Genomic DNA, 72,089 nt, shown 5'->3' with positions numbered 1-72,089 from the left:
TCTGCTGCATTCTGGGCAATTTACGTCTGTAAGATATCACAACGCTCTAGAGCTATCTCTGTCCGGGATCTCGCCACAAGGAGTTGCTCTTGCAAATCTATCATCTCTGCTTGCATTTTTCTCATAATCTTCATATGCTGATCATTAGCATCCTGCACTTCCTTCATAGCCGCTGTCAGGCGGGAAATTTTCTCCCTAGCCTCGGTTCCATCTCTTATCAATCCGGAAACGTTCGCTCTCGCCGAGCGCATAAAACCCGCGTCACGCTCTAAACAGGAAACAACGGCTGCGAGAACAAGCTCTATTGGTTCGGTTATGGGCGGTAGGGTGTTGGGGTATACAGGACGGCTCGGGTGAGGTAGTGGGGGAACTTGCTCGCGGTAAACCATACGCCTGATCAGACACAGGTACCAATCCCAGCTAACGTCGTCATCGTACATGCCTCCAGATAGGCGATACCTCTTCGGTGTAGGGGCTTCTAGTTCCGGGGCTACTCGGGGTGGCGACGAGGTAGGTAATTACGGTTCCTTTCCATGGGCATGAGTCACCTGGTTGGATGATGATGATGGTGGCGTCGACATCCCTACAGGATAAGTCGTGTATGTGTGTGTATGAGTGAATGAGATAAAAGATAAAGATAACGAAAGACTAAATAAAATATATATGCAGTGCGTAGAAATTATAACTAATGGGTCGTTGCGGTTATAGTCTATTATGCATGCAAATTCTAGTTCGCTATAACCAATGGCTCTGATACCAATCTGTCACACCCTCAAAATCCACTAACGGAGTTTTACCGTCCGAGGGTGTGAACTAACAGGATCGGAATCATTAGTTATAATCAAACACCATAAATAAAATTTTCAAACCACGAAAACATTTAAGTTTAAATGAGGCGGAAGCGTAAATTCATAAACCAAGTGTTGCGTCACGCAGGACGACTTAAAAACCAATTAATAACGGTTTGAAAAAACAAGTTTGCAAAAACGATAGAGTTCAATGAAATGCATGTTCCTATACCGCGCGCCCACCTCGGCTACCTGAGAATAACATACTTAAAGTGTCAACACAGGGTTGGTGAATTCACATATATAAATAAAGAAAACCATTTGCGTTTAAGTGTTTGCGTTTGCGTTTTGCGTTACCAGATAGTGTTAAGTCAATTATATATCAATAGGTAGCTAGCATATAAAACAAGTATTACTAAGTGTTCGACACTGAAGCTGACTGTTTATCAATTGCCTTGCCACCATGTCAACCACGACCATGGTAATGTGTTAGCCAAAATTACACCCACTCGACCTACAGTAGAGTTTAGAGTTGGGTGGGGTTTGTCAAACCCAGTAGTACTACTCAACAGTGACTCGCTATTATACAAATACTAAACGGTTCGATGTTATGAAGGACTTTAGTTGGTTCGTTTGCCACTTAGCCTTACAAGTGATATATAACTAATAACAAAATCTAAAGCGTTTGGGAGTATGTTATCTCCCCCAAGTAAAAAGCGTTTAAAAGAGTAAAAGGGAACGTGAAAATCACTGTTTGAGAAGAATTCAAAAACAAGTCAACCGAGAGATGCGCGTCACAGAAAATCCTCACTAGCGCTCTAAAACAAGAATGAGATTTTCTAAGCATTGGAACTATTATTGAGTCTCTAGACTCGGCACATAATACTTATGCATGAGATACGTTTCGTGTTTCGTTTGTGAATTATGTGTGACTCGACAAACACATTGGTGACACGTTACATGTGTAAAAAACTACTTAAGTATCAAGTACTAACATTGTACATTACTAGCAATCATTCCCCACAAGGGCAATTTAGTCAAAAACATAGCCATTATCTAACAACAAGCACGTTTCATGTATTTTCACATAGTTCAGCAGCTAGTTTTATCAAGACAGATTTCTACTTGAAAGATTACTCTATTCAACAGATAATAATATATCAATTAATTCACCACAAATCTTCACAAAAGCACACATGAGTTAGGTTTCCAGAACTATTTTTATTGTATTTTTATTCTACATAGATTTCTCACAATGATCAAAACATTACAGTAAACTCACAGCAGTCAAAATCATGCGCAACAGAATGATATTTGTTATTCCCGTTAAATGGTAAATTCAATTAATGCAAGATCAATTGGGTTAGATTCCTAGCTCAATATTTTAACTTCCAGAAGTGGAACTAACCCATTTGGTCTTGTATTTTATGAGATATGGTAATTACAAAACAGCCTAACAGCATACCTTACAATTCAGACTTACACTTCAGTTTTGTAAAATAATAAAAGTTAACTTTTACACGTCCAAATATTGCAAACTTAAACTTTTTAGAAACTAGACTCATCCTAGTACACTTTAGTGTTAAGAATTTCGACCAATTACCACATTAACATTAAGTTACAGTCGTCTAAACATAAACTTAACAATCTGTCCAGTACCAGTTTACATCAAAACTCAACATAACAACAATCTATGAACCATAATCCATGCATATAACACTCTAGACACAATATTTACCAACCATGCATATCAATCTCACATTACACACATAGTTATGGTTTTTCTTGAAAGTTTAAAATCAAAGAACAAGCGATTAACAAACAACAATAACACAACTAATTATCAATTCACTAACAAATCATCATCAAGCATATAATCAAACCCTAACTCATCTTAATCATAATTTCAAGAATTAGGGTTTTGATTAACCCATTCAATATGAAAATTAAACACTTAGAATGCATAGAGTAGTTGTTAATTACCTTCCTAGCACCTTAATTCTTCAACAAAACTTGAAAGAGGTTGTATGTATGTGTGTGATGTGACGGCAGCCAAGAAGAGGTGGAGGGGGGGGGGGGCGATCGGTTTTGGGAGGGGGAAGGGAGGTTAGGGTTTTTGTTATTATTTAATAATAATATGTTACAAAATAGCCCCTCTACTTTTAGTTATTACCTTTCTAGTGTAAACAATTAGTTCTTGCTTCTTGTGTTTAGCATTACACATAACATATCAAGTAACATATAGATTATAACACATACTTATCAAGTATTTGTTGTTTTGATATTTGTCGTTTGTTCACCAATGGTTTGAGTCAACTCGTTTGCGTTTCGGTGCAATCCCGAAACACTACATGTGTAGTGATTGTCAAGCGTCATTTAAAACCCTAGTTTAAATGTAATGAGATGTACATTATAGTTCTAGTGATCTTAAGTTTGAATTGACGGAGTTTGGATTAACGGAGTTAACCTGAAATTGTCGAGTGTCACAATATACCAGAGCAAGTTGATTTAATTGTGCAGAGACATGATAATACTATTCAGTTCAAAGCTTTATAGAAGCTAAAAAGAAAATTTTCATTGAAAGGTCTCAAAGAGTTACCTTTACTTAAAATCATGTCATTTGCTCAAGCTAAAAGGACATATACTTGTATATGTTTGGTCATATCATCTGTATAGATTGAAAGGATAGCCATTAACATGTAGGATGAAAGAATTTGGGGAAATTGTAATTTATTTTTAATGGGAAATGATAGTACATTGGTTATTTCTGTTAATCTTATGGATTTAATAGGCTAAAAGGACAGTTAGTACAGTCATTATCATATATGGTTGCTTTCCATGATGTGTAAAATCTGAGTTGATATAAACATAAAGAAAAGCTACACTTTATGTGGAGATACATGTTATCTATGCATGTTCCAATATACATCTTTTCGAATGATAGGCAGAAAAGTGATTATCCAGTCATACACGATCCCGTTGGTATTTGGTCTCCAAAATGAAATGTTTTATTTGAAAATAACAAAGAACATATGTGAACTACACTTTTTTAAATATTTACTCAACCTAAAGTTGATAAGTGTTCAAAAACTTTTATAAAGAAAATGCAAACATGAGGGTTAATTCTAGAACTACAGTGGTGGAGGCAATCATATAAGTCCTTTAATCATTCTGAATGAAAGGCCTGTAAGTCCGACTTGCGTGGCATGTAAGTCCAACTTTCAACCTCACAAATGTTTGTTAAACTTTGAAAAAGAAAAATTCTAAATCTTTAAACTATTCTGTCATAAAAATTTTGACCATATATCCGGGGGTCATAGTCAAATCGCGGTGATCTGGAGAAAGCCAAATAAGCTTTGAGAATAGATATGGAGCATCAGAACATAATAAGTGTCATCCATTTTAGTCTTATGCAAAATAATTGAACATTAATGCATATCACCAAAGCAATGAAAATCATGCTAAGTGACCTGCCGGTAACCTGTCTGATATGTCATAATGATGCTGAGAATGAAGTAATGAAAGGCAACTTAACCAATATGATCCCAACCTTGAGATCTTTTCAGCAAAATAAAGAAACTATTTTGAAAAGAAAAATGACTGAAATTTGATCTCTTTATGCATAATTTGCTCTTAAAACAATGATTTGTATTGATAAATATAACTGATATTGTGTTTAAGTCAAAAAATGTCCTGCATTTTACCTTTAAAAAGGTTGAATATGTATTTTCGGGTAAGGTTTGATTTTTTATAACCTTTCCGAGCATACTTAGATGTTTTTCTCTAAGTTTATATATTTCGATCATGCTTTGAAGTATTTAACATTTTTTGGGTAGAGTTCACTATTTTACATGAAACTTAACTCTTCGAGTAAGCTTGATACTTGTTTATATTTGCATACGATGTTTACTAGCAAGCTTTTATATAGTTAGGACTTTCGAGCATACTTTAGTGATTTGTTTGAAAGTGCACCCATTTCTAGCAAACTAGTTGATATGATTGACTGCACTGTTCACTAGTAAGCTTTGTTGATTTCTAAACTTTCTAGCACACTTAACTGTTTTATAGGATGTTTAAGTCAGTCTAGCAAGCTTTGTGATTAAGTGTGATCTTCTAACAAGCTTTAGTGATTTTGAACCTTATAGCACACTTAGGTGTTTTTTTACTGTTTAAACTCACTTCTAGCAAGCTATGTGTTACTTGTGATTATGAATCTTTGAAATTGCAAGTGTTTTCGGGAAAATCTAGTTTCCCGAGCAAACTTTATATTTCGAGCACACTTTGAAATTTTCAAATGTTCCCTTAATATACTTGGTAATTTCAAAACTTGACCTTCCGAATACACTTTGTGTTCAGAATCCCTATCTAGCACACTTTGTATTTTTGAGGTTGTTCGAGCATACTTTACATCAAAGAATACTTGACTGAATATTTGTGAACTATTTGACATTTACGAGTAAGGTTTGTGATAGGTTGAGCTATTCGAGTAAGGTTTGTAATTAAAAGTATATCTGAGAGATTTATTAGGATGTCTTAATTGATTCCTAGCAAGGTTGCATGCTTGATATTTTATACTTGATTATCTGTCTTGTGATTCAGTTCTCGAGCAATCTTGTATTTCGAGTAAGCTTTCTTCATTTTACTTAGATCTATTTTTAATATTTTTAATTGATGAGTCGAGCAAGCTTTGAGAAAGTGGAAAGTTCCGAGCAAACCTTGTTAATATTCAAATAAACTTTTCTGAGCAAGGTATGATAAATGAACTTTACCGAGCAAGGTTTTAAATATGAATATTTTAAATGGTTAATAGTATTGTTTGACAGCTATTAACTCACTACACGACAAAATGCATTTAAAACCCATTTTCAAAAGGGTATATAAGAGGGAGTTAGCGAAAAATTTTCCTACTTTCTCTCTCACATTCGAATCTCTTGCTCAAAGATCTCAGAATCTCAACCGACTTATCGCAATAATCTAAATTTCCTAACCCTAATTTACCAGCCCACTTATTCCGACTCGGTAAGCTTCATTAACTGTTTTCCGATGACGATTAAGTTATAATGGGCTTTGATTATTCACTTTTACTAAACTCTCTGTTTATTGTGTAGGTTATAAATTTTTCGAAGATCAGGTTCTTAATGAAATTTCTTCTTATTTTCTTCAAATTATAACTTGAAATTACTTAAAGCTGTGAACTTTAGAACTAATTTTTTCTTTGAATATTTTTGTTTTGTGTGTTCAGATATGGCTAACCAAGAAAATCCGAGATATCCATTTGAATAAAAGCACAACATGTGTGTCTTGTTGCAAATTACTCCTGATAATGCAGAAGTGGCTTTGATGATAAGGTGGTTGATTAGATCAAATATTCATTTTGCCTTGACAGAGTGTCCAGTCATTTATAGAAATCATTCGCTAGATTTCTGGCGCTCAGCTAGATTGTATGATGATGTGAACGGTAGGCGGATAGAGGCTACCGTGGCATGGCACGAAATTCATATAACGGAATGACTGATCAGAAGATGCTTACAACTACATGATGACGACCACAATCCAATCAACTTCAACACTGCTCATCTGCTGAGAATATTTGTGCAAACAATAGGGTATCAAGGGACAGTGCACGAAGGTCAATTTCAAAGGGCATGTTCCCTAACTTATACAGATTTCTAATTCATCATTTGATCCAGGGCTTTGCCCCAAGAAAAGGATCTTGGACTCTAGTGAGTCGTGACTTAGCCAATGCCACTGTTGCTATTATCTATGATCTACCATTCAATTTCTACAAGATGTTTTCTGATGGGATGGTAAGCATTCTAAAGAAGGCTGAAAAAGACAGATTCTTAGCTTATCCAAGATTTCTACAGATAATTTTCAACCATGACCTACAAGACTTGCCCACAATGGGTACAACTCATGTCTTGCAGAATCCCAACACATAAAAACGAATTGCTAATTTGGGAAGTACCAGCAGATTTAATCCAAACACTCCGTTTGAGATTTTGCCATGGTTAGTGAACCATGACTTAGATATTATGTCAGTGCCTGAGTTAAGCTCAGAGGAAGAGGAGGATGATGGGTTGGAGGATGATGAAGGTGATGATGATAATGATGGAGGAGATGCAGGGGATGATGATGAAGGAAGAGATGGAGGAGGTTTAATTGATGATTTACTCGTTCATGGGAAGAACCAACCCATCCAAACACCACCATCCACACCTATAGCCACACCACCTCACTCACCACTCCCAACCCCACACCATACCCCACCTCCAACTCCACCTACACTGACTCAAACCCCACCTGATAGCCTAAGCCTAAGCTTTTCCTACACAATCACTCAATCACTAACCCAAACCTTAGACCAACCAATTCAACCTACGGAAGAAAATATCATTAAAGACCTAAGCCCTCCCACTAACCCAATCTCTCCACCCCAGACCCAAACCACAAACCATATACTAGAACCTTTTCCTACCACACCATCTACTACCCCACCCCATAATTCCAATCTTTACAGAAGAAACTTTGATTTAATAATAGAAGTTGTAAAGTTAAGGGGAGAAAATGTTGAGTTAAAACAGGAGAATGGTGATTTGAAGGCTCAGTTAGCCCAAGCACTTTCAAGAATTCAAACCCTGAAGTAGGAGGTTGAGAAGACCTCAGCTGCCCGAAAACAGGGGGAGAATGTTCCAAATGTTGTGGCAACTGGTGTTGATGATGAAGAAATGATGGATACAGGAGAGAAAGCAGTTGATGGCAATGGTTTGGAAAGTATATTAAATGCTTATTCTAATAGTGATGATGAGGAAGATAGTGGAGGAAGGATGATTTTTTATGAGAATTATGAAGGTGATAGATCTGAAGATGTTGAACAAAACTATGATGTGAACGATGAAGTTAGAATACTGTTGAAAGATATGATAATGATGATTCATTAAGAAAGGAGAGAGACATGGAGGATGATGTGGAGAATTTGAATATTAATCAAGTGGCTACAACAGATATTGCTACTGATGTTATAACAGATGTACCAACTTATGTTGTGACAGATGCTATGACTGCCACTGATGTGCAGACTGATGTTGTGATGGATGAAGGAGCTGCTACTGACGAACTTGTACTTACAGAACCAAAAACAATTGAAGAAAGTTCCAAGAGAGTAGAGCATGATGAGGAGATGGATAATTTGGAGAAAGATATTGATGAGTTTCCCTCAGAACAGAAAGTGATAAGTAAAGAAGATTAGCCAAAGGGAAAGACATTGCTAATTTGGAGGATGAGCCTATTCGAGCACATGTTGATGAAGAATAGGAAGATGAAAGTGTTGCTGCTGCCAGAAGGCTGGAACATGTTTTAAACGAAACAAGGGCGAGGGAATTTATTGCCCGAACCCTGACTAGAGAAGAGTTGTCAGATCAGGAAACACTTATTGAGCAAGCCAACATTGCAAAAACTTTTGATGATGAAGAAGGAGTTGAAGATCAGGAGGTAATTGAAACTTTGATAAATTTGAAAAGAACTGAAAAAGTTGATAACTCCTTAGCTATAGTTGTGAGTATGTTCACTCAACCAAAGAATCAACCTGAAAAAGAACTTCAAAAGGAACCTGAGAGAGAAACTAGTGAAACAATTGATCAAATGAAGGAAAAACTCTCCAAGCTGTATGAGGAATTTGCAGAGAAAGTCAACAGATTCGTAAAGATTTATATGAGAAAAAGAAAGGCCAGAGAACAGGATGAGAAAGAACAGTCTTCTAAGAAGGGAAAATGGGATGACAAGAATAAATATTTTGTTGAAACCCCTGAAGAACAAGAAGGCCCTCTAAGGCCTGTTCCAATTCAGATTGTTAGGCCTGAGGACTTACCAAATCCTGATGATGAAAAGATTGATGTTGTTAATGAGTCAACAGAAAAGGATGATACAACTGAAGATGACAATAATGATGATAACCGGGATAATATAGCTGAGAATGTTGACTGAGGCTAAAAGGGAAAATGACAGAAGAACAAAGGGAAAATATTCAACAAAGCTTGACTGAGGCTAAAGGGAAAAATCCTTTGGTTATAAAGCTAATCAGTCATGGATTCAAATTTGAAGATCTTGCCTCACTAACTGATGAAGAGTTACAAAGAAAACTGGACAGAGAAAGAGATACTAGTAAGAGAATGATGGAAAAGAAGAACAGGGATAGTCTAAAGTTTAGAGAATACCTAAGAAAACACAGTTTCTCTGAAAAAGACCTATCTCATTTCAAATTTGAAGATCTTGAAAAAGCCTATGTAACATCCCGAAAATTTCTAAAATAGTATTAATTATATTATTTATTGTCAGTGAGGAAGTTTACTCGGGTCAGCGGGGAAATAATTAATTAAAGTAGGAGTTAGTATGGGTCGGGCTAGTGTTGGGTAATGGATATGGGTTATGGACTTGGGAAAGAAGGAAGAGACCACGGGCTTAAGCCCATGATCCATAATTATATAAACCTTAAATTCCATTTCTCATTCATTTCACACATATTCCATACACTACCAAAACACACACTTAGCTCTCTCTCATCCTACTTTCTCTCTCTAGCCGAAATAGAATAAGAATCGATTCCCGACCCGAGGTAATGATAGTATGATATTGTAGAGATCCAAACCCGTTTGATCTAATAGTGAAACGACGAGCCAACACCTTAAACCATTAAACGTATGAGATCCGTATGGAATCGGGTATAAACCAAACCTAAGATGAGCTTAGGGGTCACCCTAGATCAAATCTGGATCAAACGGGACGAAAAACGATGAAAACGGTGGTGAAATAAGCGAGATCTCGCTTTTCCGGCGAGATCCCGTTATTCTGGAAATGGTGGCGCCGGAGAATGTGGTATGAGGTTCAGATCGTGTCATGGAATGTTCTGACCTAACCCTAGTTCGTTAGCGGGAACGTGACGAACCAACCTTAGTTCGTTAACGGAAACATAATGAATTAGCAAGTAATTTGTTATGACCTTTCATTAAGCACAGATAACGAACTAGAGGCAATTAGTTAAGTTGATTCGTTAACAGGAGCTTAACGAACTAATCTCAATTCGCTAAGGAATGAATGACGAACTAAACTCAGTTCGTTAAGTAGTTCGTTAAGGGAGAACTGACGAATGAACCCCCCGGTTCGTTAAGGTTTCAGTTCGTTAAAGTCCAAATTGTACAAGGACCAGTTCGTTATAATAGTCAGTTCTTTATAATGAATGAGTTCATTCGTTAAAGGTTGGATAACGAACTAGAAGATTGGCAGAATTAAAGAAGTGGTCCCTGGACTTAGAGAAGAATGAGAAAATACATAACAGGCCTTGGACTTGGATAATTTATGAAAGATACCTTTAAAGGTTAATGAGTAACGATTAACTAACCGGGTAATGATCCAATAAAGTAAAATCGGCTTAGACGCGTAAGACTAATTAAGTAGAAATGAGGATGACTAGAGCGGTATTAATATTGCATTCATTAAACAGTTAGTCGCGCACAGCTCGAGAGGGGAATAACCAGTAGCAGAAGAAGTAACCGAATTCAGGTGAGTTTCTAGCCCCATTTCCTTGTTATGTTTTCGAGGCTGTGTGCATACTCGATGTGAAGTGTGAATACACTTACCTTAAGTGGTAAGTGTATGCTATAGATGTTATACGAGGTAGCTATTATATAAAGCTTGTCGGTGCGTGAACGATCTTCGGATATTGCACTTATCGCCAAGGATAGTGATTGCGTAGTGGTTATTAGTGTGTATGATTGCTATTATGTGACTTGCTTATTACGTAAATAATGAACTGATAGGAAGTTTGTTATAGACAAGTAGAAGTAGAGTGTGATAGAAGTGGATATGGGTCTAGTAAGAGTGTTAAAGTGGAAAAGTGGCATAACGTGATTTGTTATTAAAGTGGCAAAGTGGCATAACGTGATTCGTTATTAATGTGGCAAAGTGGCATAACGTTATTCGTTATTAAAGTGGCTAAGTGGCATAACGTTAATTGTTATTAAAGTGGCAAAGTGGCATAACGTTATTCATTATTAAGTGGATAAGCTGTAGGGGTAATTAAGTGGTTAAGTAGTAACAGGTTAGACATTGGACTATGTGTCTTCGGATACATATATATAATGCCTGTAGTGGTTGTATGACAAGTTGCCTGATTAACTAGAACTCACTCAGCGTAGCTAACTTTTAGTATGCACGCAGGTGATTTGACCAAAGAGTTAGCATGAGGATGGCACATGGCATGGATTGAACGGCTGGCATCTGAAGATGGAAGAAATGATGTTTTAAATATAATGTTTTGTGTTATGGTATCAAAGAAAAGATTTAATGTTTTGTAAACGAATGCTTTAAGTTAATTTTTCCTCGAGTTTTAATTAACTTGGATTGTAAGAGCTGCGTTTATGAGTAAATCCGACGTTAAAGTAGGGCTACCGGGTTCAGGGCCATACAGCCTACAACACATCAAGAGAAGATTTAGAGAGAGTAGAGAAATAAAAATTTGCAAGAGAAACAGTTTTGGCTGAGAAGATTAAAGTATTGAGAAAGAAATTTGCTGGGAAGTGTGTATATTTGATTGATAGAGGTATGGAACCAGAATTGGTGAACAGCTTGTCTAAAGCTGCTGTTGAATCTCACTATAACAGACTACAAAAGAAAGATAAATCAAAAAGAGATCAACCTAAACCCTCTGTTAAACAGTCAAGGGAAGATCAACTAGAACCTGCTGCTAAGAAAAGAAAAATTATGACTCTGAGAGAGAAACAAAAAGGTGAAAAAGAACTGAAAAGGGCTGAAACTGAAGAAATTCCTATCCCAGTGGAAGTAAATCCAGAACCAAGCTAGATGAACCCAAAGATCCATGGGAGAATGAGGAGATTATTCAGATTTTGAAAGTTGTGATGGTGAAGCAGAAAGAGATGAGTGAGAATGCCTTTGATATGTTGGGTAAAGCTCAACTAAAAGAATTATTCTATATGCAAAAGGCTGAATGAGAGAAAGTGTTGTTAGTTAGTGATAATCCAAGAAGTTTTATTGGAGGAATATTTGTACCTGCTGGACATTTGAGGGATAATCGGATTTTGGATATGATTGGTAGATTACACAGAGATGCAGGTGAAAACCTAGCTGAACTGGTTAAATTTCCTGCTGAGTTGATAGAAGGGATGTAAAGAAAAACATTTAATGTCAAAGGGCCTACTAAGCCTATGAAATCAATCCCAACAATGCCCTATTCTTCAAGGATATACCCGTCAACATCCAGGGGTGAGTCAAGTAGAGCTAGAACACAAAGGGTGGAAAGGCCCCAATATGATATTGATCTGCCTAGAACACTCTACTATGACTCTGTATCAAACACTCACAAACTGGTCATGCAAAGCAGACAGTTGAGAGAAATCATCTTTAAAGATGATTTTGCTGAATACAAGAGGGAACAGCTTGAGATCATGGCCAATCTTGACCTATATGACTATCATAAAAGAAACAAGATGGTCGGGAGACAACAGAATGATCTGTCCAAATACCTAAGAGATGAAGCTAAAAAAGGGTTTCCCCTATTGGACCAGAGAAGGAAGTGGAAGCTGACAAAGCATGAAATGGCAAGAAGAACCAGTCGAATAAGAAGTATAAGAAATGTTGAGTTTGATTTCCTTTCAAAGGTTGGAAACAAAAACCCACTATCCAACTTAAACACCTGCATAAGTATGAGAATGAGAATGACTCGTCCAAACTATGAAGTTCAGAAGAATGGCCAAATTAATGAGATAGAATACAAAGAAAAAGAAGGCCATTACATTCTCCGTAACTCAGATGGACTCATACTGGGAATTATCAAGAATGATGAAGATCTGACATTCATAAGAAATGAAGGTTTGAGGGACATTTTGGAGATGACAATTCATGAAAACCACCCTCATTATCAAATATTGTCAATCTTCAAACAAAGAGCAGGTACGGTGATTGTTGAAAGAAGACAAGCAGCCCACAATGCTAGAAGATGAAAACTTTTAGAATAGGGTTTTCTTTGTAATGTCTACGGACAGAATTTGAATATGTAATATTTTGACATTTTGTTATGTAATTTGATGTGTATTTTGACTAAGTGTATGTAACCTTAGAGGTGTTTTGGGACAGCTGAGGTGTTCCAATCTAGGGGGATTGTTGAGTCAAAGATTTGACTTGATATAACTTAAGGAAGATTGGAATCTTCTAAACACTCCCCAGAAATGGTTAAGTATGGAATCCGAGCACACTTGGACTCCCGAGCAAGGTTTACTTACCCTAGCAAGATATTTTGTCCTTCGGGCAGGGTTATCTTCTAGAAGTCTTCTTTAGTGTCAATCCGAGCAGGGTTCACTATGTCTAGCAAGGTTGTTCTTCATAGCCAAGCAAGGTTTACTTCCGAGTAGGCTCTTGGATAACCAAGCTTTTGAAGCCAAGTATTTGGAAGAGCTAGCAAGGTATTCTTTAATAAACAGTGGTCCGAGCATGCTTGATGAAAGTTAATGACGAATTATCTTAAGGACTATGTCGGGCAAGATTCAACTCTGACCAAGCTACAGTGTTACCAACACACTTTGCTTTGCTAATAAGTTATTCACTAGCAAAGAGTTGAAAGGATCTCTAAAGAACAAGTTTGCTCGTTATATCATATCGGGCAAAGTCTGCTATGGTCAAGAAGATTGAAGTCTGCTAGGTGAGTATTTTCGGAAAATACTCTAAGTAAAGTCTACCCGGAGAACTATTCTCCAGCACACTTCAAGGTTACCAGGTCTACTCGTAAAAGACAAAAGGAACAATGCCTACTCGGAGAAGACAACTGATACAAAGTCTACCCGGAAGACCTGTTTTTTACACTTAGTATAATTCTGAATATGTAATTTGAATATGTACCTATCATTAGGGTTTCTAGAAGACAGGACAGCAGTCAGGTGGTGGCAGGCCTATAAATAGAATAATTTACAGCACGCCTACTATAGATTTGTGCCTTTAAACTTTTCAGACCTAATCGAATATTTCTGATAGAGTGTGATGATTGTCCTAGGATTGTACGGATAAACTTTCCAAACAAGAAAACCTAATTGATTTTGCATTTGTATGAACCTTTATTTTAATGGAAATCTTTTGAGTGATTGTTTGTGTTTGTTACATTTTAAGATCCTTAAGCAACACATCTATTTGTTTCTGATTCCGCCTTTCACAAACAGATAATCTTACTAAAAATAGCAACATCGCCAACCTTCTTGTCGACACACTTATTGTGTGGGTTGTGACATTTGTTGTGAGTTTGAGTGATTATTCGGGACCGACACAATCGTGTCAAAATTCCAAGATGTATTTCCTGATGAGTTACCAGGAGCTCCGCCAGATAAAGAGGTAGAATTTAGAATCGATCTTGTACCAGGAACTTCACCAATAGCTAAGTCTCCTTATAGACTAGCGCCAATAGAAATGAAAGAGTTGAAGAAGCAGTTAGAGGAACTTTTAAAAAAAGGATTCATACGACCGAGTTCTTCACCTTGGGGAGCTCCAATCTTCTTTGTAAAGAAGAAGGACGGATCGATGAGAATATGTATAGATTATAGAGAGCTAAATAAGGTCACCATTAAAAATAAGTATCCACTTCCAAGAATCGATGATTTGTTTGACTAGCTCCAAGGAGCAAGTTGTTTTTCAAAGATTGATCTTAGATCGGGTTACCATCAGTTGAAAGTACAAGAGGAAGATATCCCTAAAACCGCATTTAGAACCCGATACGGACATTATGAGTTCACCGTGATGCCTTTTAGACTCACTAATGCTCCGGCAGCTTTCATGGACATGATGAATCGGATTTGCAAGCCATATCTGGAAAAGTTTGTCATTGTTTCCATTGATGACATTCTTGTTTACTCGAAATCCAAAGACGATCATCAAGTACACCTCAAGATCATACTTGAAACCCTAAGAAATGAGAAGTTGTACGCCAAATTCTCTAAATGTGAATTTTGGTTGTCCAAGTTCAATTTCTTGGTCATATTATAAACGAAAAGGGTATTCAAGTAGACCCAGCAAATATTGAGGCCATTACCAAGTGGGAGAAACCCAAGACACCGACTCAAGTCTGAAACTTTCTAGGCTTAGCCGGATTTTACCGAAGATTCATTCAAGACTTCTCTCGAATAGCTGTCCCATTAACTTCATTCACAAGAAAGACAATTAAGTTTGAATAGGGACCGAAGCAAGAAGAAGAATTCGAAACACTTAAACAAAAGTTAACCAATGCACCTATCATGGCCTTGCTAGAAGGACTAGAGAACTTTACCATTTACTGTGATGCTTCGCACACTGGAATGGGATGTGTTTTGATGTAAGGAAAGAAAGTAATTGCTTATGCTTCAAGACAGTTAAAGGTTCATGAAAAGAATTACACCACACATGATTTTGAATTAGGTGCTATAATTTTCGTGTTAAAGTTATGGCGACATTACTTGTATGGTGTTAAGTTCATTGTATATACTGATCACAAAAGTTTGAAGCATATATTCGACTAAAAAGAATTAAACGTGAGGCAAAGGCGATGGATGGAAACGCTTAATGATTACAACTGTGAGATCATATACCATGAAGGAAAGGCGAATGTTGTGGCTGACGCCTTAAGTAGAAAAGAACATGAAAAGCCAAAAGAAGTCTAAGCTCTTAGATTGGAACTAAAAGTAGATTTAGCTAGTTAGATCAAAGAAGCTCAGAAGTTGGCACTGGAAGAAGGAAACATTAAATCCGAGAAAGAAAACGGTACCATCGATCAACTCATCAAAGGAAGTGATGATATACTTAGACTTGGTACAAGGATTTGGGTACCAATGATCAGAAATTTAAGAGATAAAATTCTAGAAGAAGCTCATAAATCGAAGTACATGACGCATCCGAGAAGTGACAAGATGTATCACAATCTAAAAGATGATTATTGGTGGATTGGTATGAAGAAAGATATTGTTTTATATGTAGCTAAATGCCTAACGTGTGCTAAAGTAAAACCCGAACATCAAAAGCTGTTAGGATTACTACAACAACCTGAAATATCGATATGGAAATGGGATATGATAACCATGGATTTCATCATGAAGTTGCCTAAAACTTCTCGTCAAAATGATGCAATCTGGATTATTGTAGATAGACTTACCAAGTCTACTCATTTCATTCCGATTCAAGAAACGTTTATTATGGATAAGTTAGCACAATTATACGTTGAAAACATAGTATCATTACATGGTGTGCCGCTATCCATCATTTCGGATAGAGATAGTCGTTTTACTTCATATTTTTGGTCAAGTTTTCAAAAAGCAATGGGGACTCGACTAAACCTAAGTACTGCATACCATCCTCAAACTGATGGCCAAAGTTAACGTATGATTCAAACATTAGAAGACATGCTTCGTGCTTGTGTAATTGATTTAGGAGGGAGTTGGGATACTCATTGTAACGCCCTGAAATTCGATTAGTAAACTAAGATCGTGAAATCATCGGAAACTATAGACTTTGGGTTCTGGACGATAAGTTCGGAACCCATATCATTGGAAAAATCTGTTTTTATCATTTAAAATGTTTATTTCATAAAACGACATTTACGCCTGAAAAATATTAATTTTTATGCTTTCGAAAAATAAAATGTTTTTATTTAAAAAGATTTCAAATAATTATTCGAAAAATGATTTTATAAAAGTTTTGCTGAAAAAGTTTTAGTTTGTTTAAAAACTTATGAACTCGACTAGTCTTGACCCGTAGGTAGCCTAAACCCGAACCCGAGTCACCCGAGTATTTAAGCGGGAAATCAAGTGTTCTTGCACCACCTCTTTCATTTTCACCAACACTTTCACAAAACCCACCCAAACACTCTCATTCTAGAGAGAGAAACTAGAGAGAGAAGTCTTCAAACTTCAAATCCGAGTCCACAAATCTGTTTGTTGTTGTTTTTGGTAAGATCTTCTTGAAAATCATACGTTTTTATCATCAAATCCGGCCCCGAATCGAGCAAAAACCCCAACTTTTGTGTCAAGTGTGTTCTTGGTCAAAAACCGTCATTTTTGGTGTCAAAATGCAAGTTTTTGTTGTTATAAATACTAGGAATCATTAGGTCTTTGAATTCCGAGCATTTCCATGTATAAAACATCAATTTTGGTCGAAAAATCACAAAAATCGCGATTTCCCGTAGGTTTCTCCGTCACCCGGCTTGAAGGAGTCGAATCAGATCCTATTCGGTCGAATCAGATCCTATTCGGTCGAATCAGATCCTATTCGGTCGAATCAGATCCTATTCGGTCGAATCAGATCCTATTCGGTCGAATCAGATCCTATTCGGTCGAATCAGATCCTATTCGGTCGAATCAGATCCTATTCAGTCGAATCAGATCCTATTCGGTTGAATCAGATCCTATTCAGTTGAATCAGATCCAGCCTCCTGTTTTTTTTTTTCAGCTTTAAAACCCAGTTTTTGCTCGAGGTCGCGTAGGCTTGTACTCTTAGACTTATAACACGTTGTTAACCTATTATGCCCTATTCTAGACTTAGAGGATCAACAAATTGGATAGCACTCGTCGCCTCTAGCAGCCTTACTAAACCAACAAGGTGAGTTCATGGCCCCTATTTAAGCTTTTCAAAACTATGGGGGTGGAAACATGGTAACTTTACACGGTTGGACAAAATCATTTATGCAAACACTCTTTAAACTATAAACCTTTGGATTTCTACACACGTGCGGAAATCCACAAGCTTTTTGGTAATCTATAAACTTTGGAAATCTATGAACATGGGGAAACCCATCAACTTATGGAGATCTAAGAACATTGGAAATCAATGAGTATGGGAAATTCTATGAACATTGACATCATGGGAATGGGAATCATATTCATGTCATCATAGTCATCGTGTCAGTATGGAAATCTAGAGATCAAAGCATCATGAGTTGAATTGGACGTGAGAGTCTATTCTACTCTCGGTAGAACTCACGACCATGAGTGGCAATTCTATTCTCGGTGGCACTCGTAACTCATGGGATTCTATACTAGTCTCGGTGGAATCCATAACTCTTGAGGACCTATACTAGTCTCGGTAGGGACCAAGAGAACCCAGGATTCTTTGGGGAGTCTATCCTACTCTCGGTAGAACCTAGCTGAGTCCTGGATGGCAAGAGCGAGGTAGTCTTGGTTTAAGTCTTGCGTGGGTTCAAATCAAGTCTTGTGTGATCATTGGGCTTCGTCATCATTCATCATCATTCATCATCATTCATTCACCATCATCTTGGATACTAGTAACACTTGGTATCTTGGCGTTGGATTATCTAGTAAACTTAGTATGCTCTAATTCATATGTCCTTGTTTATGCTTAACTGTTATGTGCTACATGTACCGTTGGGAGACCACAAATCTTTGAGTAATCTTATCACATACGACTCTAGTGGGAGAGTAATAACCTCGCTGAGAGTCCAGGAGAACATTTCATGTTTTACTTACTACAAAAACCTCTTTGGGAAAACCAAGAGATCTTTTCTTACAAGCCTTTTTTTTAAAAACCGGGTATTATACCCAAACATAGTAGTATAAATTGTAGGAGTGGTGGGTTAGCCGCAGGTACACCCTATATATAAACCCCTACAACCTATACTAGTATGTTTGTGTATAAACTCTTTTTCTTTAAACCTATGAATTCACTCATCTACTTTATGTAGTTGACAGTTTGTTACATGTTTTCAGGAAATAAAGCAGCAGGAAATCCCTAGCAAGTTTAGAGGCCTTAGAGAGATGAAGGCTAGGCTAGAAGTTGTTTGGAACTTGATATTTTGTTTTAAAACAATTTGTTTCATGTTACCTGGTTGATGTAATATTTGACATTTTGGTTATGTTTATGCATTTAGACTTTTATACTATTGTGCTCAACAATCACGACTTCGTCGCCGCGCCTCGATTTTTCCGCCATCGCGATCGGGGTGTGACAGATTGGTATCAGAGCCAATGGTTATAGGGAATTAGGAAACCGACCTAGACTATAACCTAGGATCCTTGACTCTAGATAGCTCATGCATCACAATCACATGCCTACACTTATATACGTGCTACGTGCTTATGTGCTGCATATTAGTTGTAAACCTTTGAGTCATTCAGTCATACCAAAATCTTCGGTCATCAAGCATTCATATCTCTTGAGTCATGTCATTCTGTATTCTTGGTATAATCTATGTCCTCTATTCTTAAATCTTTGGCGTATCATTGATTCTATCTAACGCTCGTTTTTCGTCATGCGTAGAATGCCTCCCAGACGTGCACCCGCTCCCATGGACTCCGCTGAGTTAGCCAACCTTATAGCCCAGCAGATCGCGGCTGTGTTACCAGGCATGGTAACAACCATCAGCCAGGGGCTGAGGCAAGAAGGAACCTCTGGGGCCAACCAAACTCCAGCTCAGAACGCAAATGAACCAGCGAATAAGCCATACAAGGACTTCATGACTACAAAACCCACCAGCTTCAGCGGTACAGAAGGCGCCGTTGGTCTCCTCCAGTGGATCGAAAAGATGGAGGCAGCCTTTGTTATAAGCTCGTGCCCTGAGGCACTGAAGGTCACGCACGCGGCAAGCATGTTGTTTAAACGCGCGCTGACCTGGTGGAACAACGAGATAAGAACCCGTGGGCGTGAAGCTGCCCTGGCCATGACCTGGACGGAATTTGTAGCATTGGTTACCCGCGAGTTCGTACCTCGCAGTGAGGTGCAGAAACTTGAAGCTGAGTTTTGGGTGCACAAAATGAAGGGCGCTGATCACCAAGGGTACACGGAGCGTTTTCACGAGCTCTCCCTTCTCGTACCACACCTGGTCACCCCTCCCTCCCGGGCTATTGAGCTTTACATCAATGGCCTACCTGACACTGTTCGTGGAATCGTTATCGGGGCTGACCCATCAACCCTGCAAGCGGCGATTGAACTAGCTGCCCGACTGACCCAGGATCAGGTTAAGACTGGGGTCCTAGCCAAGGACACGGGCAAGGCCGCTGAGGGCTCATCCAAAAAGAGCAACCGCATCAAAAAGCGTAAGGCTAGCAGTTACGCGATGGTTACTCCCGCAACCCCAATCAGCTCTGTCGCTCCTGCTCCCACCCCTTCTGGAAGGCCAAAGAGGGAGTACACTGGGGTTCACCCCAAGTGCGGCACTTGCCAATTTCATCATCCTGCCGGAACCCCGTGCTGGAAATGCACGAGCTGTGGACGTTTGGGGCACCTAGCGGAACGCTGCAGATTTCAAGGTAATCAACTGGCGATACAGAGCAGCAGTTCCCAACCCAGCAACACTCGAGGCTGTTTCGAGTATGGAGCCACGGACCACTTCAAGAGCAGGTGTCCTCGTCTTGCAAATCTTCCACCGGCCCGAGGCCGAGCCTTTACTATTGGCGCTGCTGAAGCTCGCCAAAATCCTGACGTCATTACTGGTACGTTCATTCTCAACAATCTCTGGGTTTCTATTCTATTTGATACGGGTGTAGATAGAAGTTTTATTTCTAGCGCATTGGTCCCATTGCTTAATCTAGGAACTTCCGTCTTAGACCCCGCTTTCTCTGTCGAATTGGCAAACGGAGAGTCTACCCAAGTGAACGAAATCGTTCGCAATTGCACGCTTACGTTTGATCAGACGCCTCTTAGCATTGACCTCATCCCTATGCAACTAGGAAGTTTCGATGTAGTTGTGGGGATGGATTGGTTGTCCAACAACCACGCGGAAGTAGTGTGTGCCGAGAAACTCATCCGCGTTCCTTGTTCTTCTGGCGAGTCTATAACTATTCAAGGAGAGAGATCAGGCAGATGTCTGAAATTAATCTCCTGCTTAAAAGCCCGGCGATGCCTTCGAAAGAAGTGTCCCGCCTTCCTAGCTCATGTCTCCATCAAGGAATCAAAGGGGAAGAAGCTCTCAGATGTCCCCGTCGTGCGTGAATTTCCAGAAGTTTTTCCTGAAGACTTGCCCGGACTTCCTCCTAGCCGACAAGTCGAATTCCACATCGATTTAGTTCCCGGTGCAACCCCCGTGGCAAAATCTCCGTATCGTTTGGCTCCGTCAGAAATGCAGGAATTATCGAGCCAGCTGCAGGAACTACTGGACAAGGGTTTTATTCGCCCTAGTTCATCTCCATGGGGAGCTCCAGTCCTCTTCGTCAAAAAGAAGGACGGATCTTTCCGGATGTGCATAGACTATCGTGAGCTTAACAAACTCACCGTCAAGAATCGGTATCCACTACCGAGGATTGACGATCTTTTCGACCAGCTGCAAGGAGCCACCTACTTTTCCAAGATCGACCTACGCTCAGGTTATCACCAAGTGCGCGTCATGGAGGACGACATCGCGAAAACCGCTTTCAGAACTCGATATGGACACTACGAGTTCCTAGTCATGCCATTTGGTTTGACGAATGCTCCCGCGGTGTTCATGGATCTCATGAATCGCGTTTGTCGCCCATACCTGGACCAGTTTGTTATCATCTTCATTGACGATATTCTCGTTTATTCCCGCTCTAAAGCCGACCATGAGCTTCATCTCAGGCTTATCTTGGATCTGCTGAGAAAAGAGCAACTCTACGCCAAATTCTCCAAATGCGAATTCTGGCTAAGGGAAGTTCAATTCTTAGGTCACATCATTAACAAGGAAGGCATTCATGTCGACCCTGCCAAGATTGAAGCCATCAAGAATTGGGAAGCGCCTACGACGCCGACCGAAATTCGTTCATTTCTTGGTTTGGCTGGGTACTACCGTCGGTTCATCTCGAACTTTTCAAAGATCGCGTTGCCCCTCACAATGTTAACTCAAAAAGGGGAACCGTTCATTTGGAGCCAAGAGCAGGAAGAGGCTTTCCAAACATTGAAACATAAACTCTGTCATGCTCCAATCCTGTCGCTTCCTGAGGGTAACGATGATTTTGTTGTTTATTGCGACGCCTCGAGCCAAGGTCTAGGCTGCGTCTTAATGCAACGCGGAAGGGTCATCGCTTACGCCTCGCGTCAACTCAAGAGTCATGAGAGGAATTATGTCACTCATGACTTGGAATTGGGTGCTGTGGTCTTTGCCTTAAAAATATGGAGACACTACCTATACGGTACGAAATGTGTCATCTTCACCGACCACAAGAGCCTACAACACATCCTCAATCAAAGGGAGCTAAACATGCGACAACGTCGATGGGTTGAACTCCTAAGTGACTATGACTGCGAAATCCGCTACCACCTTGGAAAGGCTAACGTAGTGGCTGACGCGTTAAGTCGCAAGGAAAGGACCCAGTTGCATGCGATCCGTATTCAGTCCAATCTTCCCTCCATGGTTCTTGAAGCTCAAAAGCAAGCGATTGCTGGTGGTGATCTCAAAAATATGCTATCTTGCGGTGCCGAACGGAAGTTTGAAACCAAGTCTGATGGTATACTTTACTACTTAAATCGCATGTGGATTCCAAACTCTGAACCACTTCGAGAACTCATCCTGAACGAAGCGCACAAATCCAGATACTCTATTCACCCAGGCAGTGATAAAATGTATCAGAATCTCAAGTCTCACTTCTGGTGGCCGGGTATGAAGAAAGACATAGCTTTATACGTCGGTAGATGTCTAACATGCTCGCGGATCAAGACTGAACATCAGAGACCATCTGGCCTGCTACAACAACCGATCATACCGCAGTGGAAGTGGGACGAAGTCGCTATGGACTTCATTACCAAACTCCCGCGGACACCCAGCGGTTATGACACGATTTGGGTTATCGTGGATTACTTGACCAAATCCGCTCACTTTCTCCCTGTCCGTGAGGACTACACCACGGAGAAGCTGGCGCGGATTTACATTCGTGAGATCGTAACCCGTCACGGTGTGCCTAAGGGCATCACGTCTGACCGTGACCCCACTTTTGCGTCAAGGTTCTGGAAGTCATTTCAGAAAGCCTTTGGGACCAGTGTGAAACTTAGCTCTGCCTATCATCCTGAATCGGATGGACAGAGCGAAAGGACCATACAAACCCTGGAGGATATGCTCAGAGCCTGTATCCTTGAATTCGGTAGTAGCTGGGAGACTCACCTTCCTCTTGCAGAGTTCTCATACAATAACAGCTATCATGCTACCATCAAATGCGCACCATTCGAGGCACTCTATGGCAGGAAATGTCGTTCTCCACTGTGTTGGTCCGAGACCGGAGATTCTCAAATCATCGGCCCGGAACTGATACAGGAAACCACTGACAGTATCGCCATCATCCAGCAAAGACTTAAGGACGCCCGCTGTCGACACAAGTATTATGCTGACAAACGCCGCAAACCTCTGGAGTTCCAAATAGGCGATCACGTAATGCTCAAAGTTTCTCCCTGGAAGGGCGTTGTTCGCTTCGGGAAGAAGGGAAAGTTTGCTCCAAGGTACGTGGGACCTTTCAAGATCATCGAAAAGGTCGGACCCGTAGCCTATCGCCTGGAATTGCCTCCAGAACTCAGCCGTGTTCACAACGTTTTTCATGTGTCGCAACTCAAAAAGTGCCTCGTTGACGAGACCGCTCAAATCCCGATCGACACGGTTCACATCGACGACAAACTACACTTTGTTGAGGAACCTGTCGAGGTCCTAGATCGAGAAGTCAAAAAGACTAAGCGAAGCCGGATACCTATAGTCAAGGTGCGATGGAACAACCATCGTGGACCCGAGTTCACATGGGAACGAGAAGATAAGATGAAGGAGGAATACCCTCATCTGTTCGCATAGTCATCATCTTTGTAATTCTAGAAATCTTGGAGTCTATGTAATCGTAATCATGTAATCAGGGACCAATATTATTCAATAAAGTATCATGTTGTTCCTATTTGCTTATAAATATTCTCTTATTTGCATAACACCAAGTTTGGCTACTCATGACTCGTGCTGGAAAACACAAGTCGTGCATACTTAATCATGTAGACATTGGAGTGAACTATGTATCATTGAGCCAAAATTTGTCATTATTCTAGCATTCATAAAGCATGGTTGTGTGTGTGTGTGTGGTGTCGTGTCAATTCTCTAACCGCACGCAATAGAGTTTATACATTGATACAAGGTGAGCTCGTAATTATAGTCCGGAATATAATTGCATCAAGGTCACAGGTGTATACGTGTATAAACAATTTGCTATTGTGTAACTATGAGTCGTGAACTCAAGGTTTGTGTAGGGAATTAATCAATGAATGTTGAAGGAGTGGTGGGTTAGCCGCTGGTACACCCTGTATATAAACCCCTTCAGCACAAGTTGGTTATGTCTGAAGCGAGACTTGGAATTAGGGACTCATAGTTAGCGTGGCAGCTGTGAGACGTTAAATTCAAGAGTTATTGAGGGAATTATTCACAGAAGATTGAAGGAGTGGTGGGTTAGCCGCTGGTACACCCTATATATAAACCCCTTCAATCCGAAATGAATATGTTTGATGTAAAGCTTGAAGGTGATGCCTTGTAGTGGAAAATAGTGTGTCGTCCTGTGTGTCATTGATCTAATAGGAGTCGAAAGAAACACTCAAGTGGGGTTGAAGGGGTGGTGGGTTAGCTGCTGGTACACCCTATATATAAACCCCTTCAGCTTGATTTGGGTGGTATCCAAGATGAATATTAGAGGTAGTGGCGCATAGTGGTCATCATGGGATCGTGTAATCTAAATCAAAACTTAATCAAGTATACAAAAATCTAAATTTCGGGACGAAATTCCTCTAAATTGGGGAGGATGTAACGCCCTGAAATTCGATTAGTAAACTAAGATCGTGAAATCATCGGAAACTATAGACTTTGGGTTCTGGACGATAAGTTCGGAACCCATATCATTGGAAAAATCTGTTTTTATCATTTAAAATGTTTATTTCATAAAACGACATTTACGCCTGAAAAATATTAATTTTTATGCTTTCGAAAAATAAAATGTTTTTATTTAAAAAGATTTCAAATAATTATTCGAAAAATGATTTTATAAAAGTTTTGCTGAAAAAGTTTTAGTTTGTTTAAAAACTTATGAACTCGACTAGTCTTGACCCGTAGGTAGCCTAAACCCGAACCCGAGTCACCCGAGTATTTAAGCGGGAAATCAAGTGTTCTTGCACCACCTCTTTCATTTTCACCAACACTTTCACAAAACCCACCCAAACACTCTCATTCTAGAGAGAGAAACTAGAGAGAGAAGTCTTCAAACTTCAAATCCGAGTCCACAAATCTGTTTGTTGTTGTTTTTGGTAAGATCTTCTTGAAAATCATACGTTTTTATCATCAAATCCGGCCCCGAATCGAGCAAAAACCCCAACTTTTGTGTCAAGTGTGTTCTTGGTCAAAAACCGTCATTTTTGGTGTCAAAATGCAAGTTTTTGTTGTTATAAATACTAGGAATCATTAGGTCTTTGAATTCCGAGCATTTCCATGTATAAAACATCAATTTTGGTCGAAAAATCACAAAAATCGCGATTTCCCGTAGGTTTCTCCGTCACCCGGCTTGAAGGAGTCGAATCAGATCCTATTCGGTCGAATCAGATCCTATTCGGTCGAATCAGATCCTATTCGGTCGAATCAGATCCTATTCGGTCGAATCAGATCCTATTCGGTCGAATCACATCCTATTCGGTCGAATCAGATCCTATTCGGTCGAATCAGATCCTATTCGGTCGAATCAGATCCTATTCGGTCGAATCAGATCCTATTCGATCGAATCAGATCCTATTCGGTCGAATCAGATCCTATTCAGTTGAATCAGATCCAGCCTCCTGTTTTTTTTTTTCAGCTTTAAAACCCAGTTTTTGCTCGAGGTCGCGTAGGCTTGTACTCTTAGACTTATAACACGTTGTTAACCTATTATGCCCTATTCTAGACTTAGAGGATCAACAAATTGGATAGCACTCGTCGCCTCTAGCAGCCTTACTAAACCAACAAGGTGAGTTCATGGCCCCTATTTAAGCTTTTCAAAACTATGGGGGTGGAAACATGGTAACTTTACACGGTTGGACAAAATCATTTATGCAAACACTCTTTAAACTATAAACCTTTGGATTTCTACACACGTGCGGAAATCCACAAGCTTTTTGGTAATCTATAAACTTTGGAAATCTATGAACATGGGGAAACCCATCAACTTATGGAGATCTAAGAACATTGGAAATCAATGAGTATGGGAAATTCTATGAACATTGACATCATGGGAATGGGAATCATATTCATGTCATCATAGTCATCGTGTCAGTATGGAAATCTAGAGATCAAAGCATCATGAGTTGAATTGGACGTGAGAGTCTATTCTACTCTCGGTAGAACTCACGACCATGAGTGGCAATTCTATTCTCGGTGGCACTCGTAACTCATGGGATTCTATACTAGTCTCGGTGGAATCCATAACTCTTGAGGACCTATACTAGTCTCGGTAGGGACCAAGAGAACCCAGGATTCTTTGGGGAGTCTATCCTACTCTCGGTAGAACCTAGCTGAGTCCTGGATGGCAAGAGCGAGGTAGTCTTGGTTTAAGTCTTGCGTGGGTTCAAATCAAGTCTTGTGTGATCATTGGGCTTCGTCATCATTCATCATCATTCATCATCATTCATTCACCATCATCTTGGATACTAGTAACACTTGGTATCTTGGCGTTGGATTATCTAGTAAACTTAGTATGCTCTAATTCATATGTCCTTGTTTATGCTTAACTGTTATGTGCTACATGTACCGTTGGGAGACCACAAATCTTTGAGTAATCTTATCACATACGACTCTAGTGGGAGAGTAATAACCTCGCTGAGAGTCCAGGAGAACATTTCATGTTTTACTTACTACAAAAACCTCTTTGGGAAAACCAAGAGATCTTTTCTTACAAGCCTTTTTTTTAAAAACCGGGTATTATACCCAAACATAGTAGTATAAATTGTAGGAGTGGTGGGTTAGCCGCAGGTACACCCTATATATAAACCCCTACAACCTATACTAGTATGTTTGTGTATAAACTCTTTTTCTTTAAACCTATGAATTCACTCATCTACTTTATGTAGTTGACAGTTTGTTACATGTTTTCAGGAAATAAAGCAGCAGGAAATCCCTAGCAAGTTTAGAGGCCTTAGAGAGATGAAGGCTAGGCTAGAAGTTGTTTGGAACTTGATATTTTGTTTTAAAACAATTTGTTTCATGTTACCTGGTTGATGTAATATTTGACATTTTGGTTATGTTTATGCATTTAGACTTTTATACTATTGTGCTCAACAATCACGACTTCGTCGCCGCGCCTCGATTTTTCCGCCATCGCGATCGGGGTGTGACACTCATCTTGCTCCAATGGAATTCTCGTACAACAAAAGTTATCATACGAGTATCCAATTGGCACCATTTGAAGCGTTGTATGGGCGAAAGTGTAGAACACCTGTGTGTTGGTCAGAAACAGGTGATAATCAATTGTCAGGACCTGAGATTATTCAAAGAACCACCGATCAAGTAATACAAATCTATGAACGCTTGAAAGCGGCAAGAGATAGACAAAAGAGCTATACGGATATTCGCCGCAAGCCATTAGAATTTAAAGAAGGTGATAGAGTACTATTGAAGTCTCACCTTGGAAAGGGGTAGTAAGGTTTGGAAAGAAGGGAAAATTGAGTCCACGTTTCATTGGACCATTCAAGATACTCGATAGAATTGGGCCAGTTGCTTACCAACTAGAATTACCATATGAAATGAAAGGCATTCATGACGTGTTTCACCTGTCTAATCTACGCAAGTGTTTAGCCGACGAAACCCTTGCTATGCCATTAAAAGATGTTAAGATCAACGAGAAGCTTAAGCTTGTGGAACAACCGATTCAAATTAAAGATAGCATGATGAAGTTTCTCAAGCCCAAACGGCTTAAACTCGTAAAAGTTAAATGGAATTCAAGACAAGGACCCGAGTATACTTCGGAGCTCGAGTCAGAAATGAAAAAGAAGTACCCCTATCTATTCCAATAAATCTTGAGGACGATATTATCCAAAAGGATGGGAGGATGTAATACCGCGTCTGTAACCCTATAAGTTTTAGCCCAATATATTAACTTTTATAACTATAGGGACCAAATTGCAAATTCTGAAAATCTGTATCCATCGCGATACGTGATGGAATAGTTATTAAGCCCATCGCGTATAGCGATAGCCTTGCACAGAAACCAACCTATGGGCGGCGTAGCGATACGCGATGGCTCAAATCAAATGCCCATCACGTAGCGCGATGCCTTTGCTGAGTCACCGGGACGCGTGTCCAACCACGTGTCAACACGTGGCACGATATGACAGGCCACGTGTCACAAGCAGAAAAGGCGGCGTCTATTTGCGGGGTCGCGATACGCGACGGGTCACAAGAAACCCATCGCTTATCGCGATGGGTCTCCAGAATCGCCTATAAAAGGGGGAGACAGGTATGAGGCTCTCTCATCCCAAATCCACCTTCATTTTCACATAGTTAGCATAGGGAGGCATGCCCAATAGCCATGACGAGCCGACGTACCATTTTCTCGTAGTTAGTGCAAGGAACGAAGTTATAATCGAGCTAGCAATCATACAATCAAGTAGAGCAAGATCCTGCCTTTTTCTTATTATCTTTCTAAGTATTTGATCTAAGGTAGGAGTTACATTTAAGTTATTTGAATTATAGCTTAGACAATCAATCAAGGTTATGGCTTTTAACCTTGAAAGGGTTTTGTAAACATTCACATTCATAAACGAGTTTTCATAAACGTTACTTCATAGCAAAGTAATGTTAAAACAAAGATATATTTTGACGGGCATGTAGTAACTGTAAGGGTGGTATCACTAGTAGTAAGTTTCTTGCCTAAGGAAAAGTAATTCGTACAAATCCCAATCAATCGAGGGACCTGTTTACTTACCTGGAGAAACTTACCAACGTGTTATAATCTATTAAGCCAAAGCATGCCATACCAAACGTCACATAAAACCAAGTGTTTTCATTCACAATCAAAGATAAACGATTTCAAGGTTAAGCTCAGCAATCATAGCTTAATCAAGTACAACCATTCAAAAACATTTATACAAACCTATTTATGTATAGGTTAAATATCATTCTCAATCAATCAGTCAAGGTTTCCAACACCGATGGTACAGGCGAATACGTTAACATTTTCAATCAGTCAAACATATTTATATTCAATAAGACGAACGGGTGTTTGTCTTAACAAGTCAATCAATGTCTACATGAGATTTTGTGATCTCTAAAATGTTATAATACAAAGTAGAGGATAAAATCAACTCAAACCGAATACGCATGTGTCTGGATCCAAACATAACTGTTAACCCTATCAGTCAAAGGCTAGGTAGCCGCAGGCTAAATGGTCATGACTAGTTCTCTGTTCAGGGCCTCATGGCTCGGAGAATACCATTATGTGTGTAGGAAAGTGGTACATATACCGGAAGTAGAAATGCTTCCGCTGAGCTTGTCGAGAAAACTATACTTGTATCGTAATGTCATTCAAATGTTTTATAGAGTCATACGTGTTCACCAGCATATAGCTGACGTATTTTTCCAACCCATTGCAGGTAATTAAGCATAAGTAACATTAGCAAGGATTGGAGTCTTAATGAAGATAGAAGTGCGTACAAGATGGCTCCGTTTTTTATAACTAAAATCCTTGTAATATGAATACATATTTTGTAAACCGAATACTTGGGTATTTAACTCCCAAATAAATTTTCAATGTAAATTAGTATTATATTCAAACCAAAAGTCTTCCGCTAAAATTAAACCATAAACTCTGATATATTTACAAAACAGGTACCAACTTGTGGTGACACGCCTAGGCCCTAATTCGGGGTGTACATGCCGCCCCTAGAATCCCGCTGCCAGGGGCGCTGCTCCGGGACCCCCGTTCGTTGAGGGTAATAATTAAACTAGAAATGCGATATGGGTAGTGATAGATAATTGACACGTGTAATTGTTATACAGTTAGTCGCGCACAACTAAAAAAGGAATAACCATAAACGGTGAACGTAATCGCGTTCAGGTGAGTTTCTAGTCCCATTCCTTGTTATGTTTTCGGGGCTGTGTGCATACTCGATGTGATTAGTTAATACACTTACCTTAAGTGGTAAGTGCATGCTTTATATGATTTATGTATGAATGAATGCTTGACGTGCGTGAATGATCTCCGGATGTTGCATGTACTGCCAGGTGATGGTTTGATGATATAATTGATGCATATGATGAATGAATGAAGTATGTACGTATGAAATTCATGATTATATATATAAAAAGGTATGGCATGATAATAGGAAGAAAGGGAGACCGGACCCTAATAATATCCAAGGATGGAGGGTACCGGACCCTAATAGTATCCGTGGATGGAGGGTAAATCCAACGTCCAATGTAGGACACCGGTAATGGGGCCTTACATTACGGAGTGGCAGGTTGCAGGTTCGAGTCCTGCCACCCCGTTTATTTTATTTTTGGTATGTTTTCGTTTTAAAACCATTTTATTAAGTAATAAGTGTAATAATAACTAGTAAACAAATCATATTTTATAAAACCGACAACGATACTTGTGTTTTCCCACATCTTTATTAAATAGTCGCTCATGTATATATGTATGTGTGTATATAGATATGCATATATATATATAATACCAAATAATTAATACCTTGGATTTATAGATGTACTATATATAAAAAGATAAACTTATTTTTACAATATAATTAACGAATCATTTAATGATTTAAAATATATATATATATATAATACCACGTAATTAATATCTTGGATTTATAGATGTAATATATTTGAAAAGATAAACTTACTTTTACCATATCATTAACGAATCATTTAATGATTTAAAAGATATATTTTATTTTTTTTATATAAAAGTACTATATAATAAAGTATAATATTATTTATGATTAAAAAGATTTGTAAACTCATAATATATAATTTAATAAATTATATTTAACCATCAAATCCGATCTACCTCATTTACTTAGTATCTCCACATTCCATCTTCCATTTAGGCTATATCGTCAACGCATGAACCGCGGTCGTCATTCTTAATATTCCCTTTTCACCTTTGATCGTCTATTGAGGTGAGTACCACATTTCCCTGTTTTACTTGTTTTCAACTTTTTGGGGACATATGCGTAACATATTATTTCTTATTTATATATATATACTCAAACTGCAACTATTGTCTTATGTGTTAACAATTTTATACCATATATGTTATATGCTTACATGCTTATTGTGAATCGCATTCGGATAGGTCCAGCATAATCTCATAATAGTATGATCATACGACAGTCGTATTAGCCATCGTGCTTTTCGACATCTCATTTATTTTTGCTCATTGGTTAAATTGCTTATCTCATTTGACTTGTTGCAATATTTAATTTTCTATTATATGTACATTAAACTTGTGTGTTGCTCACCCAACCTTGTGTTGACAAAACTACTTTATTTTTAACGCATATGCAGGTCATCGTCTGATGTGAAGTTAGTTCAAGATTAGAAAGAAAACTTAAGAATCAAGATAGAGAAATAAACAAGACATTTGTTTTATGATTTATCTTTTCTTGGTGAATTATTTGTTTTTGGATATTGTATTTGAATAATTTGTTTTAATTGAATTTAAATTAAATAGATATTGAAATTTCCAATGTTGAATGATAGTACCTTGAGAGCTGTGGACAATCAGCTCACTCCCCGACATTTCCGCCATAGGTTGGGGTGTTACAGATTGGTATCAAAGCCGAAGTTTTAAGATATGTCATTAGAGATTGCCTTAGTAACATGCTTATGTGCCCTATATGTGCTTATCTGCCTACCTTACGTGTTCTATTTAAATTGTTTACTGCTTTCCTTAATTAATAATTATTTTATTTTATTATATTATTGTCATGCACACACACAGTTCTGAGGGTATGCCTCAAAATTCAAATTTTAATTTAAGTTTAAAATTCAAAATTAGATTTCTTTTATTTTGGGAAATTTTTTTAGAATACCCACCTGTTGTTTTTTCTCGTTCACCTTAGGGCTAGGTTATGTGGCATGTCCCTGTAATAACTGGAAGGGGGAGAGAAACTGTGAGTCGGGCCTTGGCAAAACGGTTCCGAGAACCAAAGGTAAGATGCCATTCCTTACATGGGGGATAACCTGACCACAGTACTCAACCTTATAGACCCAAGCAAGACCCTAAATGCCATATGACCGACAACATAGGCTGTCAATCGCAACCACATTAGTGGTTGCATTCCTTATAATATTTTTAAATCGAATTCACGGTGATTCGTGACCTAAATTCGGCAACTTTCCGATTATGGTGTTATGTTATTTTAAACAGTTAGTCGGGAATCTTGACTATCCATTTTTCAACTTGTTTTCGTATTTTTGTTGGAGTAATTAACGCAGTGATTCACGAGATGCTCCAACTACCCAGATTTTATTTCGTTAGTTCATTATTTAGTTTGGTCGGATAAAACGCCATGTAACGCTCATCGGGCCGACAAACTACATTGTATTGTTAATGCATTAATTAGTTGGGACAGTTAAAATGTCATGTAACGCTCATGGGCTGTCAAACTCAGTTGTTATTCGTTAATTTTTGTTAGGCCATTTAATTTGCCATGGAAAGTTCATGGGAGGCCAACGTCCACAGATGCATTTCGTTAAAATTTGTGAAGCTAACTTAACAAAAAATTAATATTTTTTAACTAACCTCGTCTCTTCATTCTAGTTATCTCACGTTAATCTCATTAGTTGCGTCAATTCATGAATATTTACACATATGATCCCTCAACTCGTAAATCTTTACTCTTATTTTTCCAGTAGAATGTCATCACTCAGAAACCACCGTTGTCATCAACGTTCATCTTGTTCACGCAATCGATGCTTAGCTTCTAGGATCACAAAAGAATTCGTTGCTGCAATGCCCTCGATTGTCACTCATATTCAAAGCCTCAACTCCAATGGATCCGCCACTTCGGCCGCACCAAATAACTATGATTTCCGCAACTTTTTGAGGATCAAACCCCCATCCTTCCGTGGTGAGGAAAATGCCATCACCTTACTTCAATGGTTAGAGGAAATGGAAAACGCCTTCATCCACTGTGAATGTCCGGATGCCAAACGAACCAAGTTCGCCTCGAGCCGATTTGAGAGTAGAGCTGTCACCTGGTGGAATGCTCTGAGGAATGACCAAGGATCAGACTTGGTCGTAGCCATGCATTGGGAGGAACTTAAGAAGGCAATGAAGAAAGAGTTTTACCCTGAACACGAACTGCAGAGACTTGAGATTGAGTTTTGGGAGCTTAAACAGATTGGTGGGGATAACTCCACCTACTCTAACCGTTTTCATGAGCTTAGCCGAATTTTTCCCCACTTGGTAACCCCCGAGGCTGGTGGCATCCAGAAATACATTCACGGTCTACCGACCATTTTTCGCGATACCGTGGTGAGTCGTGACCCTCTAACCATCGGTGAGGCAATGGACCTAGCTGCCTCTTTCACTGATAGCCATGTTCGGGATGGAACCTTGTCTCGCAAGGACTCCAAGCCTACTCCCGACAAATCTAAGACCGACTCCTCCACCGATGCCAAAGCCGAAACCAAGCCTTCCTAAAACAATAACCGCTTCAACAAGAACAACAACAACAAACGTAAGACCAACCTCCAAAACTACTCCATCAACCAACCCAACAACCAAACTCCCAATGACCCCAATTCCCCAAACAAGAAGACTTATTTTGGTCCTCATCCCCTTTGTGCCAAGTGTAACCGTTACCATCTTGCTCAATCCCGTTGCTGTTTATGCACCCAATGCAACCGTTACAGCCACTTTGCTAACTCTTGTTGCGCACCGCCTAGTTCGCAAGCCATTCAAACCCGGTCTGCACCCCTACAGCTAGACCTGCTGCTAACCCTGGGTGTTCCTAACACCCGAACTAGCTACCATTACGGAGACCCTAACCATCTCCACAACGCCTGCTCATTAATCACCCATGCTCACCAAGCCCATATTATGCTTGCACCTCACTATGTTACTCATACACTGCAAGCCCAAGTGTACCCAGCACCATACTATACTGGTCAAGCCTAACAAGTGCGAACCTACCAACCTCAATCCCCTCCCATTTATGCACCGCAAACCTATGCTCCTCCAGTGCCTCAGCTTACGGCTTCTTCATCGGCATCAACTCAAGCTCCTGTTATTCAACCTCCTCCTTTGAACCAAGTTGCTCAAACCCCTCAAGGGTCCAATGGTCGTGCGTTTATGATGAATGTGAATCAAGATCAAAGTTCTAGTGATGTGGTGAATGGTAAGTTTCTCATTGATAATCATTATGCTTCGATATTGTTTGATACGTGTGCCGATAAGAGTTTTATTTCTTTAGATTTTGCGTATATTATTGATATGCCTCGGGATAAGTTGTTTGAGCCTTTTACCGTAGAAGTAGCCGGCGTAAATTCTATTATTATTGATTCGGTAGTCAGGGATTGCGTCATAATTCTTAAGAAATTCGAATTCCTTATTGACCTCATTCCGATGCAAATGGGTAGTTTTGATTTTATCGTAGGGATGGATGGTTAACCTTTAATCATGTGGAAGTTGTTTGTTTTGAAAATTTCATCCGTATGCCTTTTGAGAATGGTCGTATTCTTAACGTTTTTGGTGATACTCCAACGTCTAAGCTTAATCATATGTCGTGCTTTCAAGCTCAATGTTACTTACGCAAGAATTGTGTCGCCTTCCAAGATCTCGTAGTGGAGAAAGAGCGGAAAAGGAAGAAAATCTTATATTTCGGTAGTACGCAATTTTCCCGATGTCTTTTTCGACGATGTCACTGGTCTTCCTCCGATTCGTCAAGTTGAATTCCGAATTTATCGTATACCCGGGGCTAACCCCATAGCTAAAGCACCTTATCGTCTTTCACCTTCCGAAATGAAATAACTCTCGAGCCAACTCCAAGAACTCTCGAAAAGGGTTTTATTCGCCTGAGTTCTTATCCTTGGGGCGCACCTATGTTATTCGTTAAGAAGAAAGATGGTTCATTCTGCATGTGTATCGACTATCTTGAACTCAACAAGTTTACTGTCAAGAACCGTTATCCACTCCCTCGAATCGACGATCTTTTCTATTAACTTCAAGGAGCCGCATGCTTCTCGAAGATCAATCTCCGTTCGGGTTATCATCAACTCCATGTTAATGAAGAAGACATCCCCAAGACAGCTTTCCGTACTCGTTATGGACATTACGAGTTCTGTGTTATGCCTTTTGGGCTAACTAATGCACCCGCGGTTTTCATGGATCTCATGAACCGTATGTGTAAACCCTACTTGGACAAGTTCATTATTTTTTTCATTGATGATGTCTTAATCTATTCGAAATCCGAGATCTATCACAAGAATCATATCCTTACCATTCTTGACCTTCTTCAAAAGGAGAAATTGTACACCAAGTTTTCTAAGTGCGAGTTTTGGCTAAAAGAAGTTCGGTTTTTAGGTCACATTGTCAATGACAAGGGTATTCACGTTGATCCCGCAAAGATCGAAGCTGTTAAGAATTGGAAGCCGCCTACTTCTCTCACCGAAGTTCGATCTTTCCTTGATTTGGCGGGATATTACCATCGTTTCATTCAAAACTTTTCGAAGATCGCATCGCCCCTCACCGCTTTAACACACAAGGGTAAAACCTATGTGTGGGAGTCAAAGAAAGAAGAAGCCTTTCAAACCCTTTAGGACATGCTTTGCAATGCTCCTATTCTTGCTCTTCCCGAAGGTAATGAATATTTTATTGTTTTTTGACGCTTCTAACCAAGGTCCCGGTTGCGTCCTCATGCAACGGGGCAGCGTTATCTCTTACGCTTCGATACAACTGAAGGTACACGAGAAAAAGTATACGACGCAAGATCTGGAGCTTGGTGTTGTCGTAATTTCCTTGAAAATTTGGAGGCACTATCTCTATGGTACAAAGTGTGTGGTGTTTACCGATCATAAGAGTCACCAACACATTTTCGACCAAAAAGAACTCAATATGAGACAACGTCGATGGGCCAAGTTGCTTAGCAACTACGAATGCGAAATTCACTATAATATTGGAAAGGAGAATGTCATTGCCGACGCCCTCTGTCGTAAGAAACCACTCAAATTCATACTTCTTACTTGTGTTCTGGTCCAAAATGATCTCAAAAACGTGTTCTCTATGCTCAACACGAATTTGTCACCTGAGGAAATATGTATGGCGAGATGTCGTGTGTTGCTGAAACCCAACTTGAAACTAAACCCAATGGTCTACTTTACTTTCTGAATCGCTTATGGATCCCCGATCGTGATGATCTTCGCACATTTAATATGGACGAAGCTCACAAGTCACGATATTCCAAACATCCCGGTGCTGATAAAATGTACGCTGACCTTCATTCCATCTATTGTTTGCCTGGAATGAAGAAAGATATCGCTCTCTATGTTTTTAAATGCCTCACGTGTTCCAAAGTGAAAGCCGAACATCACCGACCTTTTGGCTTAGTCGAGCAACCTTCCGTACCCGAGTGGAAATGGGAAGGTATTGCTATGGATTTTATCACTAAGCTTCCCTCAACCCGCAAGCAGCACGATAGTATTTGGGTAATCGTTGATCGTTTAACCAACTCTGCTCATTTTATTCCCATCAAAGAAACATATTATTTTGATAAATTGGCACATATTTACATTGAGAAGATTGTTTGTCATCATGGAACCCCATTATCTATTATATCTGATCGTGATGGTCGTTTCACTTCTCGCTTTTGGAAGTCTCTTCAATCTGCCTTGGGTACTCGTTTGGATATTAGTACTGCTTATCATCCGCAATCTGATGGTCAATTCGAGCATACTATTCAAACTCTAGAAGATATGCTCCGTTCTTGTGTTCTCTATTTTGGGGGCAATTGGGATATTGTAAGGCCCCGTTACCGATGCCCTACATTGGATGTTGGATTTACTCATAAACACAGTTCTTACAAATCATAGTTAATTAAAACTTTCACGGAAATGTTAACTTATATCATTCGTTACACAACATGAAATCTTTTCTTTGAAACCATAACATAAAACATCAAATTTTAAACATCATTTCTTCCATCTTCAGATGCCAGCCGTTCGATCCATGCCATGTGCCCTCCTCACGCTAGCTTATTAAACATATTCACCTGCGTGCATACTAAAAGTCAGCTATGCTGAGTGAGTTCTAGTTAATCAGGCGACATCCAATATATACACATATCATACATACATACATATCTTAACCTTGTATAAATATCCATAAGAGGAACGTCACATAATATCTATTAAAAGAAATATTACTATTACTCATACTATATATATTCTCCATAGAAGGAACATTCTATATGCTTTCCATAGAAAGAACCCTATATATATTATCCATAGAAGGAACACTATACTATCCATAGGAGGAACACTACACTATCCATAGAAGGAACACTATGCTATCCATATAAGGAACACTATGCTTATCCAAAGAAGGAACATTATACATTATCCATGGAAGGAAATCTATATATATTATCCATATGAGGAACAATGTATATAAGTCATCATTAATGTCCATGTAAGGAACTAATCACTTCCCTCGGCAATACGTGCAATATCAGAAGATCGTTCACGTACCGACAAGCCTTCATCTTTACATTTCATACAATATTCATATCTATATTTATAACCTGACAGAACGTGCAATATCCGAAGATCGTTCACGTATCGATAAGCAATCATCTTTACAATTCATACAATATTCATATCTATATATATAATCTGACAGTATGTGCAATATCCAAAGATCATTCACGTATCGACAAGCAATCATCTTTACATTTCATACAATATTCATTTCTATATTTACAACCTGACAGTACGTGCAATATCCTAAGATCGTTCATGTATCGACAAGCAATCATCGTTACATTTCATACAATATTCATATCTATATTTTAAACCTGACAGTACGTGCAATATCCGAAGATCGTTCACGTATCGACAAGCAATCATTCGTATTTATCACATATTTCATACATGGCATACACTTACCATTTAAGGTAAGTGTATTAACTATCACATCGAGTATGCACACAGTCCCGAAAACATAACAATGAATGGGGCTAGAAACTCACCTAAACTCGGTTATGTTCACCGTAAATGGTTACTCCTCTCTTTAGCTGTGCGCGACTAACTGTATAACAATTACACGTATCAATTAACTATCACTACCCATAACGCATTTCTAGTCTAATTATAATCCTCAATGAACGCGGGTCCGGGGGCAGCGCCCCTGGCAATAGGGTTCTAGGGACGGCAGCCCCTAGCAGGGTCCAAGGGGCAGAGTCCCCCTAGCTGGGGTCGAGCTGCCAGGTCAGCTTGAGAAATTTTATTTTCATTAACTGTCTTATCACATTTTTCATTAGGATTTTAAATTATTATCTAATTCGCCATCTCAATCGCTATAACGAACTAAGCCTAATTCGTTATCAGAACACATCCTAAATCATTATCTGCACAAGATCTGGTTCGTTATCCTGCTTTGTTGTCCTGATTCGTTAGCTTAATTCGTCATCTTTCCTGATCTGATTCGTCATGTAATCTTCCTCCATTCGTCATCATCTGGTTCATTATATTTAACATAGAGAATTGGATAAGTAACGAATCAATTAATTCGTTATCTTAATATAGCGAATTGGATGAGTAAAAAAATTTATTTTTATTAACTGTCATAGCTTTCATTAGAATTCTAAATTATCATTTTATTTGCAAACTTAAAAAGTTCGAGGGCTTTTTTGTAATTAATCCATTTTAATCTAAGTCCAGGGACCTTTCTGTAATTCTTTCAAAGTCTAATTCGTTATTTTGCTCTTATAACGAATTGGAGTTCATTCGTTACTTATGTCTTTCATAACGAATTGACTAATTCGTTACTTCATAACGAATTGACCTTTATAGCGAATTGTCCTCAGTAACGAATTGAACTTATAACGAACCGGTCCTTATAGTGAATGACCCCTTTTATAACGAATGGACCTCCTAACGAATGGGGGTTCATTCGTCATTCCCCCATAACGAAATGGCTAGAGAATTGCTTAACGAATTACTTAACGAATGAAGCTAATTCGTTATTCTCCCCTAACGAACGGGCATAACGAATTAGGGCTTATTCGTCACTCTTCCGAAACGAATTAGGGTTAGGTCAGAGAATTTCAGAAACATTCTTTGACATTCCCTTCCTCGTACCCACCTTTTCTAGCGTTGCCTTTCCGGCGCCGTCATTGCCGGGCGGTGGCCGGAAAAATGTATTTTCGCACCGTTTTTCGTTCCGTTTGATCCAGATCTAAGCTAGGGTGACCCCTGAGCTCATACTTTGACCGGTTCCTACCCGATTCCATCCATATCTCGTGACTTTAACGTTTTAGGGTGTCGACTCGTCGTTTCGCTACTAGATCTAGCGAGTTTGGATCTCTATAACATCATATAATCATTACCTCGGGTTGATGCTCGGTTATCTTGGTGATTTCGGCTAGAGAGAAAGTAGGATGAGAGAGAGCTAAGTGTGTGTTTTGGGTGGTGTATGGAATGGATAAGAATGAATGGATTAAGGCATAATTAAGGTATTTATATTATGGGTCATGGGCTTGAGCCCATGGTCTATCTTCCTTTCTTCCTAATCCAAGTCCATTACCCATTGTACTTAACTCAACACAAATCCGACTCATAATAACTCCTACTTTATTTTATTATTTCTCAACTAACCCGAGTAAACTTTCCCACCAATATTAAATAATATAATTAATATTATTTTTGGAAATTTCGGGATGTTACAGATATTTATCTACCGCTTATCGAGTTCTCCTATAATAATAGCTTTCACTGTAGTATTGGTATGGAACCTTTTCAAGCACTATATGGTCGCAAATGTCTCTCCCCGATTTGTTGGAACGAATTTGGGGAATCTCAAATCACTGGTCCAGAATTGGTTCAAGAGACAACTGATCGTATTGCTCAAAGTCGTCAAAACCTCTTTGCTGCTCGTAGCCGTCAGAAAAGTTACGCTGATAAGAGACGTAATTCCCTAGAGTTCAGTGTTGGTGATTTTTTATTACTCAAAGCATCCCCTTGGGAAGGAGTCGTTCGTTTTGGAAATAAAGGAAAACTAGCTTCTCGTTTTGTTTGTCCTTTTGAAATCATTGATAGAGTTGGTCCTGTTGCGTATCGACTCACGCTTCCTATTAAACTCTCTAATATTCACCCGGTGTTTCATGTTTCTAACCTCAAGAAGTGTCTTGCTGAGGGTAATCTCCACATCCCTCTTAATGAAGTTAGTATTGACGAGACTATGCATTTTGTTGAGCAACCCGTTGAGATCATGGATCACAAAGACAAAGTTACCAAGCGAAGCCGTATTCCCTTAGTTAAAGTTCGTTAGAATTCCAAACAAGGCATCGAGTTTACATGGGAGCGTGAAGACCAGATGAAACTCAAATATCCTCATCTTTTCGTTGTTGCTGATTCTCTAATTTCGGGAGGAAATTCCCTTAAGTATGGGATACTGTAACAATTCGGGTTTCTCCGTATTTCATTTGTAACCGTTACCCGACCCGTTTAGGGGCCCGAGCTTTCTCATCAATAAAATTTCCCACATTTAACGAGTTTAAATCGACTATATTATTATTATTATTATTATTATTATTATTATTATTATTATTATTATTATTATTGTTATAACTTTCATGAATTGGCAAAACCAAACTTTTAATTGATTATGTAGCTATCTTTAAACTATAAGGGCTAAAAGTGAAATTTAGATTAAATATTATTATTATTAATTATATTATAACAAGCTGGTCCACCCAACCCCTTTAACCCGACATGTTTACCCATTTCGTAAGCCCGGTTCCTAATTGATGATCAAAACGCAGATTTAGTTCAAAACTGGTTTGGTAATTGGAACATTCGAGTAATATACGACCTCATCATCATTATCAAATAGAAAAATTCGGCCGAATTCGTTAAACATTATCCGATATAGAATTCAAATGAACCCTATAATCATTTCCTATATAAACTATCATATAAACTCAATTAAAACACACAGAGAACCCTCTCACCATCGCCTTTAATAGACCTATACATAATTGAGTTATTTTCTTGGTTTGATTGCTCGTTCATATAATTCTTTGGCCAACAACTGCCCGGTTCAATTAGCCCACATCAAGTATTGCCTGAGTTAATTGATTACGGCATTTTGATCGTCATTGTGTCCTTAACGAAAGCCCTAACATCAATTACACCAACATTAATCGGATAAACCAATTGATGTTGTTAGGGTTTATAACTATTTTTTTATTTGGTCGTTGTTATTTATATTAAAGTTTTTTCTGAGTTTTATTGCATGTAGCTGGTTAGCCCAACTGGTTAATACGTTGGTTACGTAGTGGCAGGTCGCGGGTTCGAGTCCCTACCACCACGTTTATTTTATTTTTGGTATGTTTTCTTTTTAAAACCATTTTATTAAGTAATAAGTGCAATAATAACTAGTAAACAAATCATATTTTATAAAACCGACAACGATACTTGTGTTTTCCCGTATCTTTATTAAACAGTCGTACATGTATGTGTGTATACAGATTTACATATATATATATATATGTATATATATATATAACACCACATAGTTAATACCTTAGATTTATAAATGTAATATATTTAAAAAGATAAAGTTATTTTTACAATACATTTAACAAATCATTTAATGATTTAAAAGATATATATATATATATATATATATATATATGCATGTATGTATAATACCACATAAATAAAATCATGGATTTATAGAGGTAATATATTTAGAACAATAAACTTATTTTTACAATATAATTAATGAATTATTTAATGATTTAAAATATATATTTTTTTTATATAAAAGTTCTATATAATAAAATAAAATATTAAGTATGATTAAAAAAGATTTGTAAACTAATAATATATAATTTAATAAATTATATTTAACCATCAATCCGATCTACTTCATTTACTTAGTATTTCACATTCCATCTTCCTTTTAGGCTATATCGTCAACGCATGAACCGCGGTCAACATTCTTAATATTCCCTTTTCACCTTTGCTCGTCTATTATGGTGAGTACCACAATCCCCTATTTTACTTGTTTTAAACGTTTTGGGGACATATGCGTCAACATATTATTTCTTATTTATATATATACTCAAACTGCAACGATTGTCTTATGTGTTAACAATTTTGTACCATACATGTTATGTGATTACATGCTTATTGTGAATCGCATTCGGAGAGGTCCAGCATAATCTCATAATAGTATGATCAAACAACAGTCGTATTAGCCATTGTGTTTTTCGACATCTCATTTATTTTGCTCATTGGTTAAATTACTCATCTCATTTGACTTGTTGCAATATTTAATTTTCTATTATATGTGCATCAAGCTGGTGTGTTGCTCACTCAAACTTGCGTTGACAAAACTATTTTATTTTTAACGCATTGCAGGTCATCGTGTGATGTGAAGTTAGTTCAAGATTAGGAAGAATACTTAAGAGTCAAGATAGAGAAATAAACAAGACATTTGTTTTATGTTTTATCTTTTCTTGGTGAATTATTTGTTTTTGGATATTGTATTTGAATAATTTGTTTTAATTAAATTAAATTAAATTAAATAGATATTGAAATTTCCAATATTTCATAATAGTACATTGAGAGCTGTGGACAATCAGTTCAAACCCCAGCATTCCCGCCGTAGGTTGGGGTGTGACATAAACCATCAACCACTTTTCTCTCCTAGAAACAATTTCACACTTACATAATTTCCTATTTTGAAAAAATTTCTACCCCCGTGTCACACTCCAACCTAAGGCGGAAATGTCGGGCGTGAGCTGATTGCTCACAACTCTCAAGGTACTATCATGCAATAATTTAAAGGTGACAATATCTATTTAATTTAATTAAGTATCACAAAAAATTCAAATACAAAGTACAACTCATTTACACGAACAATGAATACAAATCTAAGTCTTAATTATAATTGTTCAAACTTAATTCTTCACCAAATTTTGCAACTACTTCAAACAAATATTTGCATATGCGTATAAAATAGAAAGGTTTGTCAACAACACATGTTGAGTGAGTAAAACACCAATTTAAGACCTACAATAATAATATATAATAAATAGAGAAAAATGCAAATTGCTCCTGTGAGATAAACAGTTAAGCCATAACACATAAACAATTCAACCAAACAATAAAGATAGGGCTAAACCATTGCCATACAAATGGACATTGGTTACCAAGCTATGTCTAAACCGTTGCCATATAAATGGGCATTGGTTACAAAAGATAGTCGCATGATCATATTATAAATGATGGACCTTTCCGAAATGCATTCAAATAAAGCAAGTAAGCAAATAGCAAGTTAGGCAAATATACACACAAGGATAAACAGTTACGGTTTTGAATACTAGATAACAGATATATACTGTAAATACGCATATGTCCCCCAAAAGGATTTAAAATAAGTAAAAAGGGGAGTGATTACTCACCTTAGTAAATAAACAACAGATAAATTCAAAAAGAAAAAAATAAGTCTCGCTCTTCGAGAATTATCGACGAGAATCCTAATTACAAAAGTTACGGAAATTAAATATGAATTCAACAGCAAATCCAAAACTAGATAGAGGTCGAGATTTGATGATTGGGTATATATTACGAAAGTTAAATATTACAAATATTTATTATTACTTTATTACTTTGAATTATCACTTTAATAAATAGTATAGTTTAGTTAATAAAATACTTAAATAAATGTTTATAAAATTTTAGATAGATTATATAAAGAGGTTTCTTTATTTCAATCTAAAATTACGTTTAATGTATTTATATATATTTTTATTATTAATAAAGATTTTTTTAAATAAATATTGTAAACAATAGATAATAAATAATAAATAATAATGTTTATATAAAATATAATCTTTTATAAAATGCTTGAATTTATATATTTAACATGTTAATTAAGAAGATTATATATTTTTTAGATTAAAACTTTTTTTAAATATTAAACATTTATTGATTTTAATAACCAATTACATATACATATTTATATATAAATATATGGTGTGAAACCAAAAGTTCGAAAAAATGATCAGCTTATATGTCAGTTTAATAGAATAACGTTTATTTGATATTTAATATTAACTATATTAAATTAATAAAACCTTTTATATCATTTAAACAATTAAAAATCAAAAATAAAAACCAAACCTGCCATGGCCGGGACTCGAACCCGCGCCAATGGCCGGCTCATATGTAAGTAACATACAGACACACAGCCAACTGAGCTAGGTGTGTCAGTTAGTTAAGAGTTAGAAACAAATATTTAAATGCTAATACTGAAAAACCAAGATTTGATCATAAAGCCTAGCTATCATAATTGATCAATCCGTTCAAAGATCGTTCAATTAATGTTAGGGCTTTTAATCTCGGGTCAAATAGGACCATAAGGAACACATTAATTACCTGTAACGTTAACAAATTGTGGGAGAACGATAACGAAACTCCGACGGCCAAACAAGAACAAACCAGCAGGGTTAGAGTGTATTTTAATGATATTAAGGTTAGGGCTAAGCGTCGCTTGGTTTCCTAGATGGTGTACACTCGTTTAATTGAATTATTAAGAGGTTTATAAAACAATATATGATACGGGTATGACGGTTTGATACAATAATGAATTTGTATCAAATTTGATCTTGGTTTCTTAATTAAATCAGTCGGTAGGCCGATTATAGCATGTAGAATAATAATCATGATTCAATTTCTAAAATTATGTAAACAATTGTGGTGCAAGAAAGTTAACATGGTCACGTGTCTGGTTCTGGATCGCGAATGTGGGTTTGGTTTGGATATGGTGTATGGGTTAAAATAATAATAATAATAATAATAATAATAATACAAAAATTGCAGAAAGGTCCTTATAGTTTAGGTGTGGAAAAAAAAATAGGTTAAAGTTTAGTTTAGGGTTAAACGTGTATATAGTTCAAGGTTATTAAATATATTAAATTAATATAATAAACAAATATAAATAAAATAATAGATACTCGAATAACGCGATATTTTTGTTGATAAAAATTCCCGAACATAAAACGGGTCGGGTATCGGTAAATAACTAATAACTGGAAAATCCGAGTTGTTACACCAGACCCACCTTATCTTAAGTTTGTACAAATCATTCTCTTCGAATAAAAGAAAATAAGTGTGACATGTGTTGTTTTGTAGTTAAACCTCACAACTCTTTTTCCTACAAAACTAAGTTCTTAATTGACCCTAATATATGTAATAGATTAATAATTATTTACTTTTCTTTTACACTCTATTTATATTATATCTATACATTATTATTATTATTATTATTATAATTAAACTGCATCTGCTCCCCTACTCTCAAAAGTTAGTGTAGCAAGAAATTACAATTTCCTTTGTACATATTACGTATTTATCTGCTGCATAGGATTTTATCCAAGTATCACTACTACACGTGTTAGACTTGGGGTTATTCATAACCTGTCCGCTATTTTTATTTCCACAAAACGAGACGTGGCAAATACAGAGAGAAAGAGGCAAGTAGTGACGGGTTTGATTTCGAAACCCTAGGTCTTGGTGGCATGGTGCTGGCGGATGCGGTCGCCGCTACAATCATCGTTGTCAGGTTCGATTCTGGAATCCTAGGTGGCATTTGTTGGTGGTGCTAGCAAACCCTAACTCCGTTCTTGGCCCTACTCAGCCTTGATTTGAAGGTTTTTTTTATGATAAAATGGATTCTTTTAGTTCCATCATTTGAGTAAATTTTCATTATTCATGATAAATTAATTGTTGTATGTATGCAATTAAGAAACTGTTGTCTAGTATTTTAGTTTATAATTTTAATCATTTTTCATATTCTTTAAAAAATCTTATGTGACATATAAATATTTGACTCGTGTTTTTGTTTAAAATTAGGGCAAAATGCAGACAATCAAAATGGACGAAGAAGGTGCTAATTTCAATCAATTCACTGCGCACTGTAAGTTTGTTTGACTATTTCCGGAAAGCTACTAATTTCCTCTTGAAGGTTAAACTATAATATTTCTGCTACCAGTTTGTAGGGGGGGGCATCATGTTGTTACTATAGATACAGAACCTGCAAAAGTTGAAATGGCATTAAAACAATACAAAGGTAGATGGCGTGAACAACTGTATTGACTTCATTATTGAAGATTTTTTGTAAGCTATCACCATCTCTTAAGGTATTATTGGTCCTTTAATTCTCATTTAAATTCATACTAACTGAATTGACATTTGGGGTACTTATATGTAATTTTGTAACACAAAATGTGTTGAAAGTCTTCAATTTGCAGTTTTTACATTTGGTTCCAACTAATTTTAAAGTTTTAACAAGAAACCAATGTCCACATCCACAATAAGTATGCCTAATCTGAGTTTATTATTGTAATAGGTTGTCAGCGGTGGTTGGAAACCGAACCGACGAAGGATCATCGAAAGATCTATCAGTATTGGCTCATCTACAGTCTCAACTCATGTTCTAATTTCATAAAATTTTCTCAATCTCAATATTTACACTCAAATTTAGTTAAGATTTTATCAAAATCTCATAATTTGGTATAACCACTAACTGATTATATACTTATACTATTTTGGTGTAGATGGTGATGGTAGGCGTAGGATAACAGGGGCGATGCAAAGACTCTTTTTTTGTTGCTAAATTGAATATAGGAAAACCTCAAATTAAGCAGGTAAATAACACTTGCTCAGCTTTAATTTTTTCATTGTATTTCATATGATGTATACCGAATTATGGTAGTATGATTGATGCTAAATTGGAATGATATATGGCAAATGAACTTTTGTATGATTCAACTTTAAAATGTTTGTTTATATAGGAATCTGGATTCTTTGAAGAAGGAAATCTAGAGGAGGTAAATTACTTTTCATGCTTCTTTCCTACCATAGTTTGATAGAAGTTGAATTTACTTGCATAGGGGTTGGAATGTGCAGTTTGCTTGATATTAGGTGTTCGTCAACTCAATTATTCATTGTGTGATTTGTGTCACTTTGGTAGCCAACTAACACGCATGTGCTTTGTTCAGTTCATAATATAACAATTTTAAGGCAGTGAGCCTGCTCAATAATTCTGCATCACCTCGGCTCTCTATCACGCCTCAATCATTCATGGTGAATTCATCTCTTTACCAAATTTTCAATTGAATACCAGATTAGACAAAGTTATATTAATTTGTTTTCTTTATGTGTAGACAACTTATTTGCCTCAAGTCCCAAACAAAGGAAATGAAACAAGTACAGGCTTGCCCCATTTGCTATGACATGTTGATATGGAGTAGTTAAGTTTCATGAGTAAGTTTTATTATCATGAACAAAAGATAAATCCTTTTTATTAGTTCGTTTAATAGTTATTTATTTCAGATTTTCTTGCAACTAGGTACAATCTAGGACGAAATTGTGGCTGCAATTGGCAATACTTCACCTTATATGAAGGTAAATATATCATTCTTGGGTTCCATATATTTTTATGCATTTCTAAGTGTTTATACATTTTGTTTTGTTTTGAAGGTACGAGGTTTACAAGATTATGTAGTAATTGAAGGGAAGACTCGCCAAGCTAAGATTAAGTCACAAGTCAAAAAGGACAACTTTTTATACGTTTAATTTTAATACGTAAAAAAAAACTTATGTGCATACGTTAACGTTATTCACGTTTTTAACGAGTTGCATTTAAATGTATTGTTCCTTTTCGATGTGATGTGCAAAACAGAGCCGATGGAAATTACCACCGCAAGGTACAAATGTTGTCTAATATAAAGAGAATATGGTACCAACTCGGCCCGCCACAACGCTCGGATACGATTACTAGCTAGTTTATAATAAACTAGTTTGAGGCCCGTGTATTACACGAGTAGTTCTTGAAAATACAATATTTAATAAATAATTAGTATACAAGAAACAATAAACTCGTTAAACACTATTAATACAGTCGTTGTACAATAGTCTTTAAAACAATTTTAAAGTAAAAGATAATTATAAATATCAAATGTTTGAAAAAAAAATAGGAAGTAAATATTATATTAATAAATTTTGAAGCATAAATTTTAAGAATGGTAACTATTATTAAAAGCATTGTTTTAAAAACCGGTTTGTACTGGACGGTTAAACCGGATTTTGGTAAGGCAACCGATATTTAGAGCCCAGTATTTTTGAACGGTTTGCTAGAACATCGTACCGCCGGTTTTTTTTAAAATGTCGGTTTTCAACCAAGATATTTTTTATACTTTTTTGCGTCCCATGTATTTTAAAAATGACTTTTAATCTAGCGAGTAAAGTTGAAACCAGTAAACATAGTAAACGACGAGTCACTAATAAACAAATTTTGTATCCTGCAAATCTAATGTTGATTTATTTACATCTTTTGTAATGGATTAAGTTTCTACTTGACTTATCATTGTTCTTGTTTGATGTTTGATTCCTATTTGAGGTTTATTAATGTACTTTTGAGTTATTTTTTGAGTTAAGAGTTAAATTTGCATTTATATGATTACAGGGTAAACTATTCAACTCGGCTGAACCTCCCGGTACTTTCCGGTTCAACCGGTTATACCATTTTTAAATCAAACCCGATACGAGCAAAATACCGGTTTTTAAACATTGATTAAAAGTTGAGAATGCAAATATATTTACCGTCAAATTTGTTATGAGTTCAAAGCGTTAACATGAAAATATCAAACGGATGAAAGTTAGAATTTAAACATGATTCGGGTTTGAAATTTATTTTCAAGGGAATTTTGGAAATAATCAAAAGATTCTGGATTTGGAAAATTGACTATTTTCACTCGACTATTAAAATTTAAGAAAAGATAGCGAATACTACCGACATACCACCTCCAAGCGTCCAATGCTTCTAAGTTTTATCAATTTGAAACATTCGTATCAGCATTAACTTTTTCTTCAATGATAAGAAAAACGTTGTATAGAAAGTATGTCATGCAAAACTATACTCAAATGAAACAAAATATTCACAAAATTGCATGGGTTAACATGTTTTTTTTAATGTTGTCATTATGACAAAGTCAAGAACCCCATGAAACTTGACAACATTAGCTTTAAAAAATACACAGATTCAAGTACCTCTCTCTTCGTGATGTCTATATCGGGAACTGGATTATTCGAGTTTTGAGTGTCAACTTAATTACATATTGATTTCTAAAATTGTGAAGAATCATTATGGTGATGATGTTTTTGGATGTATTCATTTATCTCTAATATTAATTCCGCCTCTCACCCACCTCACAGCTCCACCGTAACCCTTCCTTTCCGTCTCCGCCTCTCACCCACCACCGCCACTGCCGTTAACCCCCCCCCCCCCCACCATCTCCACCTCAATGCTCCACCCTTATTTTGCCACCGTCATCACCCATTCTCGGTTTTTGCTTATTTGGGATTCTAGCATTTCATTTTCTAGGCGATTTGTTTTGAATGGCATTAGTTTGGAGGTTTCGCTAGTAATGCCCGCCAGGTGTTTGATTAAATGCCAACACCAAATTTTATTTTAATTTCCTTTGTTTCCAAAAACAAAAAAAGTTTTAATTTCTTAAGTGATTTATGAGGGCCTGTGGTGGAGAGCCCGGTCCTAGCTCGGGCACGGGGATTTGGCGTTGCCCCTTTAAAAATTTTCATGTTTGCAAAGATGGTATCCCGGGATACAAGGGGTACTCTAGGTTACTCATGATTTTTAGCGGGATCACTTCAATGTAAAGGAAAGGAGAGATCAGTTAAAGGAGCGTCTTGCTTCGGACTTGGAACTCTACAATGACGTTGTCGAAACCTTGCGCTTGCTTAAGAACTGGTTATGCGGGGAGTGCATGGCCCTGCATGCCTTGAATAGGCCTTGTCTGCACGGAAAAGAAGTTGTTAAATGCACCCCACGTGCAGGAGGCGACTTTGATTTTATTGTGGGGATCCCTCAACCCCGCGATTCGCAGGTGGAACTTGGGAGTGGTCAGTCTGAGACGTTTGTGGTAGATGTCGCTCTCCTTGAGCGCGTCCTCGCCATTCCTATTGCCAGTGTCAAGAGTATCCCGCCCGCGTGTCGCATGGCTTTTGCCCAGGCTTTGTCAGGGGGGCTCCGTAAAGTGGTGGATGCCCCGAGGTCTATTGAGGCTTGGGTTAAACTTTTGTTGTTGCCTCGTTGCACGTTACGTGTTGTCAAACCGGCTACTAGGCAAGAACGAAGGTCCGGTAACAGGAAATCGCTTCAATGTAGCTCCATTATGCGGGCTTTGGCTGTTTGGAAAGATGGGAAAGGTTTAGAAGAATTGGTGCTACCGCTCCTTGAACTTCCAGTGATGTGGGATTGCCAACATAAAGAAGAGGGAGGGGGCAATATCAAGCAGTGCCTCCGGAAGGTAGTGGACGGCCATTACACAGCGGCGATCAAAGTCCTGTGTTCATCCGGGGTCGCGCCTGCCGGGGGGGGATACTTTGAGAGCATTAATTGATAAACATCCTGTGGTGGACCCCCCGACCATGCCCTCCGTCGTGCCATCGGAACTAGCCTTGCAGGTGGACGGTGATTGTGTGTTGGAATGTATTAAAACCTTCCCGAAAGGTACATCTTGTGGGAGGGATGGTTTGCGGGCCCAACATATTTTAGACGCTTTCTGTGGCCAGGGGTCTCCGACGGCCTCCGGCTCTTAAAGGCCATCACTGATGTTGTCAACTTGTGGCTTGGGGGGCTTTGTCCAAAAGTTCTAGCGGAGTTCATTGCTTCGGCACCGTTGACCCCCTTGTTGAAGCTTGACAATGGAATTAGACCCATCGCAGTTGGGGCCATTTGGAGAAAATTGGTGTCGAAAGTCGCTATGCGTAAAATAGGGAAAAAGGTGGCTGCTTATCTAGGGGATTTCCAATTCGGGGTTGGGATCCCTAATGGGGCAGAAGCGGTATTGCATAGTGCTAACAGATTTTTGAGCGCGTTTCATTCTGACGGGTCCCTGGCTATGCTCACTGTTGATTTTTCTAACGCCTTCAACGAGGTGGATCGGACGACCCTTCTCAGGGAAGTTAGCTGCATATGTCCATCCATCTTCCCATGGGTCCAGTTTTTATATGCCCGCCCCACCCGTTTATATGTGGGGGATACTCATATCGGGGCTTTTACTGGGGTGCAGCAAGGGGACCCCCTTGGCCCTCTTCTTTTTGCGTTGGTCCTTCATCCGCTCATCCTTAGGGTGCAGGGGACCTGTTCCTTGCCCTTCCATGCTTGGTATTTAGACGATGGCACTATTATTGGTAAGGCTGAGGAGGTCGCTAGAGCGTTGGGCATTATTCGCTCAGAGGGGGCGTCTCTAGGGCTTAGGCTTAATATTCGAAAAACAGAGGTTTTTCGGCCGTCATGTGATGATTCGAATAAAGTGTCGGGTTTATTCCCTGGAGAGATTAGCAGGCCTGCGATGGGAGTTAAACTCTTGGGGGAAGCGGTTAGTCGGGATGCAGGGTTTATTCGGTCTTTGGCAACTAAAAGAGCTTTGAGGGCGGTTGAACTTATGAAACGCCTGCCGGACCTGAGGGACCCCCAAAGTGAGCTCCTTTTGTTACGCTCATGCATGGGGGTTTCTAAGTTAGTGTTTGGGCTCCGGACCTGTCAACCTGAACATGTCAAAGAGGCTGTGTCCATTTTTGATGTGGGCCTGCGGGGGGCAATTGAAGATATTGTTGTGTGTGGAGGGCCGCATTTTGGGGACCTCCAGTGGAGGTTGTCTTCCTTCCCTATGCGTTGCGGAGGCTTAGGAATTTTCTCGGCTGAGGATGTCTCAGCAAATGCATTTGTGGCTTCCAGGTCTCAGTCGTGGAAATTGCAGGACCACGTCCTGCGAAACGCTGGTGTTACGGGGGTAGATCCTGACTACTCTTTTGCACTTGGTAATATTGGAACAACTCTCCCGAACCTTGATATAGGCGGTTTTACTGATAAGGAGACCGCCCCCAAGAAACCTCAACAAACCTTGGCGAGTGCTATTTATGGTAAACACGTACATGATTTGGAGGAGCGATTCGATATGACCCCGAGACAAAAGGAAGTTTTAGCTTGTCTCAAGGGGGCTCATGTCCAGGATTTTTTGACTGTTGTGCCCATTGAAGGTCTTGGGCAACGGATGTCGGCAGTTGAATACGGAGCCATCCTTAAATACCGGCTTATGATTCCCATTTTCCCTCCAGATGAATTATGCCCCATTTGTAAAAAAACTTGTTTGGATAGATTCGGTGAGCATGCCCTCCAGTGTAAGGAATTGATGGGATTCAAGTATCGTCATGACTGGGTTAGAGATGTGTTATGGGATGTGCTTAGACGTGCCGGGATCTCAGCCAAGAAAGAGGCACCTGTTAACCTTTTGACTGATCCGCGTGAGGGAAGATCTACCATGCGTCCTGCGGATGTTCTTGTGTTTGGCTGGGCAGGGGGTAAGCATGTGTGTGTTGACCTCACTGGGGTGTCCTCGTTGGTAGGGCTGAGAGACAGTGGCATCGTACCGGGACAGGCGGTTTTGAGAGCGGAGTCTAGGAAGGTTGCTAAGCATGAGACATCGTGTTTGGAGAATCAGCACGTGTTCATTCCATTTGCCTTCGACACTTTTGGATCCCTAGCTCCCGAGGCGATTCGCTTCTTGGAGCGGGTGCAGAAGGTGGTCCACAGTGACTCGCAGAGCCCGAGGAACCAAGGATTTATATTTAGTAGAATAGGCTTTGCGATTCAAAAGGGGATAGCGGCGCAGCTTGTTGCTCGCTTACCCATTATCCAGATGTAGTTCGGTTTGTGTTATATATAAAAGGATCAATATTTTCTCATGGTGTAGCTAGAATAACATAGTTCTTGAAGAACATCATTCGTTATATTTTAATGTTCTCATTTTCTTTTATGGGTGGTAAATAGATAAATATATCAATAAAGGTAACGTTTCATATGTATTTAGGTTGAGTGGTTAGAACTACTATTGTATGAGAAGTCTTCTTCCCTATATTGGTTCATAACCAAAATTCTTTCAATTATACATATGATACTGAGAATGAAATTTTCTATAGAAGAAACATTCTCGGGTACGTTTTTGCACGTGCATTTTTTTTATTAAGTTCATTTTGAAAAAAAAAATCATTTTGTGATATAAATAAAATCAATTTATGTACACATAGTATATATACAAGCGTAGATGTAATACATTTTTCCATATACGTTATGTAATCATTTACTTTACTTGTAATTTTATAATTTAGATCATCTCATGTGTTACACGACCTCTAAAGCTAGTAATATAATATAATGAAGAAAATAATTGGGGATACGTGTCACTTGGAGATTCATTCCTTTCGCTCAAACTATTTTTCTATATTTAATGAAAACATATTTATGTCAGTGTAATCAAAACATATCAAATTAAATTTAATTACCTAAATTATAGGGATTAAAAATATGCAAGTATTTATGTCAATATAAACAAAATATTTATATCTTTAATGAAATCATATTTACTTTTTTTTTTATTATTAAAGCAATTTATATACACTTTTAAGTGTAGGAGATGAATGTGCTAAAATTCAATGAACGATATTTATAGATCTAAGACGATAAATATAAGAACAAATTATGAATGAATATCAGTTTTATTTTCACTTATTAATATCACCTTCATGGATCCATAGAGTTTGCATCAATCTATTTCCAAACTGTAATATAAAAGCGTGTTTTATTCATGTTAATTTTAGATAAAAAGTTTTTTTATGTCACTCGTAATAACACATTTTATTATCTTTTGTTAGAATTCACTATTTCATTAAAAACAATATAATTACGACTTCTAAAATCACTAGGTGTATTTTTCGTGATTATGAAAAAATTGCATGAGAATACACATGTGTTCTTATGAATATTCCATTAGAAAATATAATTTGAAATTATAAACCATTTAGTTTCATAAAATATAGGTTTTTTTTATAATTTAATGATTTAATTTCTATAGCTTATTTGTATTTCTTTTTAAACATCCTGCATATCACATGGGGTCTAAAGCTAGTTACGCGAACTACTTATTACATGTCAACAATTATGCCTTTTGGAAGGAGAAGATAGTTGGGTTTGGGACTTGGATTATGGTGAAGGTTTTTCGGTTAAGAGTTTGAAAGAAATTTTTGCTATTAATTTGGGATTAGAAGAAAGCCACTTGTTTGAATGGAATAATTTTGTACCGAAGAAAGTGGGGATCCTAGCATGGAGGGCGGAAATTGAACGTATACCGGTTTTGTTTTCTTTGGCAAAACGAGGCGTTGCGGTAGAGTCGATTGTTTGTCCGGTTTGTGAAGAAGATTTGGAGTCGGCGGAACACATGCTTGTGTCGTGTGAATTTGCTCAATCAATTTGTTGTATTATTACTGTCTGGTGTAAGGTCCCAGCAATCTTTGTTTTTTCGACTCGGGATTTGTTGGAATTACATAAACATCCGTTATTGTCGAGTAGAAAGGCAAAGACGTTCCACGCGGTCTGCTTAACAACAATTTGGTGCCTTTGGTGTGCAAAATACCGTTGGGTGTTCGAGAGAAAACCGCCTAGATTAAAGAGTGTGATCGCGAAGATCAAGACTTTAAGATATTTGTGGGTAAAAAATCGGTCTAAGTGGCCGGATTTAATGTGGGAAAGGTGGTGTGCGTTTAATGTATAATCACATTTACGAGTGTAATCGGGTGGAACTTGGGGGTATGTAGTTATATTTTACTTGTTTTTCGGGTGGTCTTGGTGTTCGCTAGTATCTTGCTAGTGTTTTGAATAAAATTTTGTTTATCGTTCAAAAAAAAAGCTAGTTATAAGTATATAAGTTCTAGTTCATTCACATATTTAAAGTTCATGCAAATTTGTCCTCATGGAAAACTGGCATAACCAACAATAAAAAAGATAACTTCAAGAAGCTCAAATTGACTCCCTTTTAACTCCTGGCATACCTAGACTAAGTGTGTTATAGCTTCAAACTTTTCATTAAGCCCATTTGACACCATTCCCCCATCTAATCATAGGCTTCATACGCAGCGTATGCTGACATACGCAGCGTATGGAATAATAACTTAAGTTAGTCAAATCAAAGAAGGCATACGATCATATGGAAAACTATACGAGTCATATGCTATAGAAACTATACGAGCTATATTCTTTTGTATACAGTTCGTATTATATGGAAGACGAGATGTATAAGATTTCATACGAAGCATGTAAATCTACATAACCATATGAACCGTATAAGAAAGAATACAAATCGTATGCATGTAGGTTTTTGAAAAATCATGAAAAGTAATCTATACGAACTGTATAAGAAATAATACGAAAGGTATGACGAAGAATCTTTAAAATTGTACAATTACTTTTGCAGGAAGCGTGAAACGTGTTTCAACATTTAATCCATCAATCTATCACTAATATACAAACTTTGTTATGTGTAATTGATTCTTTGACCATATTGTAAGACGAATATTAGGTATAAAAAGAATCTTTCAACCATATAAATTGTGTGATCTCATTGGGTTTTTTTACCCACTTATTTCTTTGAACGAGATAATTATAACAATGAAGTATGTGTATATTTTATTCACTTCTTTCTCCCCCTTCACCCCTTTCAAATGTTGTTAAAAATATTACCAGCCTAAATTTATTTTTCCAACCACATTGATAAATTTCGTTGATGAAATGCATAATTTTGAAGAAAGTTTTGTGGAATCCGATGAATCTTTCGCCACCATTTTTGTGGAATCTGGTCATTTTTTCGCAACCGAACAGGATACGTTTTCTATTCATTTTTGTATTATGTTATCCTGTTATTAACAAAAATGAATCTTATTTCAGGTGTTTATGTGTTTCGATGAGTTGAAGCAATGGGCATACAACACCGGACTTAACTATGGCTTCGCGATAGTGACCCAAAGGTCTAAGACAAATGTTGTTGCCGACAAGAACAAGGTGTTTCTTAGATGTGATAGTGGTGGTGTATACAAGGGGAAGGCAACTGTCAGACTCGCTGATAGCAAGAAAATCAACTGTCCGTTTCAGTTGATTGCAAAGTACCACAAAGAGGAAGATGGTTGGAAACTAAAGGTTATGTGTGGTAGACATAATCATCCAGCTGCTATATATATGGAAGTGTTGGAATACCGTATGCCCGAGACACATAATTAGGTTAATGTGGCTAGTTGTGTTTGATCCAAGTCGGGTCATACCCAATAACGAGTTAGACACACACCAATTATGTATTTGTTAAGATAAGATCTATGAGACAAATACAGAACACGATACATTCAGAAAATCGGGTTTCTGAATACTTACTTGAAAGTGTTAAATAAATTAATTGGTTAATTTATTTATTCAAATAATTGTTATTGGAATGATTATTTAACTATGTGTTCTTTTATAAAATGGTTTATAAAAGATGGGGTGTTTATATATTTTATAAAGTATAAAAAAAATAAAAAATAATTAAAAATAAATATATATATATATATTTTGGGGCCGGTTTTGGGTGGGCCCCACACCCCAAAATTTTGGTCAATATTTTGTCATGGATGTAGTGGAGGTTGAGTAATCTTCACTTGACCAAAATAAAACCTAACACATGACATGAAAAGATTTGATTGTTTTTGAATGAGATTATATATATTCAAACAAGTAACAATTTAGTCTTTCAAGTAAGCAAACCAACTCTTTCTTTCTTTCTTGGTTTTGGTTTTCGGCCAAGATCATAAGGAAGAGGCTCGGGTCTCGATTATTCGTGTTCAAGCTCCCTAACATAGCTTGGTGTGTATTGGAGGCTCGGGGTACGAACCATTTGAGGTTTTCTCCTTGAAAGCTAGCCAAGAAACATCATCATCTTCTTCAACCATCAACTACATCTCTTAAAGGTTTAAGAATGTAAGTTTTACAAGCTTTGATAGTTTAGTTTTTCCCGTATCATTTGATCCTTGCTTCGGGTTTCTAATATATAGATTATTGGTAATCTTATAACATGAATAAAATTAGGTTGTTCATGTACACATTTCCTATAAACTTGTAATATATATACATATATATACACATGGATACATATGTTTAGTTTGTTTATATCACGCTTCCGCCTTAATTGTGACTAGTTAAATGGTTAACTAAGTTTAAAATATCCATAGAAACCCAACAAATGGCATCAAGAGCCGGGATACGGGAAACTAAGCTTCGGGTTTTCGGTTTTATATTTTTCCCCTTGAAAGATTTTATACAAAAATTAACATGCATGATTTTTTTTGTATTTAATCTTGTTATAATTTTTGGCTTTGTTCAAAAAAAATATATATATATATATAAAACCGAGTAAATGGGCCGAAGCCCAATTCGGGTGATATTGGGCCGAAGCCCACTTGTTTTGGTTAATGGGCTAACCGAGAAAAAAAAAAGGAGGGGAGAAAGTGAAATGGGCCGAAGTCCATTTTGGTTAAATGGGCCGAAGCCCATGAGACCTTTCATTGGGCCGAAGCCCATGTGTTTTGGACATGTGGGCCGAAGCTCATAATCAAGTTATTGGGTCAAGCCCAAAATGGGTTGGGCTAGGCTCGATAAAGTCAAGGGGTTTTGAAACGGGATCCTAAAACATAACGGGTTATGTTTATTAATTATTAAAACTAGACCGAGCCGTAGACCAAAATGGATGTTTATTTGTGGTTGATAATTGTAATTAATTATTCAAGTTTCGGTTTGTAATAATTAATTAGGGGCAGTTTTGTAATTATTTATTCATATGGGTATGTAATAAATAGATTATTTGTAATATCTTTATTTTATAGAAAAAATGTATTAGGACATTTGTTTTGTAAATTTAAAGAAGATTGCAAAATTGGAAGTTTGGGCCTAATTGGGCCGGGTATGGTGATAATGGGTCTCACAAGCCCATTAAGGGGATTCAAGCCCAAAAGGACCTAAGCCCACCCATTGAGCCCAAATGGAAGCTTATGGAAGCTAAGGCCCAAGTTCAAGCCCAATGGATTACAACGGGGTTGAAGAAGATGCTTGACGCATTTGGATGCGGGATCAAGTGGGAGCTACAACATCCATGTGTCGTGTGTCCCTTAGGATCGGACCTAAGACACACACTTGTTTCGGCTAACAAGTGTGGTCTAACTTAGTGGCTCGTGTCTAGTATAATTGTGTATGCTTGTTAATTGATTGTTTGATTGTGTGGTTGTTAGATATTAGGATATCAACTTCGTCACATAGAATTAATTAACAAAGCATAAAACGGGTTCTAACAATTATCGGTAATCACGTGACACGTAGTTTAATAAAATGGATTTATTAACTAGCCGTCTCACGCCCATAATAAAATGGTTTTATTATAAATTAGATTTTTTGAAAATGGTTTCAAAAATTATCATGTTACTAAATGCATGTTAAAACATGATTTAAAGTTTTACAACTAGAATTATTAAAACTAAAAATCCCTTTTAAAATTAAGGATAACAAGTTAAACACCATCCTTTTGTATAACGCTTAACATATTAGTAAGCTCTTAGTGGGAAAAAGGTCACCTAACCGCGTAGAGTAAATTAATATGTTGAGGTAATATTGGCATATAAATGGGAAAAAGGTCACCTAACCGTTTGTATGTTGATATTACAAGTTGATACAAGTAGGACGACTTAAATTAGAACCATGTGAAGAGGGTCACCCAAGCATGGGGTCTAATAGGTGTTGATGGGATAAACATGCCGACACGAAATATGATTTCGAACCGGTCCCATAAACTCTAGAAGTTGCAAAAGGGTTTGCAATTGTTATGAATAACTACCTTGATAAACCAACAATGGGAAAAAGGTCACCTAACCGGAGTCGGGTTCATCGTTGGATTCTAGATTTTAATTATTAATTATATTTGGTATATATATAAAAGGGTATTAATAATTAAAATAAGTAAAACACTAAAATGAACTTAATTAAAATTCTGCAGATGGCCGCACACGTCGACGACAACATAATCCCTAACGTCCAAAACGTATCTCTCCGATCTATTCTCGCTAAAGACCGTCTTAACCACAATAACTTTTCGGATTGGTTCCGAAATTTAAGGATTGTTCTAAAACAAGAAAAATTATATCATGTTTTGGAAACACCTATCCCCAACGAACCGGAAGAGGGAAGTGAGGTCGAATATATGAATTGGGTCCAACATACGGAAGATTCCATTCAAGTGTCATGCCTCATGTTGGCGACTATGGTTCCCGAAATCCAAAAGGATTTCGAAAACCATAATGCGTACGACATGATTACTCATCTTAAGGAAATGTTCCTTAAGCAATCAAGAGTTGAAAGGTTCGAAACGGTTCGAGCCTTGCATGCATGTAGAATGGATGATAATCAACCAGTTTCAACTTATGTACTTAAGATGAAAAGTTACATTGATCGCCTCGCCAAGCTCAATTGTCCCATCTCAAAAGAGTTAGCAACGGATTTGATCCTTAACTCTTTGTCGAAAAGGTTCGACACTTTCGTGTTAAATTATAACATGAACGGGTGAGACAAAAACATTGGAGAACTTCACTCGATGCTTAAAACAGCCGAGGCGAGTATGGGTAAAAGGGTTTTACCCGTGTTTGCGATCAATGTAGGTGGATCCAAGAATCGATCTCAGCCCAATCCTAAGGCTAAGGTAGCAAAAAGAAAGGGTCCTCCTGTGCATCTTAAGGGTAAGGGCAAGGCACCGGTTGTGGCAAAGAAACAAAAGGTTGTGGAACCGAGGGGTCATAAGGATGATCCTTGTTTTGGTTGTGGGGAGACCGGACATTGGAAACGCAATTGCCCGGTCTACCTAAAGGAGCTAAGAGACAAGAGGAATGCGGGGCATGCCTCGGGTAATGTCTTTATGATTAATATTGAGCTAAATCTTATTTCTTCTAACACATGGGTATTGGATACCGGATGTGGAACTCATATTTGCAATTGGTTGCAGGGGTTCAAAAGGAATGAAGACTTTAAGAATGGCGAAGTGAGTCTTTTCATGGGCAACGGTGCAAGGGTGCACGTGGTCGCTAGAGGAGACTTCACTTTATCGCTTCCAAGTGGTTTGGAAGTTGTTTTGAGAAATGTTTTGTATGCTCCTAGTTTGACTAGGAACATTATTTCCGTGCACCTTCTTAGACAATGTAACTTTGACTTTAAATTTGTAAAATCAGAAATGCATGTATCATCTAATGGTATCTTTTATTTTAAAGCTGTACCAAACAACGGTATTTATGAATTGGTTCATAACAATACCTCAAATAGCTCATTATATCAAACTTCCACTAAAAGACTCAAAAAGGATTTGAGTGATTCCTACATTTGGCATTGTCGTCTTGGACACATAAACAAGAATCGTGTAAATACTCTCCAAAAGAATGGTCTTTTGAAAACAAATGAGTTAGGTTCGTTTGATGAGTGTGAATCTTGTATTCAAGGCAAGATGACCAAAGAACCTTTTAAAGGTACAAATGAGAGGGCTAAGGACTTGTTAGGTATCATACATACGGATGTATGCGGACCTCTCAAGCCCACTAGTAGGAATAGTGAAAGGTACTTCATTACCTTTACCGACGATTTTAGTCGATATGGGTATGTGTATCTAATGAAACACAAATATGAAGCCTTTGAAATGTTCAAGGAATTTCAAAATGAAGTACAAAATCAGCTCGACCGAACAATCAAGGTACTCCGCTCCGATAGAGGAGGCGAATACCTAAGTGATGCTTTTCAAAGTCATCTTAGAGATTGTGGAATTGTTTCACAGCTCACTCCTCCTGGTACTCCTCAACATAACGGAGTATCCGAGAGGAGGAATCGAACACTGTTGGACATGGTTCGATCAATGATGGCACGAAGCTCACTACCACCATCATTTTGGGGATATGCGCTACTTACAGCGGCTCGTATTTTGAATATGGCCCCGACCAAAAAGGTGGATCGAATACCCTATGAAGTGTGGCATGGAAAGGTTCCATCCTTTTCATATTTAAGGGTATGGGGATGCATAGTTTATGTTAAACGTGACACCCCAAATAAGCTTGAGGCTCGATCCATCAGGTGTATCTTTATAGGATACTCAAAGGATGATATAGGATATATATTCTATGATCCTAGTGAACAAAAAGTGTTTATTTCACGCAAAGGATACTTCTTAGAAACTAAGTTCCTTATGGAAGGACCTAGTGAAAAGAGAGTGGAACTTGAAGAGGTTCAAGAATCACTGGATGATACACAGTTGGTCGATACTAGTTTTCAACACGAGGATGTTGAAGGTGATCAAATGGTTGATCATACACACGTTGCTCGCAGATCTAGTAGGATTAGTCGACCTCCCAAGAAATATGGATTTCTCGTGGATGATTGCTACTTGGTCGATTCGGATGAACCGATCTCCTACAAAGATGCTATGTCACAACCTGATTGTGACAAGTGGCTTGAAGCCATGAGCGCCGAGATGCAATCCATGCACGATAACCAAGTTTGGGAATTGGTTAATCGTCCACTTAACTCCAAAATGGTTGGATGTAAGTGGGTCTTCAAGAAGAAGACCGATATGCATGGAAATTTAGATACTTACAAAGCACGACTTGTAGCAAAAGGTTTCATGCAAACTCAAGGGATTGATTATGATGAAACCTTCTCGCCGGTCGCGATGCTTAAGTCGATCAGGATATTATTTGCCATTGCAGCTCATTTTGATTATGAGATATGGCAAATGGATGTCAAGACCGCTTTTCTTAATGGATATCTTGAGGAAGATGTCCATATGGTTCAGCCTGAAGGTTTTGTCGATCCATCTAATCCTGATAAAGTATGTAAGTTAAGGAAATCAATCTACGGGTTGAAACAAGCATCACGGATGTGGAATCATCGTTTTAATGAAGAAATCAAAGCGTTTGGTTTCGTCCAAAACGGTGATGAGGCGTGTGTGTATAAATGGGCTAGTGGGAGTATAATCATGTTCCTTATTTTGTATGTCGATGATATACTTTTATTTGGAAATGATATACCAAGTATGGAAAACGTTAAAGCGTGGTTAAGTAGTCGTTTCTCAATTAAGGATCTTGGAGAAGCGACATATATCTTGGGAATAAAGGTCTATAGGGATAGACAAAGGAAATTGATCGGACTCAATCAAAGTGCATACATTGATAAAATCCTGAAAAGGTTCAGGATGGAAAACTCTAAAAAAGGTTTGGTACCTATTCCTAGAGGAACCGTGTTAAGCTCATCCCAAAGTCCTAGCTCTAAGGAAGAGCAGGATAGGATGAAGCATGTTCCTTATGCTTCGGCAATAGGATCTATCATGTATGCAATGATGTGCACTAGACCGGACGTCTCGTATGCTTTAAGCATAACGAGTAGATACCAGCACAACCCAGGTGACAGTCATTGGATGGCTGTCAAGAATATATTAAAATACCTTAGAAGGACTAAGGATATGTTTTTAATATATGGGTCTGGTGAGGAGGAACTCGTCGTAAAGGGTTACGTGGATGCGAGTTTCCAAACTGACCGAGATGATTCTCGGTCACAGTCGGGATATGTCTTCATTTTGAATGGAGGCGCTGTCTCTTGGAAGAGTTCGAAGCAGGATGTTGTCGCGTTATCCACTACAGAATCTGAGTACATCGCCGCTTCAATGGCAGCCCAAGAAGCTGCATGGATGAAAAAGTTCATCATGGATCTAGGGATTATCTCTACCATTCAGGAGCCCCTAGAGATATTCTGTGACAATGAGGGTGCTATTGCACAGATCAAGGAGCCTCGTGCTCATCAGAAAACGAGGCACATTGAGCGCAGATTCAACTACATAAGGGATGAAGTTGAAAAGAGAAAGATATGTATTCATAAAGTTCATACCGATCAAAATATTGCGGACCCACTCACGAAGCTCCTCCATAGGCCAAATCATGAGGGTCATGTTTGTGCATTAGGACTTCGGTATTCTAGTGAGTGGATTTAATCTGTGTTTAGTGTTTGTATAAGAATGAATGTAATGGGTATCTCATGAAAATTAATTATGTTTTAATTATTCAATGAGTTATGTTCTATATTTGCATGTTTAATCCATGAATGACTTATGTTGTTCTAAACGTCCGTAGTCGATCATACTTGTGGGAACAAGTATGAAGGTAAGACTATTATGAACCCGGATTGGTTGATATTCATGTGATGAATATAGGGCATAGGTTTGCCACCAAGGTTCATAGATATTTGTGGGATACAAATATTGGACTGACCCGCTCTCAAGGATCACTGCATGGAGTTAGTGTAACTGATCATAAGTAATCCTTGAGTAAAGGCGAGTATCATTATGTCCTTTGACCTGAGATGCATATTGGATCTGGTTTTCATCAAGTCTAATAACTTGACTCACTTCTTTGTTATTTCGGTAACACGATAACGTGTAAGAAAGAGCTCAGATATCATACGAGATGTCAACGAGGATGTATGCAGTCAAGATGGGATTTGTTCCACTTATGTGTTGAGAGTTTATATGTCTAAGGCCTGTTAAGTTAAATCATTGAGAGAATGATTACTCTGTGTCTCTTCGTTTTGACAGGACATCTAGTAACAAAGGGATGTAGTGATAAGACTTACCTATATCATATCAAGTATGGACTTGAAGGGGATGATGTTATTGAATGGCACTTAGTCAAGCACACTAAGGGTGGTGACCTGTTGTTAGGCGGTATTCACCATTAGCATTAACTTCTTATGAGTCACGTGCAAGTGGGAGATTGTTGGAATACCGTATGCCCGAGACACATAATTAGGTTAATGTGGCTAGTTGTGTTTGATCCAAGTCGGGTCATACCCAATAACGAGTTAGACACACACCAATTATGTATTTGTTAAGATAAGATCTATGAGACAAATACAGAACACGATACATTCAGAAAATCGGGTTTCTGAATACTTACTTGAAAGTGTTAAATAAATTAATTGGTTAATTTATTTATTCAAATAATTGTTATTGGAATGATTATTTAACTATGTGTTCTTTTATAAAATGGTTTATAAAAGATGGGGTGTTTATATATTTTATAAAGTATAAAATAAATAAAAAAAAAATAAATAAATAAATATATATATATATTTTGGGGCCGGTTTTGGGTGGGCCCCACACCCCAAAATTTTGGTCAATATTTTGTCATGGATGTAGTGGAGGTTGAGTAATCTTCACTTGACCAAAATAAAACCTAACACATGACATGAAAAGATTTGATTGTTTTTGAATGAGATTATATATATTCAAACAGGTAACAATTTAGTCTTTCAAGTAAGCAAACCAACTCTTTCTTTCTTTCTTGGTTTTGGTTTTCGGCCAAGATCATAAGGAAGAGGCTCGGGTCTCGATTATTCGTGTTCAAGCTCCCTAACATAGCTTGGTGTGTATTGGAGACTCGGGGTACGAACCATTTGAGGTTTTCTCCTTGAAAGCTAGCCAAGAAACATCATCATCTTCTTCAACCATCAACTACATCTCTTAAAGGTTTAAGAATGTAAGTTTTACAAGCTTTGATAGTTTAGTTTTTCCCGTATCATTTGATCCTTGCTTCGGGTTTCTAATATATAGATTATTGGTAATCTTATAACATGAATAAATTAGGTTGTTCATGTACACATTTCCTATAAACTTGTAATATATATACATATATATACACATGGATACATATGTTTAGTTTGTTTATATCACGCTTCCGCCTTAATTGTGACTAGTTAAATGGTTAACTAAGTTTAAAATATCCATAGAAACCCAACAGGAAGGTCATGAATTTGCAAAGAGGCTGAACCCTGAGCAAACAGTTTTGTTAAGGATCTAATAAACCAGAACGTGGATCCCCAAAACATTATATCAATAATGAGAAAGTAGGACCCTTGTTGTGCATCTACGGGAAAAAAAACGTATACAACGAACAACAAAGGCAACGAGTATCCCTCCACGGTAATAAAGATAGTTTTGGTGATGGTAGTAACGAGGATCATGGTTTATGATGATGCCTAGTATGATAAATGCACAATTTAGTTATTATGGTTTATCTTTTAAAGTTGACGCACGTAAACGTTATCTTTTTTTTTGTTGTATATGTGGATTCTAATAATTTGGATGGATGTAGTAGTATTTTTCTTTTCCAACTATGTTGGGGTTTGATGTATGTTAGTGTTTATATTTTTATGTATTTGTTATACAACTATGTGAGTTTAGTACTTAGAAATGCTCATAGTTTCGTCCTTTTTAGGTCAAACTTGTGCTAACAATTAGTAGCGGTTTTTGGTAGTTGAAACCGAACTGAAGTAACACAAAACACATGATGAAAATCAAAGCCGAACAAATTTAATAAAGACAAATGTGCCGTTAAATATAAAATATTGCGCACTTGTTGGTGGAAAGCAGCTGGGTTTACAATAGACCCATCTGGATTCAAGCTAACTTCATTGCCAGAACCCCTGAATTTAAAAACCACATGAATTAGCATAAACTTTTAATACATGTTCATCTTTAAGGAAATAGGGAAAATATAAATTTAAATCATATAATCATGGAAACTGGACAATGAACTGAGATTATGAAAGAGATCAATTATAATACACAAGAGTCAAAGAGGTTAAATTGTTTTAAACCAGTCAAAACATCTCACCTCAAATAAGTCAACACTTAATTCAAATCAAAATTTCACCTTGAAGAAGCAGCATTGGAAACCAATCAACCATCATCACCAAATCTTCATTAGTAACACCTTAGACCACTCAATATCTAAACATATTCATCTCCTTTCCATTGTAAAGTAGTTGTTGTACATTGCTAAAAATAACATTTCATCACATCATATTAAAGCACAAAGTTGTATAATTTACAAAGTATGTACTACTACAAATAATACAAACTCCATTCAAAAACTAAATATTATAAAAATAAAATATATCAAAATTATGAATCCGGTAACAAGTAGAAATGAAAGTGAGAACTGATATATGAACGTGAATTTTATTTCAGAAAGATTGTGTGTTTCTTTTCTAAAGCTAAAAAGTTATTCATACGACTCGTATACATTTCGTATTTAAGCTATATTAACTGTATCCTTTTTATACGAAGCGTTTATTAATTTTACTTAAAAGTCGTTCATATGAATCGTATGCGTTTCATATTATTCGTATTTTTGTTTATATAATCTATACGAACCGTATAACATTACATACAAAGTGTATGACGTCTGAAAAAGTATTTCATACGGGTCGTATGCTGAGCATACGAAGCGTATGTTGAATGGTGTATAATTAAACCTAGTTGATAGGCATAGGTGATGTGTGAGTAGAATTTGCCTTTTTTTGCCAAAGTCTCTCTCTCTCTCTCTCCTGGCACTATTACAATTAGGAGAGATTGGTGAAAGCAACTAACACCGGTTGTTTGTAAGGATGGTGTTAATTTGTGGGTATTAGTTACTCTCTGGAGATTCAACTGACGCAGATGCTGTGGGGCTTGTAGCTTCTACAGGTTCCACAGTGGCCTCTCCGGTCAGCATCTTGATTGCAATTTGACCAATATCAGTAAACCATTCATCTTCAGGCACCATGCTGCTTAATCAAAACAAATCATTATAATCAAATCCTATATTTTTTAGGAAAGGAAACAAAAAAGGAACCTGTAGGGATCTGCATTTGTAGCAGCAGCAACCGATTCCATAACTCTTGTTATGATATTCTTAATAACTTGATGCAGAGTTCGTGATAAGTAGCGCCCTTGAGAGGCAAACAGTATAACAAACTGCATATCTAGATAAAACTGCATGCCATAAAGTTAGACAACCAATAGAAACAAACACTCTAGATTGAATGATAATAAGAAGAAGAAAGAAACCTGTCGAAGTCCAAATTCGCCTAGAGGCTTTGACCCATGTTCAATCTCTTCCCAAAAACTCTTTTCATCAGAAAGCCACAAAATGACTGTTTCTGTGAGTCTAATTAAAAGAAGAGTAGTAAACCTTTCTCTTCCCACAAACATGTCTGATGCTAAGCTTCCCATTGTACGTAACTTAACAAACAATTCCTGGAATACTGGAGACGGGAGCCATTCTGAACTCTCTTCCTTAATCAAGTACATGTTTGCGTTAAGACATGCAGTTCCGTCTTCTGTATAGATGAGATCGAGGGCGTGCTTTCTACAGAAGCTATCTCTCAACTGATCAACAAATCTCTGAAGTTGTTTCTTCAGTTCTCTCTGTTCTGGAGTGCGCATCTGTCTGTCTGAAGCTTTTCTAGGGGTTTCAGAGGGAAGGCATTGTTGTAAAGGTAACAGTTTGATGGCTGCCCGTGGGAGTAACTCGTCTGATAAGAGTAAAGCATTAGCTAGCAATGCTATCTGCTGAGTATCATCTTCTGCCATCCTCACAATTCTACCTTCCAAGTTTTCAGTCTCTGATGAACTAGGCAATGCGTTTATTAGCATGTGAACATACGAGTTAAATACTTGTACAAGACCATCCATCGCCTGCTTTGAAAACTGCAAGAATCTCAGGAGCCCAATATCCTCGCACATTTCCTGGTATCATGATGCAAATATTAAAGGTTTGAAACTTGAACATATATAGTCTTAATGGGAAAAGTAAAATCACGTACCTGAACCATCACATTAAATCTATGGGCACTACTTGAAAGCTTTGGTTGGGATACAATTGTGGAAGCTAGAGAGCGTGAGCCGACAGATGGGTAATTGAGTGACCAATCGTCTGCAGCTGCTAAAGCAGCAGTGCTTTGATCAATCCTTTTCAAGTTAGCATTCAGTGCTTGTTCCACACAAGGTCTAAAATGTCTAGTAGGACAGGCCCAAGCGCCAATCCACGGGATTCTAACAGATAACAATGGCCCATGGAAATCTGGACACACTCGGCTACCGTTCGCAACCCTCCTGAAGCAGAAGGTGAAGCAATAACATGTCGTTTCATGAGATGTGCACAAGTGTTGGTCTGCTTGACAGCCCATGTCACCAATTCAGACGTGTACAAGGGCTGATCACCAAATATGGCTAAAGAATCAATTGATGCCTGGGCTATGATTGAAAAGACGAGTTGTGAGAGGGCTGCGGTGTAAGACACTCCATATGTTGATCCGGATGTCTGAATACCTTGGATTTTGGATTGTAATTTCTGGTGGTGTGAGTTAAGAAGAAGTGTATGGGCTCGGGGACCATCACCAAGTCGTTTGATTATTTCAACGGATGATCGAAGTTCAACGCCGCTAGAAGGCTGGCAGGCCGACTCAGCAATTTGATCAGCTAACTTTTGTCTCTGTTCAATGATGGCAGCCTGTAATGAAGAGAGCATGGAGGGTGTCATTGAGTCTTTGTCCTTTGCTGCGCGCTCTCCTTCATCAAGGGCAGCCAAAGCTTCATCAACCTGCCTTTCGGCTAGCAAAATATTCAAGTTGTCCATGTATTGTGTTAACCAGACTTCCATCTCTGAAGGTTCTTTATCTTCAAAATCAAAACTGGTCTTCTTCCTGGAACCAAGACCAGAAGACATGGATTCCATCCCAACGCCCTCGGCTAGAGTATGAACGATTGTAGCACGACTAGATAGAAGATTCCTCAAGGATACAAGTTGCCCCTCAAGGTCTGAAATCTCTCTTGATGTGCTGCATGCATTTGTGAGAAAAGATATCTTAAATTTTATAACTTGTTAGTCTCTAGCCAGGATGGATGGATTGATTGATTAATACCGAATAAAGGATGGGTAATTAGCATAAACGCTTTTCCTCATTTCTTCTGCAGAAGCCTTCTTTAAATCTAGAAGACAATTCACCAAGCTCTTTATCTCCTAGAGAATTACACAATACAAGATTGATACATTAACCATGCGACTTGTGACGCTACTATAGTATATAAATTCATTCATTTTTGCTAAAAGTTAAAACATTCTTAAGGTCATGCGATACACAAAAAAAATTAAATACTTGTGAGGCATTTCTTGGTTTTGCATTGAAAAAGAAAGGTGGGAAATTTATACGGACGTAACCAAGTTTCGACAAATAATTTATTTGGAATATAGTATATTTATAATATAATAATCTATATTAGGTACATCGGGTATATAATCGGGTAAATAGGTTTATGTTATCGGGTAAATAGGTTTATGTTATCGGGTAATCGGGTCGGGTGATCGGGTATATTAGAAATCCCGAACCCATCCCAAACCCGTGAAAAATTTTAAAACTAATCCCAAACCCTAATGGGTCGGGTATTACCCGTCCCATTTACGTCGGGTTTCGGGTTTTCCCATCGGGTTCGGGTTTCTTTGTCATCCCTAATCTTCACTTCTAATACTTTACTCAACATTCCACTTGTTATTTTACCCGGCGCAACGTGTTCTGTACTTTGCAAAGTTTTACAACTTGAGCATGCTGAGCTAATAAAATAAAACAATTAGTAAATTTGCATACTTAGTGCAGAAGACAAAAATCAGAAGTTGTTAATAAATATATTTATGTAGCACTATACTACATATAAAAGGACACCTAAAGCTACGGTTCAATTAGTGGTTATCACATGACAGCCATTAAATTTTATTTTTTTTTAATTATTTATGAAATCTGTTTAGCATTTATAGATTTTAAACTAAATCAAGTAACAAAAAATGGAGTTACTCTGATGGTTTTGTTCTGTTGTCAGCTATCATAACTTACTTGAAGCTTCCGGGTTCAAACCTCTATTTGGCTGAATTTTTGGCGTTTTTTAACTTTTTTAATTTTGAAATTTATTTTAACATTTTTTTTTTTTTTTTGAAATCTATTTTAACATTTATTGATTTAAAACTAACTGAGGAACAAAAATGGAAGTTGCTATGGCCGTTTTGTTGTGTCGTAGGCTGAACGACCTGTGATCAAACCTTTATTTGCCTGATTTATAGTGTTTTTTGGTTTTTTCTTTGTTTTTTTAAATAAAAGTAGATTTGTGTATTCATAGATTTCATACTAAATCAAGCAATGAAAAGTAAGGCGGTGTAGTGTTAAAGTTATTGTAATGTATTATGTTTTGTGTGTGTTTGAACCTTTCGTTCGGCGCAAAGCCAAGGGTAGCCTCTAGTTTAACATTATATGATACCAAGCAGGTTTTGTTATCTAAAGGTGTTATTGAATCCTACCATCCTCACTCTTTCAGTAGCATGGACCAACTGCGGAAAAAAAACAACCCAGTTAACTGAATATAAGCCACACCAAAAACGATTATAAAATTCTCTATTATTATATATAATAATTAAGAAGTTTGAATCTACCTATATACTAATAAAAGAAAATAATTATGGACACATGGCATTCTGAGGTTAATTCCCATTATCAAATTCCCGCCAAAATCACTTCTCTTCTATTGATGGAAAAGAAAAAAAATCTTGCTTCTAAATATAGCATTGATTATAATTCAACATACCTTATTAATTAGTCAATCTTCATTAATTGAATTATTAATGTCATAAATTATATTTTCTAAACATACTTAATATAAAAAAAAGTTAATATAATAATTACGTTTCATAAATATATTTTCTTTAAAATTGATATATATATATATATATATATATATATATATATATTAGAGTTTATATTTAAAGAATACATTAACATTCAATTTTTTAAGACATCTCATTATTAAAGAAAACTATGATATTTTTTGTTTAATTTTGTTTACAAATTTTTAGTCTTAAAAATCATAGACAAATTTTTCATTTTTATATTTATGATAAGACTATTGTGATAGTTGAACAACAACGTTTTTATAAACACAACTGAAAGCTGTTCAAGAAGGAAAATTTGGTGTCTTTTTTGTCTATTATCAGATATGGAATGTATAACATTTTATAGAAAGACTTTAGCTATATTTTTCACATCGAAAGACCTCATTGTTTTAAATATTGATTCCAGTGGCATTATTTCATCATTATATACCGATGGTAGAACAACACATTCTCGATTTCAAATTCAAATATATTTGATGATAATATTTTTTTTATTTGTATTAAATTATTCATTGTAATTTATACATAAATTTATCCCGTGTAATACACGGGTTTCTAAAGCTAGTAATTATATATACAAGTCACACCAAAACACAATGAATGTGGTTTAAGAGTAATCAACCACACCACCCGGTTCTAAGAACAATAATAAAAAAAAATGACTCAACACACATTGTGTTTTGCAGGGTAAAAGGAGCTCGGTGGTGGTGGGTAGAGAAGACTTTAATGAGTTATACCATTTCAGCCCTGGCTCGAGCCACTAACCATACAGCATGTACTCATTTCTATGCATGGGTCAAGTCACATTGGTCAAACCGGTGACCATTCACCATAGGTCCTGAATCCGAATGGAGAGGCACACAGCACTAGCACAACCCAAATTCTTAAGTATGTGTGCATTTTACATTACATTTTATGTATAAAACATTCTATCAATATTTAATAATATCGGTACCCTTCATTAGCCCCTAAAAGGTTTCTGTTAAGTTACTATTCATAGAAACAACAACCAATTATTTCGGATTAATTCACAACACCAAACAATAATCTGCATCCTCCTGCCAATCTGCAACATTCTGTTCAGATCCCCAACATTCAACCCGAGAGATACAGGCTTAACGTTTGTGTTTTAGATGCATAGAAAAAGACCAGGTTGTACGCAGGATGCAAAGAACCATATAAAATGAACAATTGCGATGGGATGTGCAGCGGTGTTGATGCTTTTGGAGATCTGATGATGAACCATGGCAGCCGCTCACCCAGAGAATATGGATTCCATCAAGTATCATCACTCTCTAATCTGACTTTCGAATGAGCCAGATGGGTTAAACGGGTCACGTGGACAACGAAAGCTATTTCTAGACCACTATCATTGCGGACTTATTGAATTAGTGTGATCGCTGGTCAATTAGTATGCATGCACTTATTTTACAACCACTATTATGTAATCTTACACGAACAGGAACTCACAGCTTGGGCAAAAAATGGCATGTAAAGTGGGTTCTAAATGAGAGACAGAAGGAATACTAATCAATGTCATTTCAAAGAATTCATTTTGTAGATATAATAAACCCTAAAATCGAAACCATGGTTACCGCATATGAAGTAGAAATATAAAAGCATTCTTACCT

General features: G+C 37.5%; 1 long non-coding RNA gene and 1 pseudogene across 2 annotated transcripts; one reads left to right on the top strand and one right to left on the bottom strand.

The window, feature by feature from the left end:
- The first annotated feature begins 45,980 nt into the window (after positions 1-45,980).
- On the top strand, positions 45,981-47,022 carry LOC143630490 (uncharacterized). Of its 2 annotated transcripts, XR_013153175.1 has the most exons (4): positions 45,981-46,118; positions 46,328-46,411; positions 46,536-46,808; positions 46,872-47,022. It is a non-coding gene; the product is annotated as an uncharacterized LOC143630490 (long non-coding RNA). The 2 variants fall into 2 exon arrangements; XR_013153174.1 differs by having other exon boundaries at positions 46,536-47,022.
- A 19,562-nt stretch (positions 47,023-66,584) lies between these two features.
- Positions 66,585-68,693, bottom strand: LOC143630483 (exocyst complex component EXO84B pseudogene; annotated as a pseudogene).
- Between the last annotated feature and the right edge of the window lie 3,396 nt (positions 68,694-72,089).

Source organism: Bidens hawaiensis, unplaced genomic scaffold (genome assembly GCF_021521415.1).
Source record: "Bidens hawaiensis isolate Kalapana, Puna unplaced genomic scaffold, B.hawaiensis_p1.1 tig00005680_1, whole genome shotgun sequence".
In the NCBI taxonomy this organism is placed as follows: Eukaryota; Viridiplantae; Streptophyta; class Magnoliopsida; order Asterales; family Asteraceae; genus Bidens; species Bidens hawaiensis.
The sequence above is the reverse complement of the archived record's forward strand: the minus strand, read 5'-3'. Positions and strand labels throughout refer to the sequence as shown.